A 72,089-nucleotide genomic window follows, 5' to 3' on the forward strand; every position below is an offset into this window, starting at 1 on the left:
TCAGTTCATATGGTTTCTGCCAAGTTGATATGGATGGTCATGGAACTCAAGCTGGCCATTCAGAATATCAACACCTCTCCCCTCCTATTCTCAATAGTGATGGCATAAAGAGATGGCTATGGGACCAAACCAGACCAATCCTGGGACCATGAGCATGCTCTTCCAGTGGGGGATGCTGTGAAGATCACTCTGGCCACCTGGAGGGGAGCACCCAGCTAACCTGGGAGTCTGCGGAGACAAGTGAGCTGAGAGGTGGGGTGAGTGAGGCTGAGTCCTCTTTAAGGCATTGGATCTAGCTGTGCCAGAGCCACCCCCTGCAGCTTTCAGTGACACGAGCAGGTACATTCCAATTTTAACTTGAGCCATTTGAAGTGAGGTTTCTGTCACCTAATACTGAGAGATGGAGTAGCTCAGTATCTCTGTCATAGGTTTAGCAAAACGTAGGAAAGACTATTATGGTAACATGTAGGGGGTGTGTGTGTGTGTGAAGTATCAACACCATTTGGAGTCTTGCTTATTGTTTTTCCCAACAGAAGAGCCGTATACTTTGCTCCCAACCTAACCCACCTCATTTCCTGTTGGTTTCCTCCCAATATCCTCCCCCCTCCCAGCCCAGTCAGTCTTCATTGCTTTTAGCCCTTTGCACCTGCACTTCTCTGCACCAGCGTCTACCTGCTGGTCCCAGAGAACTGAATGCCAGCTCATGCTTACTGAGCACCTACTAGGTGCCACACACTGTGCCAAATACTATATATGCACGACCTTATTTGATCTGTATAACAACTCTCTGTGCAGGTACTATCATCTTTCTCATTTTACAAATTAGGAATTTGGTTAAGATCTCTCAGCTCATAAAAGGTTGACCTGGGATTCAAACTCAAGTTGGTTGGGTTCCATTGCCTGTGATCTTAAGCAGTATACCACGTTGCCATTTTTTTAAGACTAATTACTTGAGTCAGAAAAAAAAATACTTCTATGGAATTGAATAAATACATTTCTGAGTCAGTTTTTTTTTTCCTACAGAGGCTTAAATATGAAGAAAGCTGCAACGTTTCTGTATCTGCAGATTGGCTTTCATAATCTCATGGCATTTTCTAATAAAATACATGTTCCCAAAGCTTCCATGAAAGGAGATGTAACTCCCATAGTTCTGGGCTGGTCTGCCAGCTGTGTACCATTATGTGAACTTTTAACTCACTGTTTTAGACAATGCATAGGCAATATTTAGTAATATATGATGCCACGTGGCTCTGTGTCAGCATTTCTGAGTCATGGCCGGGTACCTATAACTGCCAATGACATATGCTCTAATGGGGTCTGACTCATTTATGTAAGCCTCATTAACTTGACAGAGTTTGATTTTATAAAATTGAAGAGGACTCTCTGAACTTTTTTTTATCTCTATATATAACAATGATATGAGTTCAAAATTATCCCCATTGCCTCATGTGACTTCCTCTTAGTCACTGCCTAACTGTTCTCCTTTCATTGTCAGTGAAATTTCTCAAAAGTGTAGTATTACCCTTGCCATGCCCACCTTTTGCTCCATATTCGCTTTTCCACCCCTTACAGCCTGGCTCTCTGACTTCTGCTCCCTCCATGTCGGTGAATTTACCCACAAGTTCTCAGATCCAATGGACCCTTTTCAGGTGTTACCTGGTTTGGCTTCTCTGCAGCACATGATCTGCCACTCCATTCTTCTCTTTCCATGGATATATTCTGTCTTTAATACCTTTCCCCTTTCTAGTCTAAATACTATCTTCCAAGAATTTACCCTCCACCTCACCGTCTTGGGCATCTCTCTAACGTAACCTGAATAAATCCTGGAGTTCCCAGTGCCCATCCAAGTTTGGTGTGGCATTAAAAGAAACACATCCCAGTGACCAAAGTTAATTAAAAATACTTCCAACACTTACTTCTACATCTTAAGAAATATCAAAAGAGGTCCTATTATTAATCTTAGATACTGCTTCCCCAAATCTTCTTTCCTTATAATGCAGTCATTTAAAGAATAAGGTAAAAAAAAGTTTCTATTGACTGTACTTCAATAAAAAAAAAAGAATAAGGTAAATTTATACACACTGGCCTGGAAAGTTAAAATGATTAGCATCCTCTTCAGTTAAAAAAAAATAAGTTGCAAGCAAAGACATATCCTGCAATTTCATTTATGTTTTCCCAAGAGTATATGTGAGGATATTTAGGAAAAAGTTAAGCATGAAATGCACAAAATTATGAACAGGTGGTGATTCCAGGGCAAGGAGATGGGGGAAGGAGGAAGGGGATTAGAGGCATGGAGGGTTTTACACACAAACACACACATACACACACAGAGGTATCATGGATCACTTTAACTTTTTTGTGTTGTTCAATATTTTTAAAGAAAAAAAAATTCTGAGAAACTAGAAGCTTTCCCACACGGAGCAAGGCAAGGACACCCCTCTCACCATGCCTTTTCAGCATTCTACTGGAAATCCAAGCCTTATGTGTATGTAACCAGCTCAGTAAATAAAAGGTATACTGACTGAGAAGGAAGAAATAAAATGTCTCTGTTTGCAGATGACATGATTTTCTTTCCACTTTCTACATCATGAAACCCCACTCCTGGACAGCAGATGCCCAAACCAGGGATGAGGAGCTGGCTCAGACCAGCCCACCCAAAGAGGATGGCAGCCTGTGAAAGGCCCAGCTAAAAAGCCTCTACCCAATCAGAGTGATGGAGGACAGCTGTGACCCTCAGATTCTCTCCTGGGAATCTCACCAGGGACCCACAAAGGGAGACATGGTTAGTAGCAAAAGCGGAAGCTGAAAAGATACGTGGCAAGAGATGATGAGGCACAGATTCTGATGAATACAGAGATGGAGGGCAGAGTGGAGGGCCCAGTGGTGGACTGGGAATGGTGGAGTGACATGAGCAAGGGCACAGACAGGGAAAAGCAAGTGATGTGGGGGTGAAGGAACACCCCCAGCACAGGGGAGGCAAAATTGTCTGGTCCCTGGAGCTTCCTACCACCAACTACATCGCTCTCCATCAGGCTGGCTGGTGGCTGTTTCTGTGTGGCGCTGCAGGGGGTCAGTGCCTGGGTGAGTGTCTGAGCTCCCCCACTGCCAATGCCTTCATGATATGCCCCAGTTACTTGCCTGCATCTGTGTTCTTCCAAAGCCTCCCTGCTATGGATACTCTACATTGCTGTCTGGGTTAATTTTCACAAGGACACAGAGGCTCCCAGAGGTGAAGAAACTTCCCCCATCCTTTTTAAGTGGTGGAGCTGGTTATAGACTCAGGTTAATGGACTTTAAAGCTCATGGCGGCGCAGCTTTGTTCCAGGCATTCCAATGCCTGATGCCTTAACTGATAAGGCAATGAAGAAAGCCAGCTGTGTCACCCCCAGTCCCTTGCTCGGGCTACACAATGCAGGCTCTTATTCAGCACAGGCTTAGTTTTCATAAATCACGTTTCCCATTGCAGAAGCCCGCAGCTCTCCATTAATCTTCACAATGACTGCACCAGATGGTATCCAAGCCCTATGTGTATGTAACCAGCTCAGTTTCAACTTGACGACAGGGATAACAGGAGGGAACTAGGTCAGAAAACACTGGATCATAATTATGGTGGTTGAATACTGGATTAGTCAGTCATTGTTTTGTCTGCCCTGAACCTCCTTCCCCACCTTTTTCGGGAACTTGCCTCTCTGCCCACTCAGCCATATGGTTTGGATGTAAGGTGGCCATGACAGATGCCCCACCCCTGGCTAGAGTTAACTGGATCAGGGATGGGTATCTGATCTTTCCTTCTCTTTTGCAGCCTGAGAAAATCGTTGTGTCCCCATCCTGTCCACCTCTGATTGGTCCACACATGGGTCTTTCCAAAGTCAGGCAGATTGAAACCCTTACAGGGGTTTATTAACCTGGGAAAACTAAGAGGGATGTTTCAAGGGTGGAGAATGTTCATTCTCTCTCCACTACAAATGTGGTGAATGAACTCTAATTTTTTTTTAGTACAATAAAATACACATAACTTAAATTTACCATCTTAACCATTTTCTGTGTAGAGTTCAGTAATGTAAAGTACATTCACACTGTTGTGTACCTAACCTCCGGAACTACTTCCATCTTGCAAAATGGAAACTCTGGTACTCACTAAACAATAACTCCCCATTTTCCCTTTCCCTCCACCCCTGGCCACCACCCTTCTCCTGTCTCTATGCATTTGACTCCTCTAGGAACCTCACAGAAGTGGAGTCATACAAAGCCTATAGTAGTTGTTGTTTGCACTAAAATAATTTAAAAGTATTTTATTGAACTGAAATAGCTTACAGTTTATAAACACTCTAAGTATATGACAGTCTGATTACTTAACCACTGTAAGATTATCAGCCCACATTTTACTTTTCGGAAATGTCCACATGGGCCATGGTAGACAGCGTCTTCATTCACCTTCATATTGACCGGGATGGTGTCCCAAGTCTGTGTGGATGTGACCAGCTCAGTTTCAACCTGGTGACAGTTCTGCTTCCATGGCTGAACCTGTACACCAGTGGTCTTCCAATCTGCCCTCCCCCCAAAACATCTGGCAATGTCTGGAGGCATTTCTGGTTGTCACACTGGGGGGTGGGTACCCTGGTATTTGGTGGGTAGAGGCCAAGAATGCTGCTAAACATCCTACAATGCACAGGACGACCCTCCACAATATGATACGCAATTATTGGCCTCACACGTCTGTGGTATTGGAGTTGAGAAATCGTGATCTAGGCAGTGGTGGCATTTCCCTGCTCCACACTGACCACATTTTACCCAAGACTCATAGTGAATATAATGGAATTGAAAGATGCTTCTTTTTCCTGAAAGGAGATTTAGGGAGGTCCTAAGAGCTTCAGTATATCAACAGAAATATTTCTGAACAGTAAGTTATGTTTAAAAAAAGCTTCCCCTGCTTAGTGACTCTACAACTTGACTGTACATGATGATTTTATGACCTCTTCTTCATTTTACTTTACATTTTTGGCATTTTACACTGGAATCCAAAAATTGTACCAATATTCCAGATTTTTGGAGAGGTGATGGTCAGGAACCCTTCTTTTAGTTATCGTACGAGAGTACTTTCAACTTTCAAGTGATCTAGAAAATGGATATAATCCACAAATTTACTTCTTTGCAGCAAAAATTTCCACACTAATACCATCGTGCAGTTCATCTGAAACATACAGTACTTAGATAATTCTGTTCAATTAGCAGCCAACATCCTGATAGAAATTCTCAAAATTCCACGTACTGATATTTCCCTGATTTCTTGAGACCATAAGAAGAAGTAAAACTAGGCATGTAAGATATTATTAAAGAGTTCTAATTTGAAAGTAAGCAAGACTAGCCCCAGAATCTATGGGCTAGTCAGTGACTAAATGAATCTCTGAGTTAAAGTTTGTGATGTAGTTAACTACCCTGTGTAAGGTACCAAGGTACTGTGTTGGTGTTTGTCAGTTAGGATTCTTGCTATCATTCCAGAAGACTCAGCCTCAATTGGCTTAAACAAAACGGGACTCACTGGCATAACTGAGGAGTCCACAGGGGAGCTGGCTTTGGGATCTTTAAGGGAGGCAACTCAGGCCTCCATCTCTTGGCCGACTGGCTCTGGGGTTGGCTTCATTCTCAGGCTTCATGTGGAGGCAAAGTGACCACAGCTCCACCCTCCATCCTTCCAGGTTCAAGCCCAGGAAGAAAAGAGAATAAAGGACACTCATCTCTCCCCAGAGGCCCATCCAAAGCTGCAGGGCCCCTCACGGGGGCACATGCCATCCCCTGGTGGTGAGGGTGGGGTCCAGTGCACCCTAACACAGGACTAAGAGTAAGGAGGGGCAGCCCTGGGGGCAAATTTGCTGTTCTGAGCAGAAGGGGAAGTTGATGCTGGGCCACCAAAAAAGCAAACGACCACCACTGGTGTAAAAACTGCATAACCAATAATGAAACCAAGCAAAAGAAACCCTGGGGCCAGCTAACTTTTCAGCATTTAAAAATTTTCCAAGTGTGTTTATGATTATGTCCTTGGTCATTGTAGCAGTCTTCCCGGGACTCTGTTAAGGCAAGTATAGCCACACTCCTTCTTGGAGGAAGAAACTAAAGCCCCACATGGCTTGTGTGATGTCCTCAGTCACCCTGGGAAAGCAGTCTGAGTAGAAGCCAGGTCTTGGCCTCCTAAAATGACTTCCTATTCATCCTGAGGACAGAAGGGCTCGGTTTAAGATTATTACATGAAATCCTTTTTTTTAAAGTAGCATTGTTTAAGTTTCTACTTCAGATGGGTGAAAGAATCTACCACCCAGGGGCCCGGACATGTTCATGGTCCTCGTGGTGCAATGAGACTGCTTTAGGGGATCATTTTAGTTCCAGAGACTGGGCTGCAAGAGCTCAGAGTCTGATGAAGGTGTGAGTGACAGGGGCTGGATGTTCAGGTTGCCTGTGAAATCATAAAAGTCTCAGCAAATCGTAGGGAACATGAAAGTCTTTAAGGAGACGTGCACTCTCTGCCCCTGGTTTGTATCTGAGCTGTCCTTAAAGGGCAGCCCTCTGTTGAGAAACGGCCTTGTATTCAGCTTCGAGGTTATGGGGAGTGACCAGCCAAGTGATTGCCCTGGAGGTAGCTGTTTTCCTTACATTCTTTCAGGGGTTAAAACCTTTCTGGAAGGTTCTGGGCGGATGGAGCCTTTGTGATTTGTTTGGTGGTGCTCCGAAAATTTCTTGTCTCTGTTCCTAATTTTAGAGCCCGCAGCTGTCACTGCTTTGTTCTAACAAGTTGGTAATTTTCCATCCCCCTTGCTTACTTGTGTTCCTTTTATATACCTAATCACTCATTCTGCAGAAACTTCAGACTTGGTCTTGTCACCTTTTTAACCCCCAGGGAGGATGTCCATGTCACACAGTCTATCATTTAGTGTTCTGTCGTTTCTGTAACGTAATCACTTTGTAAAAAATTAAGAGCTTTTCTCCTCCAAAGTATCACCTTTTATTTCACCTGCATACACTCTGTACATACTATAATACATTCTTACATTGTTTGAGTCTTAGCACACCACATTGTACAGGATATGGCATTCAATGCCTTTCATCTTCCTAATAGGAAGGTTGCTTTTTGTTTGTTTCTTATTTGTCCACTTATTTATTTTTTAGGATTCCATGGATGCTACTACAATTTCTTGGAAGTGTTTTACATGTAGTATCATAACTTTATTTTTCTATTTTAATGTCAGAAGATCTGGGATTTACTTCAAAATAATCCAGATGGTGGGGAAGTGGCTATGGATTCATGAAACAAGACTGGCCAAGCTAACAGGTGAAGTGGTGGTGGGAACATGGTGGTTCATTATACTATTCTCATTATATCTTTGTGTATGCTTGAGGTTTTCCATAATAAAAAGTTTAAAATTTTTTTGAGAAAAAAGTATTCCCTTTAATAAAGATGATGCTGATAGTACAAATACTGCCACCTATAGGTGGAAAATATATTACACTTGTTTTTCTCTGATGGATAGTTTGCAACACTGTAAAGATGCCGAACATTTATTATAATCTTCATCTCCAACCTAGTAAGCAGTCACTCCAAAATGTTACTGCCATTATCATTTTCTCAGAACTCTCCATAAATATGAATTGCTAGGTACAACACACATAAATTTTATTTTCCTACAATCTCTCTTCTCAGTAAAACTGTTTGGAAATAGGCCAACTTACATTTTAACATGAAGTTTTTTTTTCATTTTCAAAAAAATTTGAAAGTACCAAACTAGAATATAATAAAAATGTATTTTTGACACTTCACATATTTTTGGTGACTTCCGAAGAATTTACATTTTAAGTTTTCATGTTCATGTGAAAGCTATATTTTTACATGAACACACACAAAACAGTGCTTGCTTTCAAATTTGGGGGAAAAGTAAGAGAAACATCTTTAAATCATATAGAGTAGATCATAAAGTAACTTTATGGATACTATAAGTGAATGACAAAAATAAATCCTTCTGGGGTTAAGATGTTCTGAAAATTGTACTTGAAGATTTTGACAGTTCTGACACCAGGATAAGCGTAAAGTTGTGATTAGTGCATATTTTCAAACCTCTCTCTCTCCCTCTCTCACCTCTGATAGAGTTACATGTTCACTCAATCCTCCTTTGTTTTCTGAGGTAAAAATTTATTCTACACGGTTGCTTGTATATGCCTTTCAGCTAAAATCTATAACACTATTTGGCCAATTAAAATTCTAAGAGTAAAAATCTTTTCTGAGATGGCCTTGCCTAATATTTTTCCTTCCTTAACTGTTTCTGTAGGACTGAGTCTACACCCTTCTGCTCCTTACAAGGTATTCTGAGAAGGACGGAGTTTCACCCAGTAATGAAAATATGTTACAGGATCCTGTAGGCCAACGATCTCCCAAGAGTGAACCAGGAAGAAATTGAAAACATGAACAGACCAATTACCAGTAATGAAATTGAATCAGTCATTTAAAAAACTCCCAACAAACAAAAGTCCAGAACCAGATATCTTCACAGATGAATTCTACCAAACATTCAGAGAAGAGGTAACACCTATCCTGCTCAAACTAATCCAAAAAATTGCAGAGGAAGGAACACTTCTGAATTCATTCTATGAGGCCAGCATCACCCTGCACCAAAACCAAAGATATCACAAAAAAATAAAATTACAGGTCAGTATCACTGATGAACATACATGCAAAGATCCGTAACAAAACATTAGCAATCCAAATTCAACAGTACATGAGAAGAATCATACACCCGAAACAAGTGGGATTTATGCCAGGGATGCAAGCACGTTCAGTCTCTGCACATCAGTTGACGTAGTACACCATATTGACACACTGAAACATAACAACCATATGATCATGTCAATAGATGCAGGAAAAGCTTTTGACAAAATCCAACATCCATTTATGATAAAAACTCTCAACGAAGTGAGTATGGAGGGCATATACCTCAACAAAACAAAGGATGTATATGACTAGACCACAGCTAACATCATGCTCAAAGCATTTCCTCTAAGATCAGGAACAAGACAAGGATGCCCACCCTCACCACGTTCATATGCTGTACACCTCAAACTTACACAATACTGTATGTCAACTGTATATCAGTAAAACAAAGGAAAAAATAAAGATAAAAATAAAACAAAACAAAAACTCTTACAACTCAACAAAAAAACCCCAAATGACTCCAATTTAAAAGGGGTAAAGGCTTTGAATAAAAATTTGTCCAAAGAATATATAAAAATGAACCATTTAGCACATGAAAAGGTGCTCAACACCACTAATGAACAGGAAAATGCAAATCAAAAGCACAAGGAGATACGACTTCACACTCACTAGGGTTGCCAATACACAAACAAAAACAAAACAACAGAAAATAACAAACGTTGGTGAAGATGTGGATTCATTGGAACACTTGTGTACTGCTGGTGGGAATGTCAAATGGAGCAGCCACCATGGAAAACAGAATGGTGGTTCCTCACAAAATTAAACATGGAATTACCTTATCATTTAGCAATTGCACTCCTGGGTATATAACAGAAAGAATTAAAAGCAGGAACTGAGACAGGTGTTTGTATACTCATGTTCATAGTGGCATTAATCACAAGAGCCAAGAGGTGGAAGCAACCTAAGTGTCCATCAACAGATGACTGGATAAACAAGTATGGTATATACTTACACTTGTCATCAGGGCTGGAGCAAAGAGAGGGGGACTGTGGTTTCCCTGAGGCAACAACACGGAGCTCAATCAGTGACTGAAGACAGGACAGGAGAGGAGCCCAAGCCCCAGGGAGCTGCCCCACCCAGCCACGTGGGGGCAAGGAGAGAGGTCTGCATCCAGGTATTTCCTCTTGCCCAATACTTGTCCCTAACCTCATGGATATTACACAGTCCCATTTCTAGGTGTGCTCTTGCAAAATCTCATTTGTGCCCATTTCCAGCTTCCCAAACAAGAGTTTGGAATGCTTGTCACTTGTGCAAATCCAAAACAATTATGTGTTGGTCATCTTTCAAAAAATAATTTTGATTACAGTTTTCTGAAGCTTGAGTTTACTTTCATTTACAATTCAAGCTTACAAACACTCATTTTTGAAAATCTGTTCAAACTGACCATAACGAAGTTGAAAGAACCATTTCTGCAGGAGATGGTCTGCCAACCTCATTTATTTATTTAGTCAAGAGACTTCCAGCTGCCTGTCCACGTCACTTGACACCCCTGGGCCTTTGGGATATAATGGTTTTTGAGGGTGTTTTGCTGGTTGGTGTGTTTTGACAGCAACAGAAAATTTTCATCAAATGTAATCTTACCTTTGATCTCCAACACTACAACAGGCGAGCTGGCTAAAGAGGTCCCTTCTTAGCCTCCTGGTTTGCAGGGTGTCCATAAGATGCTGCAAGGGAAACCAAGCAGCAGCTGGAACCCCAAGTTTCTGTGATGCAGAAATAACTTCTAACCGCTGCAGCCCAGTGCAGCAGACACTTTCCTGCAGCACCAGTCAGGCTGCTCAGACTCTGCTTTGAGTTCATTTAAAAGTCCAGGTGTTAGCCGCCTTGGAAAATGAGGCAAATGAAAAAGCCACGTGACACCAATGAAGAAAAACTAAAAAACCCAAAATTTTAATTAAAGTTATAACACTTTCAATAAATTGACAAAACTAAGCACTTTCTTTTCCTTCCTTCCTTCCCTTCCTTCCCTTTCTTTATTTTTAAAGCAGTTTCTTCTAAAACACAGTGATCAGAAACCAGGTTTCCCTGGTTTTCTTTTGAACACTTTTCTCTTGCTGTTTGCGGATAGCAGTATCGCTGCCAAAGAATCCTCAGTATACGTTTTAACGTAGAAACCTTTTAACATTCATTTTCTCCAGTGCCACTTCTGGCAGCCCTTTGAATAATATAGAATGCTGCGAGCAAGATCGCCCTCCAGCGCCCGAAATGATCACTGCACGCAAGCGCCGATGTGGCATTTGGTTGGCGGCGGCTTGAGGGATGGAAATAATGTAATAACTACAAGAGTTCACTGGCTGGATTTTTTGGACAACAGAGGGGTGATAATGTTTATGTGGTCACCCCAGGAAATTAATGTGAGCTCAAAACTTACCCAGTTGAGGGAAAAATGTTCCCATTTCTGTTGCAACTCTCCTGGAATCCTCTAAGCCTCTGGAAAATTTGTGTTGTCCAAAATGAATAATGTTTTACAAACTCATCTTGTGGAATAGAAGCTCTAAAAATGTGGAATTTTATTGATTTATGAGTTATTACATTTTCAAGATCAATCAAACGCATGATTTCTTCATGAAGCATGTTGCTTTGGGGTCCAAACTAGGAATCACTGGATCTCATTATAGGAAATGGGGCGTCATCAGTGACCAGTTTTTACCCAGCAGTACTTACGCCCAGGACCAGGCTAGGTGTTGTGAACCAAGAATGTTCAACAGGTCCCTTGCCTCACAGACTGTAGTTAGTTCACACCATGTTCTGTTTTTTCAGACACGCCCAGTGACTATCCTTTTCAGATCCTTCTTATTACTCTGACTGCAGGCAGCATCTGTGCACATCAGTAGGTCATTCCTTTCCTGAAATGTATTTTTTAAGGGAGTTATGTGTAATTTGAAATTTAGACTCCTGGAAGTCAAACAGCTCTGGGTTTGCAGATGGTGCTAATGTGCAGCCAGTATCACGAACCACTGTATGCATGTTTGTGCGCAGTATTCTTGACTCATTTTGTTTCTAAAAGTCCCAAACCTCTCAGAAACTGACTGTAAGTTTCCCTCGCATGGACGCAAAAGGATGTTTAGCACCAACATGGTAGATGCTTTGAACTTGCTCTCGAATTTGAGGCCATTTCTTTGAGTGTCATCACCCTCAGGGTCAGACAGCCTTTGGGGGAGATAATTTGCCCCCCTGCCCACAGGCTGAACCAGGCAGTCCGAGGGGAGAGGGAAAGGATGGGGCAGCAGCCAAGGAAGAAACAGCTTGTTCTGTCAATGTAGCTCGATGCTGCTCGAGCGAGCAATCTTTAGGGACCTGAAAAAAGCTGGAGGGTTATGTCTTTCTCAACTGTAAATAAAGAGCAAGGTGAAGCCAGTCTCAAACCTGACACTGCAAGGCTTTCGCATTCACACACATCATCTATTAAAAGGCAGCAACAGCACATTTGACATTTACAGCTATTTTTAACTCCATATGTTTGTTTTGTTAAAATTATTATACCTTGCTGTTGAAGAAACAAAATGCCTACAATCCTTGTTTTAATTAAATAAACTTAAATATTTTTTGTGTTGGGTGATATTTCGCTGGTAATGTTTGTTGTTTCTCTTAATTCAATGTGACAAAACATAATTCACTTAAATATTCATGACTTATTCTTTAGTTAGAGATGATCATGTCCAGTGATTTCACAAATACGGGTTTCCCTTAGTTTGGATTTTTAAAAATTATTGTAAGGTACACATAATATAAAATTGACCATTTTAACCATTTTAAAGTGTACGAGTCAGTAGCATTCAATAAATTCACAATGTTCTCAACCATCTAGTTCCAGAACTTTTTCATCACCCTCAAACCCCATTAAGCAATCATTCTCCATCCCCTCTCTACTTCTATATTTATTGCATGATTCCATTTTAATAAAGTATCCAGAATAGACAAATCCATACAGACAGAAAGCAGACTAGTGGTTATCTGGGGCTAGAGAGGGGGTGTTACGGAGAAATGGGGAGTGACTGTCAATGTGTCTGGGTTTTTTTTTGGTAGTAATGAAATGTTCTACAACCGATTATGGTCATGGGGGCATGAATTTGTGACTATATTAAAAGCCACTGAATTTTAAACTTTAGGTGGGTGAACTGTATGGTACGTGAATTATATCTCAATATATGTTTTTAAATAAACAACAAAACACTTTATAACTGAGCTCTGAATAAGCCTCAGAAGTGTGATAATTACTGATTAAAAATTTTTTATCAGGATTAAATTGACGTATAACATTGTGTAAGGTCTGAGGTGTTGGTTTGACCCTTGAACAATGGGGATTAGTGGTGCTGACCTGACCCCACCACTCCCCACTTGCAGCTGAAAATCCTCAAATTTGAGTATTTACAGTTGGCCCTTTGTAACTGTGGTCCTGTCCTTGGATTCAACCAACCTCAGATCATGTAGCAGGTATTTATTGAAAACACCTGCATATAAGTGGACCAGCGCAGTTCAGCCCTGTGATATTCAAGGGTCAAGTGTACTATGTTTTTCCCTATTCTAACCACTGGGAGTGTGTATGGCATAGATACACTGGACAAAGGGATGATTCACATCTCAGGTCTGCAAGAGATTTCATCACACTGCTCAGAAGGGCACCCAGTTGAAAAACTTATGAATTGTTTATTTCTGGAATTTTCCATCTTCCAACCACGGCTGACCAAGAGTAACTGAAACCGTGGGAAGCAAAAGTGCAGATAAGAGGGGATTACTGTATTGTTTTCTTATCTAATTATTATTTTTATGATTAGATAAGAAAACAGTTGTTTTTTAAACAAAGATAATTCAAATGCCTAAGAAATCACCTTTTCATGCTACTGTTGCTCCCAACTTTAGGCCAATACATGAGTGAAAAGCAGTTGATTTGGGGGTGACCCTCCTCTTGCACAAGGTCTGGGGAGGCTGGGGGCCAGCGACCTGGCTTCATTAGCAGGCAGTTTTAACAGCAGGTTCTATTGCTTGTTTTCTCAGTCAATGGCCAAAATATCCCAAGAGGATGTGTAAAGTTCAGCCACTTTCTCAAATATTTATTTGGGGCTGGTGCTGGGACTAATGCAGTAGTTCTAGTTTGATGTTTAATCAGGGCTCAGAAATTCCATTGCCGTGGATACAGAGGACCAGGATATGTCATTGTTGCCATTTACCTTGTGAGCCAGTTAAAACTGACCTTTAAAACTTAAGCTTAAATATCTTTACTGCTAAAATAGGTCCCTAGGGAATATGCCTTATTGAATTCACATTATGACAATCATTTCCTTCTTTCCTCATCATTAAAACTGATCTTCTGGGCCTGCCACTGAATCCACAGGGGGCCTCTCTGAATTGCACATTTTCCAAATCCACATTAAGATAAAAATCCTTAGCTGCACCTCCCTGGAGAGGAAGGAATGAAAGGAGATCCCAGCACAAAGGTGGCCTAATTCCATCTCTTTGTCTCTCTACTCTCTCCTTCAAGGAGATCACCCTTTGGGAGCAAAAGAATGGGGTGGATTGGAAATTGGGGTGACCCAAAGCATACCCTGCTTCTTCCTGTCTCTCACTCAACACATCAATATCTTGTTTTATAAATGCTTTGGAAAATAAATTCTGTAATGAAACTCACTGTGGTTTGAATTTTTTAAAAAGATATCCTAACAAACCACGCAAAGTAGTCAGCATTGCTCCTGTGCTGCGTGGCCATGTGCACAGCTGCAAAGCCCACAGCCCTTAGCTTCAGTGGGTCCAACGCAGATGAACACACACCTTCAGTCATTCATTCTTTGAACAAATGTCCTAGAAATTGAGGAACCAGCAGTGAACAAGAGAGACAAGGCAACTAGCTCACTTCCCCATGAAGTGAGGAAGACTGGAATGAAGTGAATACTCTCAGAAGTCACTCTACAACACCCATCCCGGTGTTAGGTGCTGGCATCTATAAAGGATGAGTGAAGAAGAATTAAAGAAAATAAAAAGAAGTAAAATTTCAAAAAGGTTTGATTTTTTGAATGTAAGGGATGCAGTTGTGTAACTGTTGTATAATGTGTGTCACCCAGTTACAGATTTAAATGGGAGAATATCACCGCTTGTCAATGACTGCTGCTGTTCTTGTGGGAGGGACCTTATTATGTAATAAAAATTTTAAGGCATAGAAGATACTCTGAGCACGGGACCAGCGCATCAGTCAAGTTTTCTTTGGTCAGAAGCAACAGAAACAGCTTCTGACTCTTATGCAGTAAAGAAGTTTGCTGGTGGGATCTGAGCTGGTTCAGAGCTAGGGGTCAGGGAGGAACCCCTGGTGTCACAGCAGAGCCAGCAGGGCCTGCTGTTGGCCTGGCCCAGGGGCTCCACTGTTCTGGTCTTTCTGCCCTGTGACTCAAGACTCACATTCCAGGGAGGGGAGGATCTGAGGGGCCTGGTTAGGGTCACAGGTCTATCCTGGGGCCTGTGGGAATATCAGACCTGTGTGGTGGTATAGCCCCCAATTCACAAAAATGGGGGGATGACTCAAAGAGGTTCCATGAAGTATAAAAATAGTGATGAGAAATAGAAGTGTAAATACTGTAATTCAGAGAAGGAGTGGCTGGGACCCAAGTGTTACTCACACATGCTGGAATAAATGAATCTGAGAGCCTGAGGAGTTTAAGAAAGCAGCTCAAAATCTAAGTGACTAAAACCAAACAACGGCAACAAAGAAATCCAAAAGTGAAATAAGGAGTAAAATGACTACCTGGAAATTACGTTTTGCTCTCCTGGGAACCAGTGAGTCCAGTTTCTAACGTGTGGTCTGCAGTGAAGCTCAGGCCCTTCCGCCTTTGAGCATCACTGCAGACTGGGTGGTCTGAGGAGGCCTCTCATGGCAAAACAGTGCAGAGGACACACCCTTTGAGTTATCTTTGCTTCCACAAGCTTGAGGAGACAATTTCAAGAAAAGTGAGCTGAGGCCCGAGCTGTTATCATGGTTGCTAATTTAGGGGCAGGTGCTCTCAGCAGCACAGCTGTTAAAATATTTAACTGGGTGGAGAGGGTGGGAAGCCAAGCCACAGACCCTGGTTGTGGCGCCCTCTGGTGACCAGAGGCAGAAGCAAACTCTATGGAAGAAAGTGTCCCCAGTTGAGACCTAGAGGCTACAATACCCAAGGATGAAGAACAAGAAACTAACAACTCCCATCATTACAGGCACATGGGAAGGCAAGCTGCTTTGTCTGTGAGTTAGAAGATAACACAGAAAACACATTTAGAGTTCCCCCACCCCTCAAACAGCAGATCGTGGAACTGTCAGATACTAAATATGCAACAAGTATATGAAATGGTTGAAGAAATAAAGGATGCAATGGCAAAGGTGAGGACCAACAAGATACAATCAGAAACAGAGACCTTAAAAATGGATCTTCTAGAAATAACAGTGTTTCTTTGTCCAATTAAAAAACCCTCCTGAAGATAGTAAATTAGACATAAGTGAAGAGGGAATTAGTAGCCTGGGAGGCTTATCCACAGCAATCACCCAGAATGCAGCACAGAGTGACAAACAGATAAAAACAGGAAAGTGAGGAGAAGAGAGATGAAGGCGAGGATAAGAAAGTCTATCTGGAGTCCTGGAAGTAAAGAGGAGAGAGCCTGAAGAAGAGGCAATATTTGAAAAGGTGATAGCTGAGGTAGTTCCAGAATCAATAAGAAAATATAAAAACACAAAGCCAGGCAGTATAAAATACCCCCCAAAGCATAAATAAAATAAATTCATGCTTCAACTCACCTTAGTGAAAGCATAGTGCACCCCAAACAAGAAGGTCTTAAGGAGAGGGCGTAGTTCAGTGGTAGAGCATATGCTAAGCATGCATGAGGTCCTGGGTTCAATCCCCAGCACCTTCATTGAAAAATAATAATAACTTTAAAAATAAATAAGTAAGTAAACCTAATTACTACCTGCCAAAAGAAGGTCTTAAAAAGGATCAGAGAGAAAGGACAGATAATTTGTAAGGACACAACAGTCAGGTTGAGGAGACCCTTTCTCAAAACAATGGAATCTAGAAGACAAGGAAAGAACACGTCCTGAGAATTGAGGGAAACAACTCTCAACCTAGAGTAGTGTGCCACCAAAACTGTTTTTCAAGAAAAAGGAATGCCCAAAGAGACATTTACAGACTAGCAAAAATTGAGAAATTTTTGTCATTAAGAAATCTGTACTAAAGATCTGTACAAGATGTCGATTTAACATCTAACATACAAAAAGGAATAGTGAGCAAATGACATAATAAATATTTAAAACCAAACAATCACTATCTGAATAAAATCATCATCATCATCACCATCATTATCATCAAGTATAACGTATGGGGTTTAAAAAAGAGCAAAAATATGGAAGGAGAACAGCATGTAAATCATGAGGGGGAGATTAGAGTAAACGAATTTTAAGGTGGTAGTATTATCATGGGGGAGCTACTATAGAAACTAGTGTTAGAGGTGATTAAGTCAAATGTGTATGTGTGATAGCTTCAATGGTACCCTCTAGAAGAATATAGCTAGATTCAAATACAGCACAAATTCAAACCAGTAGCCAGAAAATGTGGAATGGGCAAAACAAAACATAAGACAAAAAGGCAAGAAAGAAGGGGAAAGGACAGAAAAAGCAGAACAATTTTTTAATAAAAGGAAGACAGTAAAACAATTCCAAATATATCAACAATCCTAATAAATACAGAAGGAATATACATACCAGTTAAAAAGATAGAGATTGTCAGATTGGGTTTTTTTAAATCCAGCAGTGTACTATTTATGAGATATACCTGAAGCATAACGTTAAAGAAAGTTTGAAAGTAAAAAAGAAAACATATGGAAAAAGAAACATCAACAAATAAAAGGCAGGCATAGTTATATTCATGTCAGAGAAAATAAACTTTAAGATAAAAGGTATTATTAGGGATAGAGATCATAAATACAGTCAATACACATTATTCACGAATTCTGTATTTGCAAATTTTCCAGCTCACTGAAACTTATTTTAACCCTGAAATAAATACTTGCAGTGTTTCGCAGTCATTTTCAGACAGGCACAGAGGAATAAAAAAGTTGAGTCACTCAACATGCAGATTCCCAGCTGAGGCCAAACAAGGCTCTGCCTTCCTGTTGTAGCTCATACTGTAAACAAGTATCCTTCCTGCTGTCTATTTAATGGCATGGTTTTTGTATTTTTGTGCTTTTTGTTGGTGATTTTGTTTTGTAAAATGGTCCCCAAGTATATAGTGCTGGTGTCTAGTGTTTCCATGTGCAAGAAAACTGTAATGTGCCTTATTGAGAAAATGCATGGATTAGAGAAGCTTCCCTGAGGCATGAACTATGTGCTGTTGCCACAAGTTCAATGTTAGGGAAAAAACAATATATATTAAATAAGGTGCCTTTAGACAGAAGCACACATAAAACAAGCTTACATATTGATTAGCTGATGAATATGTTATAACCAGAAGCTCACAGGAAATATTTCACCTAGGAGCAATGGTTCAGTATTCATTAATTCAGTGTTTACTGCAACTTCATAGAACATAGCTACAGAAAATAATGACAAAGAACTATATTTCAGTATGACAATTCTAAATTTATATATTCAATAAAATAGCCTCAAAACATACATAGCAAAAATTGCTATAACCATAGGAAGAAACTGATAAAATCACCACCATAATAGGAGGTATATTTCTTAATTATTGGTAGGTCAAGCAGAGAGAAAATCAGAAAAGACACAGAAGATATGAACAGAACAATCAATGAGCTTAAGGTGAATTGATGGATATAGACAGTTTACATTTTCCTCAAGCAAACATGGAACAGTTAAAAAGTTTCTTTTTCCATACTAGGCTTCAGAGCAAGTCTCAAGAGATTCTAAGAATCAGTATTACCCAGATATTCTCCAACCAACTGGGTTAGAAACAGATATTAAAAATTAACTAAAACTGACACACCTTTGAATTTTTAAGGACACATCTCTAAGTAGTTCAAGAGTCAGAAAAGAACCATAATGGAAATATAAAAATACTTAGAAATATATGATAAGGAAAGACAATGCATCGAAACTTAAGAGAGGCCAAGGGAGTAAAACTTAAAGGGAAATACAAGAGTTTAACTCTTATTTTAGAAAAGAGGGCAAAGAATTCACAAGCTGACTGTCCAACACAAAATTTTCAAAAAAGAACACAAAATAAACCCAAAGAATGTAGAAGAGAACAGATAATAAACGTTAAGGGCAGAGAATATAAACTAGAAAACAAAGATAGAAAGTAATAAACCAGTACTAGTATATATAGATATAAAAAAAGACAAGCTAAAAAAATAAAGATTAAAAAAAAAATCCTAAAAAACCCAAAACACCAAAAACAAAGAGATCAACAAAGACAAAAGTTTATTCTGAAAACACAGGTAAACTGGAACTCTGGAGAAACTGACCAAGAATAGACAGAGGCATGAATAAACACTATTAGAAATGAAAAAAGGATGTTTACTTCTACAATAGAGATTTAAAAAGATAGTGAGTATGCCAATAACTTGAAAATAAACAGAATGAAAAAGTTCCTAGAGAAACATAACTTACCAAAGCTGTCTCAAGGTCAATAGCCTGTATGGTCCTAGAAGCACTAAAATAGTTAAGCCGCCCTTAGAAATTCCCCCACAAAGAAAACACCAGACCCAGAGAATTTTTTAATGAATTCTGCAATATTTTAGAGAAGAGACCATCTCCAACTAATTCTACAGGGCCTGTAAAACTGATTAAAGAAACCAAGATAATATGAAAATGAATATATGAATGTATATGCATGAGTGGGACATTGTGCTGTACACCAGAGATAGACACATTGTAATTGACTGTACTTCAATTAAAAAAAAACAAGATAGGAAAATCACAAACCAACTTAACTCACAAACACAGATGCCAAAAATCCCATATAAAACATTGACAAACAGTAGTGTATAAAAAGCTAAAACATTAATCCCTGAAATTCCAGTGATTTAAATTGAGAAATTCCATGTTGTATTAACCACATTAACAAATTCAAGAAGAAAAACCATACGATTATCTTAACTGACACCGAAAAATTATTTGACAAAATTCAATTTCACATTTTGATTAAACAAAACAAAACCTAGAAATAAAAGGGGAGTTCCTTAACTTAATTAAGTAAATCTATTTAGCAACCTGTTATCATACATTATTCTAAATGAGGAAGTGTTAGAAATCTTCCCTTTGACTAAGACAAGAATGCTCACTATTGTTGATTCTCTTCAGCTTTGTACTGGAGGTCTTAGCCTGGGATGCAAGACAGTAAAAAGAAATGAAAGGCATAACAATTGTAAAGGAAGAAACAAACCTGTCATTATTTGCAGGTGATATGATTCTTCACATGGAATATTCAAAAGAATCTGAAGATAAATTATCGGAAATAATGAGGGTTTAGTAAGAAATGGTTTAAAAGTGAGATAAAAGAAGACATCATTTAATTGGAACCAAAAAGTATAAGATACCTAGGAATAAATTTTATCAAAAGATGTGCATGACATTTTTGAAGAAAATCATAAAATCTTTAAAGGAAACCTAATTAAATTGAGAGATACATTGTGCTAATGGATAAGAAGATTCAATATTGTAAAGACATTAAATTAGCCACAAATTGATCTATTGATGCAATGCAATTCTAATCCAAATATCAGAAGATGGTTTTTTGGTTTTTTTCTGTGTGGAAGTTGACAAGTTGATTTTAAAAAGTACAAAAAGCCAGGAATAGGCAGGAGATTCTGGAAAAAAAAATTAGGTGGGAGCGCTTGCCTTACTAGCTTACAAAGCTGTAATATTTTAATATTATAATAAGATTGTGTGGAATTGGCACAGGGATATAGACAAAACGACCAATGTAACTGAAGAGATCTCAGAAAAAGTGCCAGGCACATATGGAACTTTGAAATATGTCTGAGGTCATGTTGGAGACCTGCGGAGAAATGATGCTAGCACAACTGAGTGTCCATGGAGGAAAAGTAGATCTACACCATGCACAAAAAATTCCAGACAGATTGAGGACTTGGGTGTGAAGAACAAAACTTTAAAGATCTGAGAAGATGATATAGTAGAATGGATCTCTGATGTTGACCTAGGGAAGGTTTCCTTAACAAGATAAAAGAGCCCTCCCTGTATACTATTCATACATTTGACTTCATTAAAACTAAAATTAAGACCTTCACAACAAAATTCTTGTTCAAAACTCTTTGTTATGCTTCTGCATCAGTACAGGAGCAAAGTCACCCCATGCAACTGAGCAAGATCTACGACATATTTGTGCGAGCAGATATTTCACTTAACAATTCAACAAACCAGCCGTAAGTAGGAAGCAAGCTAGGAAAACAGGTCACACACAAATGAAGAAGTGCTTGATTTTTTTTTTCCTCTTAATTTCACAAGAGATTTTTTTTTAATGTAGTAAAGCTCTTTTTGGCAGGTTTAAAAGCCATTTTCCAAAACTGCAACAGGACATGAAGAAATATTTTCCAGAGGACAAAGCAACTGAGTGGACTAGAAATCCAACCATCACTATCTCTCAGGATGAAACGTCTCAGAAGAAATTTTCAGCTCCCCAGGTTCTGAGCATGATGGGCAGCCCCATGAGCACCGGAGAGCAGTCATCAGTGAAAAAAATAAACCTCTCCATGATTTTGGAGTCCACGTTCAGTCTGATTACCAAGGACTGAATCTCTGACAGAGCCTCCAAACATGCTGCAACTTCAGATGTTGTTTAACGGAGAGGATTTTCTAACTTAATGCAAATAAAGAGTAAAAGTAGAAAGTGACAGGTTGATAAACTACATGTTTCATGCTGTCACTGTCTTGGATATGGAGCCCTTGATGTAAGATTGTGAAAGAATTTCCTCTCAAAGATATAAGATTCAAAAATTCATTATTATTAACCTTAAAGAATTAAATAATTATTTAAAATATGATGAATTAAAAAAAAAATTTACCTGAAGCTGGTGGTCTGTATTAAGTGGCGGAAAGGATGAAAATTTGAGACCCACTGTCTATAAGGTCCGCTGGCCCCTGTAGGATTGTGAGCCTTTCTTCTTGTGAGTTATGCTACATCATTCCTATGAGCAGATAAGAGTGTTTCTGGCGGCTTGCACCTGGCTTCTTTTCATGCAGAAATTTAAAGAGGAATCTGGAGAGAGTTAGGGTCTTGTACACTAACCCCAGCATCCCCACTTTAAAGAGCAACCCCGGACTTTGCCCCAGTCACCATTTCTACTTCCATCCCCTATAAAGGCAGCATGTGGTCCAGGCTGAGAAATGCAGACTCGGAGATCGTTGACCACCCTGGAGTTGGAAAGATCTGGGTTGGAATCCTGCCCACGTTTTCCAGGTGTTCGGCTTTAGGGAAGTAACTTTCCCACCCTGAGGCACCATGTTTCCATCTGGAAAACTTGGGTAATTCCCTCATCCTGGCAGGGTGATTGTGAATCATGAGTGAGAAAATGTATGTGAAAGCTCTTTGAGACCTGCAATGCGGAGCATATTGAAGGATCAACAACTCCCTTTTCTTCCACTGCCAAAAATCTTTCCCATTCAGTTCTTCCAGAGGAAGCCAATCCCTGCTGGGCGTTGGAGGTGATGGAGGCTGGCGAGGCACACAGGATGGACGTCAGGGAGATCATGAGGGGAAGGAGACAGCGGCTCCTCTCTACTCAGGCTTCACTTTCTATCCAGCCATTCTTCCCTCCTCAGCCATTCACCTATCTGTCCAATAAACATCATTTCCGTGCCTGTGCCAGGAGCCTGTGCACCCTCTGGTTCCCTGGACTTACATCTTACCACCATGTTGTCAACACTTCTCTGAAGTCCTGGCATTTGTGCTGAAACTGAAGCTGTTCATAGTGGTCAGAGTGCAGCTCCATCTGGCCCTGTGGTCTGGCAGGGCCTTTCTGGTAGCTCCATGTGGACCTGCCAGCTGCAGGGCTAAAGAAAACTGGGTTGAGCCTCCAGGAAACCACACTAGGGGTGTAAGAATGTTGTCAGGGATTGGAAAAACCAAACCCACCCAAGTTGTGGGCTTCTTCCATCCAGCCTGACAGACTCGTATAGACACAGGGCGGGTGCTGAGGAAGCAGACAGACCATGGCCACAACTGGACAGGACTCTCTGATCTAGCAAAGGGGATGTCATCTCAGCCAGACTTGGGGAGAGCCAGGCTTCCAGAACAGCCCTGCCAAGTTTAAGAAACAGGCAGGCTTTTCATCCTGGCTCCTCTGATGTTCCCCTGTCCAGATGTTTGCTTGGTGACACCATGGTAACTGTGATGCCACAATGGAACATTCTTCCTAAGGTGGTAGAAGGAATCCCTCTGTTGAGCTCTGCGGTGTAAGGTCAGAGTGAGTTCATTTCTCCTTTGGCAGGAGCGGTTCACAGAAGAACTCTGAGAACCATTCTGACGACAAGAAACATGTGGTGTCACGAGCAGACCATAGTGACTGAGAATGGCACACGTGGGTTCCTTGGCCTGTCTTGCAGCATCTGAGGCGAGGGTAGGCCTGGCAGTGTGGTGGATGGCGGAGCACGCCTGGGCTTTGCATTCCAGCTCCGCCACCTGGCAGCTGTGTGGCCTTGGGCGGGATTCTCAACGGCTCTGAGTGTCAGTTTCTGAATCTGTAAAATGGGGGTGATAATAGTGTCCACTTCGTATGGTTATTGTGTGAATTTACTGAGCAACACACTGGGGCTGTTACCAAGCAAAAGTATGAACTGTCACCAGTTAAAAGAAATCCAAGCATGACGTAAGCCAGCAGAGTTTAGTCGCAGGGGCAAGACCAGCGTGGGCTTTCCCTGAACCCCTGCTTTTTCTCTCAGCAGCTTTTTAGGGCTACAGAGTTAAAGCAACGGTTGAATTCCACGAGTCAAAAAATGACCCTTCTCTGAGACCCAACTCTGTGGGAAGGTCGGGGACCCTGGCTGGACTGAGGAGGAAAGTGACCAGCGTGGGCTGCCTCCTCTCCTTGGGCTGTCTTACAAATCGCCTGCTGAATATCGGTGCTGGGCAGTGGGTCCCTGCCTCTTTACTGCACGGAACCAAGAAATAGGGACGTGACAGGTCTGTTTCCCATGTCTCAGAAGTTTGGTCAGTGGAAAGCAAAGGGGTAGGGACTCCGACATTGGGGGAAAGTCGCCACCATGGGGGGGAGAGGAAAAGCCCATGCATCTGGATGTCCTGTTTTCACAGCTGCCCATGGTGTCTGCCGCGGCTCTCTTTGGGGATGGCAGACATGAGAGGAATGCTCCTAGTGCTGCTCTGCGTCTCCCACGCTTCTGCCAGTGAGTGTGCGGCTTTTTTCTGTAACGACTTCAGCTGATCGTGTGACGTGGCAGGGGGAATCATCCTGGAAAAGGACAGGCTCCTTCATGTTCAGAGAGGGACTCTGGGCAGGTGACTCACAGTGCTCTGCTCTGGGAACCAGGCAAAGAAGTGGAACGTGGGGCGTGGATGTAGGAAACTGGCTTCAGCAGCCTGATGTCAGGGCTAATCCTCAGGTGAGAGTGTGGTTAGGAAAAGAAGCCTGAGGCTACCGAGAGGCCCCCTGGGCAGAGGGGGTTAGTGTGAGGCCTGACTCCCCACTCACAACCCCTGCCCTGCTCTTCCTGGGGGCATTGTCAGGCATTGTCAGGCATTGTCAGGTTGGGAGCACGAGATGTGTCTTAAGCACTTGGGAACCAGCCCTTCCCTGTGTTCAGCATCATTGTTCCAGTGAAGCCCTTTATCCTTAAGCCTTCATCATTACCTCTAAACTGACCCCCAATTGCAGGGCTGAGCAGGGGTTCAGGGAGGTGCCTTTGAGGCTGCCCAGCCTCAGTCGGCAGAAGTGGCAGCCTTGGTCCCCTCCCCGACCTCCAGGTTGTCCGGGGATAAGAGTCCAGCCTGGACAGGGGCAGATGGAGGAGGGGTCCCTGACTAAAGCGGGTCCTGCCTCACCTCACTGCCAACCCAGCTGGCTCTGTCCTGTCTTCCTGGAATTAGATGGGAGACATGCGCGAGCTCCATGCGTGCCTCTCCCCCTCGTAAAAAGCCTCAGGCAAGTGACCCAGAGTGAGCATTTCATCTCTGTGTCAGATTTCCTCATTATATCTTGGCCTTTCAAGGGTTTTAGAAGGTCAGATGAACCAGCCAACTAGAGCTTTGGAAAAGCAAAAGTCATCACACACCTGTAGGTACTTGCTGGGGTAGGAAGACTCGGTGAGTGCCTTGTTCACCACAGACTGCCGAGGTCCCGTGAGAAGAACGGAATTCCTGTCTTTGGTGATGTGTACACATAGGACAATTCAGCCAGGGCTGGCAGGGGCAGGATACAATTTAAAACTTGAGTCATATTTAACTCTTATTTGAAACAAAGGCCAGACTGCAAAGAGACTGTCCAGTCAGAGGTGATCCACTTGAGGGCTCGGGGAGGCAAAGACCAAGCAGGCCTGGGCGGTTCCTCTGAGCACTGGGACAAGAAGCCGTCAGGGAGTGCTTGGCTGGCTGAACGCTTTTGTTGGTTCACCAGATAATTTCTTGAGCACCTATGACGTGCCAGGCACTGTGCTAGTCCCTAGGGATACAGGGGCAAGCAAATCAGACAGTGTGGTTGGTTGGGGGAGTGGCACGTGCCCACAGCCTGAGCGGGAAGAGTGAGGACAAATATGAGGATGTGAAATGCCGCTGCAACGCAGACCGCGAGGGGTTGAGTGTGTGGAGTTTGGGTTCACCTGGACCGGCTCTACAGTCTACTAGCTGTGTAATGCGGACAAGGGCTTAGCCACTCTGAAGTGCAATTTTCTTATCTGCAATCTGAGGATGACAACGTCCGCCTCTAGTTCTGCTGGAGGAATTGTATGAAGTAGTGGAAACCAGCAGTTCCCAAACTGTTTGGTCTCAGGACCCCTTTATACACTTTAAAGTTATTGAGACCCCAAAAGGGTTTTTTCTTTTGGGGCTATATCTTTCCATATTTAGCATATTAGAAATTAAAATCAGGAAAAATTTAAAACAGAAAAATATCTGGGGTCACACATGCTATTGATCATCAGGGTGATGACATTATGTAGCCCCTGGAAAATTCCACTGTACTCCAGCAAGAGAGTGAGAGTGAAATAAGCAAACACTGTCTTAGTGTGCTTGTGAAAACAGTTTTAACCTTACAGACCCCAGAAAGGGTCCTGAGGACTCGCAAAGGTCCCAGACTATACCTTAAGAACCACTGATGGATATAAAAGGTTTCAGACACTGCCTCGTATTTGCTAAGTGCTAAGCGCTCAACAGATGAGAGTGATTATCGGTAGCCTAACATTACTTTTAGATCCAAAGATGCCACCAAGCGTCTTTTATGGGGAAGCGACCCACTAGGAAAAGAATGGGAGGTGGGGGTGGCGGTGGTGGTAGAGTTACTGGTGACTAGGATGGAGAGCCTGAAGGAGTGGGGAACCAGTGGGAGAGCGAGCGGGCCCTGAGGTCTGGTGCTGGCGGTGGTAGCCACGGGTCTCCAACTCCTTGCCCCAGCAGTGAGGCCCTTGCACCCCACCCCACCCTGCAGGTTGTGGCATCCAGAATATCAACATTGTGGAAACTTCTGAGGAGGGGCTGGTCAAAGACAAGGAGTTCCCGTGGGTAGTGTCTCTGCAGGATTCCCAGTACACCCACCTGGCTTTCGGTAGCATCCTCAGTGAGTTCTGGATCCTCAGCATTGCATCTGCCTTACAGAACAGGCCAGTACCCCTGCTTTTGGTCCTCACAGCCCACTGGGTCGGGGCGAGGGACTCTGTTTCCTACTCAGCTTGGGGAGGCCTGGAAGGTGGACTCCTGGTGACAGGGCAACAGGGCTTTTCATCAGCTCAGCTCAGTGAGTCTGGGGGTCTTAAAACCACCAGTCACCAATGTTGGCACAGTCTGTGTGTTCTCTGCGGTAAAGACAGCCAGCTGCACACCTGCAAAGTGAAATGATCGTTTCTCCAACCTCTACAGGAAGGATATTCGGTCCCATTTTTCTACAATCACAAAAGCACTGACTCTTGATACTAGAGGTCCCCTATTGCTCTCTACCTCTTGTTAAGCCCTTACCTTAAAACACTTACCTCGGGCCTTAACAGTGTGACTGCCACAAATATAGGCACGTAGAGAAAAGACTTAATGGAAATACGCACTTGAAGAGTGCCTGTGTGTGGATGCTCAGAATGCACATGATTTCTGTTCTCTTCTTTGAACTTCTCTGTATTCTCCAACTTTTTCACAATTAAATGGGCATTCTTCTAAACTAGGGGAAAAAACCCAATACATGCTATTAAAGGGATAACTTTTGGTAAAACATCTCACTTTCTGACTCCATGGTTTAACTTCTGGGTATCAACATTAAGGAAGTAATTTCAATCACTGGAAAAGTTTTATACACAAAGTTGTTCATAGGATGATTAACTAGACACAAAACCCTTGAAATGTAATGTCTGATTATCATGGATAAATAAATTATGATATAGTTACTCTTTTTTATATAGTTTATCATATGTTATGTATGATATATAGTGTATAAATATTACATATAATTATATATAGATCTATCTATATGACACATGCTATATATTATAGCATATATAAGCTATATATGATATACTATATATACTTTATATATTATATATATATATATACACATATAGAGTATGGGGGGAGAGTATAATTACTATAATTGGCTAAAAACATTACAGTGTAAACCCCTGGTGGAATATTGTGCAGCTGCTGAATTTTTTAACACATGATTTATTTTTTAATTAAAATTTTAAATTAAAAATAATGCATTTAAATGAAAATACATCTAATACCATGATGTTTACGGGGAAACCAAAGGGTGTATAATGAGAAGCAGCTCCTCCCCTCCCCTGCCCTTCACTCACCATTTCCCTTCCTTGAGCCACTTCCATCACCAGTTTCTTGGGGATTCTTCCTGAAACACTCAGTGCACTCATGGATAGCTATATACCTATAGGTCTTTCTATATTGACTCATATCTATTGATTGAGAGAGAATTTTCTTTCCCTCCTGTATTAATCTGTTGGGGCTGCCACAACAAAATACCATAGACAGAGTGGCTTAGACAATAGAAATTTATTTCTCACCATTCTGGAGGCTGGAAGTCCAAGATCAAGGCGTCAGCAGGGCTGGTTTCTCCTGAGGACTCTTGCCTTGACTTGCAGATTGCCGCCTTTTCTGTGTCCTTCCACGGCCTTTCCTCTGTGTGCACACAGTCTTGCTGTCTCTTCTTATAAGGACACCAGTCCTATTGGACTAGGGCCCCACCCCACAAACTCAATCAATCCTAACTTCCTCCTGAAAGCCCCTATCTTCCAACTCATTCACACTGGGGGTTAGGGCTTCACCAGTGAATCTGGGGGGACACAACTCATCCATAACACACCCCAACTGGTAGCACACCATAGACATTATACCACTCAGCTTTTTTCACTCTGTCGTGAATGCTGGGTGATCTTTTCTTATCCATACAGAGAAGGATACATTATTTTCGTCCACTACCTGCCCAGTATCCCATGATGGTTGTACCATAATTACATAATCCTCTAATAATGGAAATTTAAGTTGCTTCCAGTCTGTCACTAGTAGCAAAAAATGGTACAGTGTATGTACTTGTACATAGGTTATTTCACACACGTGCAAGTATGTTGTAGCACAAAAAACCCAAGAGCGGAAATGCTGGACTGAATCTTGATAGTTATTGCCAACCAGCCCTCCAGAGAAGTTCTACTTTCTATGTAGTGTTTTCATTACTGCTATTTTCTGTCTAGTCTGCTGTTTGGGTTTTGATTTCCTTTTTGACTCTGGGTTTTATTAAGGACTGTTTTAAAATATCCAGGTGGTAGGGTGTTTTGTTTTGTTTTCTAACATGATTTAGAGTTATACCGCATGGTGATCTATTAGGGAATTCGCTGAGGTTGTCTTTGTGGTCTACTATGTGGTCCATGTGAATATTTTCCACAGGTAAATTAAAAAGCTCATTCTCCACCCTGGGTGTACAATTTAATATATAAAATTGGGGGCAAGGAGTCCACTTGATCTGTCCTAGGCTGACTGAGACAAATTACAAGCTTCTGGCTTCTTGTTCCCCTGTTTCCTGGAATTCTTACTCTGTGAACACTGTGTCACGTGCTGCAGATATTTACAACTAAGGTCTTCACAGTAGACTGAATTCCTTACCACCATTAGAAGCCCTTCCTTGTCTTACTCCAAGTTTTTCTGCTCTGAATTCATGTTCAGAATGAAACTCTTGCTTTTTGTTTTTATTTTAGGTTATGCTTTCTGTTTTCATTGCTTCGTGTTTTTCTTTTCATATATGGCCTTTGTTTTGTATGTCTCTTCTGACAAATTTGGAAAGTTTGAATTTTTGTTCTGGTGTCCCTCTTAAAGTTATCATTTCATGGAAGACACTTAAATCTTTTGTTCCTCTCTGATAGTCCTCTCTAGACTCTACTGTGGCTGGTGCCAGAAATCCTGTCTCTTTACCCTTCCCTCCTTCTCCATGACTACCCAATTTTAATAGGTTATTTATGTACTTTAATGTTTACTTTGATTCACATACATATTTGCACACCTTTGTTATTTCATGTATCAGCTGTAAACAAATAATACATTGGGACTTCTATAAAAGATGAGAAAATTGGTGTCTATACCTACCTCCACTTTCTTTTCAGTTTTAGTTACACCATTTGATTATTGCCAGGGTTTATATTATTACTCCAACCTATAACTTTAAAAGTTTTTCTTTTGTTTTAATTTTAGACTCAAGTTATAATGAATTCCACACTCTGACAGTCCCTTTGCTCGATTTTCTCCATTCAACACTAGAATTTGGCTAAAATTTGTCTTCAAGTAGTTTCTTAAAGGGCTCTCAAGCACCATATTTCCTTGGATTTTACATATTCAGAAATGTTGTACTGCCCTTAGATCTGAATGACCACTTAAGTATAGAATTCCTGGATCATACCTGCCTCTGTTTGAGAGCTTAATAGGCATTCTACGTCCCTCACCTCCCAGCTTCTGGTATTAAATCTTGCTGTGGAGAAGTCTGAGGCCACTTTGATTTTTCCCTCTGTAGCTGGATGGCCACACACCCTAGTACGCCTGGGAGGGGCCTGGTTTACACCTATTATCCTAACATCCTATTGTTAGTATTCCCTTTCACTCTCTTAAGTTCCCTGGGTTAGACAATAAATTAGAGGCCAAACTTGCCTTGACTTAATCTGGTTTTGTGTGGATCCCCAAGGCTTCCTTCTTTGTCACTGAAGTCTGGCAACTCACTAGCTATGCTGAGTTGCTCCCATTTGCTCCTCCAGATCTACTCTCTACTCTTTTCTACTCTGTTGGGTCCCAGGAGGTACACCAAAGGGTGCTCTTGCCTTCTTGGTTCCAGTTGGCTTTGGCCAAGGGGAGCACTGGCTAGAGATCAGAGGGGGTGGAGAAGTGAGGTCAGGGCCCTCATTCCCCTGACAGGTACTGCAGACAGGCTGCCTCCTCCAGCCAAGTGACCCACTCCCTGCAGCTCTGTCTGACCGCTCCCTCCCCCCGGCACCCTGTTGTTGCCTCAGCAGGAAGCTGCATACATCACCTGGAACCCAGCATTCTGCACTGTCCTTATGATTTCCCTACATCCTGCAAGACCTTTGTAAAGAGTCCCTTTATTAAACTTTCCTCAATTTACCTTATTGAGTATGTCATCTGTTTCCTGCTGGGAGCTGACAAGGGTATGTCTCAGCATTGATCATTCTGTACTGATTTTTCCCCAGGATACGGAGTACCCTTCCACACTATAGATTCAAGTCTTATTTCTGGAAAGCTTTTTTAAATTAGATCTTGAAATTATTTTTTTGTTTTTTTATTTTGGATACCTTCCTCATGGTCTGCTGACTCTCCATTGACTGCCATATTTGTCATCTTCCTCTCTAGCCTTTAAAAATCTTTGTTAATGTCCATTTCATTTTAGTCAGTCTTCTCAGCCTACCTTCTGTGTACCTCACTGTGTTTTCTGTGGTCTCTACTCTCCTTTATGCTGCTTCCAATTTGGCTTTCACTCTAGCCATGGTTTTATTTCTTCAAAGACTTTTCAGTTCTTTGCTGAGAAGCGTGTTTGAACAGCTTCATCTGACTCTGCAGCACGAGGTATCATCTGTAACCCCCTGTATTCTGGGTGTCCTTCCCTCTGCCGTCAGCCCTTCCTCTGTTCTGAGGTTTGGATTCTCTAGTGTCTCTTAGTTTTATGGTGTTTTCATTTGTTTCTCATTATTATGGTTCCTCGGGTGATTCCCAAGAGGAGAAAGGGAAAACAGTCAATTGAACTCCATCATTATTAAAATCGGAATTTCTCTGAAGTGTATTTGCAGAGTAAATAATATGGAAAGATTCTTGAGTTAAAATGTTAAGTGCAAAAGTCAAGAATCAAGATTACATCTTGGGTGTGACTACAACTATGTAAAAACAAACAAACAAACAAAAAACAAATAAATAAGCATAGAAAAAAGATAATCAGCCATAACATAACAGATTATCTACAGGGGTGGGACATATGATAGTCAGACGGAAGAATCCTCAAGATCCTATGGGCGTAAGCCTAGGGGTTCAGGAAAGATTTCCTGGGGACTAGGTCCAAAAGGGTCAGTAAAAATTAGCCCAGGGAAGATGAGTTGGATGAGTGTTTCAGGCCAAAAAAAAAATAGTAAATATGAAACCAGGGAAGTGTGAAGCTTCCTTGGTGCCTTGGCTTCTTAAGATTCCTTTGCTGTCTCTCCAGGAAGAACGATGTCACTATAGTTGGTATAGCTAAGATGGATGCAAAACTGATTACTCACGAAGAATATCCAGTCAACACCATCATCATCCATGAGGAATTTGATAATGAAACAATGAAGAATAACTTAGCCCTCCTGAAGACAGACACGGCAATGCATTTCAACGACCTGGTCCGGCCCATCTGCTTCCTTGGCAGGAAGCTGCATATGTTGCCAGCCTTGCAGAACTGCTGGGTGGCAGGATGGAATCCCACATCTGCAGTTAATGCTTTCCTTCTCCTAGAGGAGGCTGTGTGTGTGGTAGCAGTGGGTCTGGCTGGGATGCACCATTCCAGGGCTTAGCTCAATAATTCAGATGGCCTGAGGTTCTAGAGTTGGGCTGAAACCCTCACCTAATCAGTCAAGATTCCCAACACTTGCCCTTCCTGTGGCCATTCTTACATTTGGTCCTTTTCCTTCTATTCCTACACTAAAACTGGAAGTACATGGGCAGTGGGCAGCCTGAAATGAGTGCAAGGTTACAGAGGGGCCAGGGGTCATTATTCCCTGAACCAGAGCTGACTCTCCTCTTGTCTGAACCATCCTTGTTTTCTTTTATTCTTGGGAAATAAACAAGGAGATGCATTCATCCTCTGTAGCTGTAGAGGAAGGGTGAACATGGTCTCTGCCTATTTTCATATTCAAGGTCAAAGCAAAGGTACTTTTCAGTAAAAACTCAGACACAGGCTCTGATGTCTATGAGGAAAAGAGGTTTAACAGAATATTTCCTACTCACTGCCATCTGGTTATGTGAGTTGTAGTTGAGCTGACTTGGGGGATGTCTTCTTGTTAATAATTCTTGGGCTCTCTCTTGCATGGTCCAGACAGGAAATCACATGACAGTGAGTATCCTGAGGAAAATCTCCGTGAAAGACATCGAACTGTGTCCCTTAAACAAAATCCAGAAAACAGGATGTGGCAATCATGTGGAGCAGGAAACTGACTCTGTCTGCTTGGTAAGAACACAGTGGAGTAGAAGCAACATGCTGAGAGTAAGCAGTGGTCACCTCTCGGGGACCCTCGGGACTCCCCCTTGCTGGACGGTGAGCTCCGTGAGGGGAGGGACTGTCACCTGGGATTCATGCATGTCTCTGGGGTGAAGGGCACTTGGCAGGTGGCAAGTGCCCAATAACAGCCTGCTGAATGCACACTGAAGTGTGACATGATTAAGCATGGCTAAGTCACATGTTTTTTCAGTAGCTAAAAGTTTGAAAGTGTGAGTCCAAACTACACATGCAGACATGCTTTGAGCACACCTACAGTGCAGGGTCGCTGTATTTGGCTTCTTTGGAAGGTAGACTGGTGCTATTGCTCATCAGTTATTGTTTTTCATTTTTTCCCTGTAAGAAGTCCTGCCCTCTACCCGGATGAGGGCTGTACAGACGTGGCTGTCCTACTGCCTCAGGAAAATGTCTACGATTCACAAACACTTGTTCAGGCCCCCTCGTATCCCTGTCTGGAGAAAGTGTGCCTTATCAGGGTTACACAGTTAAAAAAATGTAAAAGACGAGAACCCAGGTCTGCCAGATTTCCAGGCAGTTTCCTTCCTCTACCCTAAAATTGTCTAAGATGCTGATCAACCACTTTCTTCTAAGAACCTTCAGAATTCCCTGATGGGGAATTTTTTTTCCCCCAGAGAATCTAGGGAGTTTTTTAGAGAAAGGGGAAAAATATATATGTAGACATTTTTTTTAAAGTCCTTTTATTGTGAAGGACTGCCTTTCACTGGGCAGTAAGTTTGCCCTTCCAAAGTTGGTTCAGCATTTATTGAGTGGCTACTAGTGGAGGACTGTAACAACTTCTTAAACTAGACAATGTGTTAAAATACAGTAGAAGATGTAGCTATTTAACAAAATCCTGCCATCAGCCACTCCATCAGTCTACTGCCACACTTCATCAAATCGAAGATGCTGAGTTGTAGAATGTACTATTATTTTATGTAACACCAAGAAAGAAAAAATGCTGCCACTTAAACTCTGAAATCAACCGATTAAAAGACACACCCCATTTCAAAGATGTTAATTTTTTAAGAGCATCATAGATTCAGCGGAATATAGTAAGCTGTTTAAACTCTAAATGATCACCTCTTTAAACTACCCACAAAGCTCAGATTGGTTTTTAACTCTAGCACACCTGTAGACAGTTCTTTGTTTTTGAACAGAATTGTGCTTGGAAACCGTCTCAGACAAACGAATAGTGACTTGTCTATCTAGGATACTTCCTAGGAAATGTGTTCTAGTGTCCAGAAGTCTTCAAAGCCACACTTCTCACATGTAGAATAAACCACCCAGGCTCAGTGACTGCCCTAATGGGTCCCCAGAACCCAACAAAAGCAGAATCACTCTGAACTCACCACCCTCCTTTCCCCCCACAACTGTTAGGCCCTTGGCTGAACATCAAGGCTGAGGATCATGCAAGGAAAGGGCCCCTCTCTGCCACGGCTGCTCCCCCGGGAAGATGAGGTGGGGCTGCTCCAGAGAAGCTGCTCCTGGTACTTTATGTTCTTGTTGCTTGAGCTTCAGAAGTCTCAGCCTGACAGGTTACGGGAAAGAGAAAAAGCAGTGTCTTCTACACCTGGATGGAACGGCAACTGGCAAAACTACACGATAGCTGGGGATGTCCACTGCACAATCATTTGTCAAACTATTTGTCCTGCATTCTTTTTCTTCCTCAAGCTGTAAAAGCACAGTTAAAACAAACTGGGAGTGGGACTGGTGAACGGAGAGGAGAGCACACCATTCTTGGCCAGAGAGCCTCTGTGCCTCAGGCAGACAGCATGGGGTGCAGACAAGAGCCTGCTCACCAGTCCTCAGATGACCAGCCAGAGCCCAGGGATGAAATCCCACCCTCGGCTGTTTGACAGCGTGGGGTGAAAAGAGTAGAATGTGAAAAACTGAAAAATCAAGAGTTCCACACAAAAGCATTCCCTTCTATCTAATGAAAGGCACAGCATGTCATCCTCGTGGGTATGGCTGTGGGACCCCCAGGGAATTACAGTAGCCCCACAGAGCGTGCCTCCCGATGGCCCTGCTGGCAGTCACTCCCTTCTTCTCCTATTTGCCTGCATTTCTGTTCTGGTGTTGGTTCCTCAGAAAAAGGGAGGTTTAGTGAAAGAGGCTGCGTGTGTGTAGAAACCCAAGAAAGATTGAACAGCCAGGCCTGGGAATGGGCAGGGGCCGAGGCGGCCACCATTTTGCCTCTCTGCTTCCTGTGGTCGAGTCTGTTCAGATTGTTTCCCATTGTCAACTGCAACCCCACTCCCTCCATGCCTTGGTCCAAACAGCGAGAGCAAAGTATGATTGCCCAGCCCTTCTAGTCAGGAAGGTCACACAGGTCAAAGGTGGCTGGCCAGCCTTTGGGGACCAAGGTGGACCACAGGCTGGGGGACAGGTATTCCTTTAAGAGGAGGTCTGGGGGGCACGACAGGTAAGGTGAAGTATACCAAGTAAACATCTGATTACTTTTCTCATATTTCTCAGCTTTTCACATAAAAATGATGGCCTTTTCTAGACACCAGGGTGGTAGCAGCTACTTGTTTACTGAGTGCATCTTGTATGTCTGCCAGTGTTATAGGTACTGTGTCCCCGCTTTAGCTCAGAGAGACTTGAGTAACCTGCCAGGGTCACATGGTCTAGTCAAGGCTGTGCTAGGCTGTGCCAGGCTTCTATCCACACACCTGAAGGGAGGTTAAGGTCTGTGTGGCAGAACTCCTGAGGCCCAGAGGACTACTCCTGAGGGAGCCTGGGCAGGGGCTGGGGAGCAGGTGCACTGACAGGCTGCTGCCGGGGTGGAGAAGCTGTGAACCCAGCCCTGCGCATGCTCCTTGGGAAGACTGACTCTGACCCAAGCAGGACTGGGGGTGGGGAGGAGCAGGTTAAAGGAAGGATGGAGACAAAATATGAGAAGGGAAAATGGGAGCATTCCAGGCCAGAAAGGAACGAAATATCAACATCTGAGGAATGAGAAACCAAAAAGAGGGAGGATTTATTTGAAGTACTTAAGAGGGGCAAGAAAATGAAATGGGAACTAGGAAGCTACAGGCAAACTGCAGGAGCCTAGTTTGTATAATAAAGGAAAAGTCATCTTGTTGGAATTTGTGGTGGTGATGACCTAGATTAAAAATAGTATCCCATGATTTACCCAATTTCCAGTGAGGACTAGTGTAAAACATTTTTAGAACATAAAGTAAATTGCACAAGGATATACTTAAACAAAGAAAACAAGTTTTCCTAAGATCTGAAGCCTTCTGTCCTTTGTCACAGGGGGACCCAGGAAACCCAATGATGTGCCAGCTGAAGGAACTGAATCTATGGATGCTGAAAGGAATCCTGTCCCATGGCAGTGAGCAATGCCCCGGCCTGTTCCTGTACATCAATGTAGAAGACTACAGTGACTGGATCACGTCTAAGACCAAGAGGACCAGCCCTCCCCTGTCGCCCTTCCGCCACTGGGAGAACCTGATTCCCTTCCCCGGCTACTCATCCCGAGCCGCCGTGACACAGAAAACACATCCTGGGCTGGGCCAGGTTGGATGGTCCCGAGTACACCTCCAAGGACAAAAAAGGGCCACCATGCATTCATGGCTAGTAAATGGCACTCAAGCGAGCCTAGACTTCAGGGAAAGGGGGCCAACGGAGTTGGGCACGTCTTCTGAGATGGCCGTACAACCCGTGTTCTATGACTACTACGGTGGGGGAACTGGGGAGGTGGGGGAGAGCGAGTCTACTTCAGGTCAGAACAGGTTACATCAACCCCAAGAAGTTATCTTGTTTTTCTTTGTGCTTGCTTTCTTTTGTAATGGTATCTTAGTCTAGGAGCTAACCCTCCAAACTAAAGAGTAAGCTCAGAACGCTGAGTGCCAGGTATTCACCATGCTGTTTTGGTGTCTGTGACAGTTGCACAGCCGGGCTGCCACAGACAGGCCCACGGCACAGACTGGGCGGGCTACCCCTCCCCCACCCCGACCCTCTGTCCCACTCCCACATGTGGGAAGGTCACTTTCATGTGTGCTTGTGAACTAAACGTGGGCTAACAAGTGTCAAACCATTAGAGTGCCCTGTGGTTTTTTCAGTGTTACTGGTTCCTGAGGCCAGACTGTGAAAATATTCCCCAGGGGCTGATGTAGCCTGGGAGGTGACTGGCAGCCTGGCTGGAGAGTTGGGGGCACCAGCCAGCACAGGGGACAGTGAGAGAACCCTGAGACTAGAAAGGATCTGATTACTTTAATGGATCACATTTTGGTTGGCAGCCATGGCCTCCCTCTGGCTGTTTCTCAGGGGGGCAAATTGCCTGCAACTGCTCACTGGTTGTTTTCATTTTATTCCAAGCCTTTCGGTAGCCTTTTAAGGACATCTGCAGAAAGGAAAAAGGGGGAGGGGGAGAATGTCATTTGGGACAAAAGGACTGTCACTATTCCACCCACATCCAGCCCTGTGATGGTGCAGATGGCCTCATGTGTGGGGCCTTCAGCATGCGTGCGGCAGACACGGGCCACCTAGGGGTGTCTGAAAGATTCTTCTAAAGAACTTGTTTCTGTTCCATGAAGTGCGAAGTTGCAGGTTCCTGCTGTGATTCTCTGCTCCTTCTCAACTCCAGATCTGATGGGCCCAAGTTTGGATCCTAATTTACTCCCTACCGCCAAGTGACCACAGGAAAGGCAAGAGAAAGCACCATGGAAAAAGCAACTCAGGTCTAGATGTGAGAATGCCATGCCTCCCAAGTGACCTGACTGGGGTTTAAGTTACTCTAAGGATGTCTTAAAGTGCCCTCAGTGTGCAACCTGGCCTGTGGCAGTCTCAGTCCTTTTTTTTTTTCCTTTTTGACACCACCATATTGTTTGCACTTTTCCCTTTTCTCCTACCCAGCTCACAAGGGGCAAAGGTGCTTCTGTGCACACGGTCCCACATGAAAAGGCTGCAGGGTCAGCCAACAACGAAAAGACCTGTGACAACTGTGTAAATGCATGGAATCAGGTTCTGAGTGATATTAAAAATCCATTAATATCTCACTTTTTAAAAACCTGTCTTCTCCGTGTATAAGTAGCAATCACTAAATTATCGATGGTGCAGGGAAGGACTCAGACGCTTCCTGAATTCATTAAGAAAACAAGCAACTAAAAACACACTATTACTACAGAGTCTCTTCCTGATAACCTGAAAAGATCCTGTCCCTGACAAGAAAAAGGAGCTTTAAAATAAAAAAAAGCCATCTCTCATTGGTATGAGTTGAAACAAGAGCTGAGATATCTCACATCTGTCCAAACACCTGTACTGTCAACTCAAAAAAACAAAATCCTCAATACAAACATGAGGGGTGTAAGACACTGCTAGTCTTGGGACTCCCTGGGGCTCACCTCTGCAATCTCCACTTTCCTCTCCCACGTCCTGATGGTCTTCTCCAGGTCCCCATTCCGGATCTTCTCCCGGACGTACATCATCACCTGTGGTGCTCGGAACTCCGTCAGCTGCTTCCGGAGCTGTTTGTTCAGAGCCATGGCTTTGGCTAGATCCTGGGAGGGGAAGGACCAATTAAACCCGGGTCTCCCTGGCAGTTCCAGCCTCCTGAGACTTACTGACCCTGGCATCTCTCCCCGGTTTCAATGTAGTTCTAAAAATAACATTTACATTTTCAAAGGAGTGCGTGGAATCACAAGATTTTGATTCTTTACAGATCGTGACGTTTTTATCCAGTTCAGAAACACAAAGTGCAGTCTGAAACAGTCTTTTTTCCCTTCCTTTCTTCCTTCTTCCACTTCATTCCTTTATTAAGGAATATGCTTTACCTTTTTTTTTTAATGGAAGTATAGTGAGTTACAGTGTGTCAATCTCTGGTGTACAGCAAGGAATATGCTTTACTTTCTATTGCTCAGGGGTTTTTGTGTTGGAAAAGTTATGTATTTAAGTACTCTTTGATTTGTTCAATCTCATTTTCCTGTCTTTTTTTTTTTTTTGGCAAAATATATGTAACATAAAATTTCCCATTTTAACCATTTTTAAGTGCACAGTTCGTGGCATTCAGTACATTCACATTGTTGTACAACCGTCATCAACCATCCTTCTCCAGAAATTTTTCAGCTTCCCCAATGGAACCTCTATACCCATTAAACACAAACTTCCTACAACCCCCTCCCCACAGGCCCTGGCAACCACCATTCTACTTTCTGTGTCTATGAATTTGACTACTCTATCTCATATCAGTGGAATCATATAATATCTGTCCTTTTGTGACTGGTTAATTTGACTTAGATAACTGTCTTCAGGGTTTATCCATGTTGTAGCATATCAAAATTTCCTTCCTTTTTAAGGATGAATAACATTCTATTATATGTATATATACCCATTTTGAGTATCCATTCATCTGTCAATGGATACCTGGGTTGCTTCTACATTTTTAGCTATTGTAAATAATGTTGCTACAATCATGAGTGTACAAATACCTGTTCAAGTTCATGCTTTCAATTATTTTTGGTCTGTACCCAGAAGACGACTTACTGGATCACATGGTTATTCAATTTTTTGAGGAATCTTTAAATTTTATTTTTTTAATTATCATGCAGTAAAATTAACTAGTCTTTTTCTTTTGAGTGGATTTTTGAATTAGCAAAGTCCTTTTAATTTTTAACAATTGTTTTGAACAGGCAATACATTGAATTCAAATGGTATAAAAAGAACAGTCACAAGCTCCTGTCCCACCCACACAAGTCCCCTTCCAAGAAGCATACACTATTTTTAGGTTTCATGCATCCTTCTAGAAATCTACATCCATACAAACGTATATGTTTACCTTTTTTGACCCAAAGAGTAACCAATTCTACTCACTTTTATTCACCCAACTTTTTTTCCCACTCAAAAAAATCTTGGAGATTCTTCTGTATCAGCACATAAAGAATTTACTCATTCTATTTAACAGCTGTGTACTTTTCCATTGTGTGGACATACCATTATTTAAAAGTCCCCATAAATGGTCACTTAACTTCTCAGTCTCTTGCTATTACAACAAACAGTGCTGTGAGTACTGATCTTCTGGGTATACATGTGGTAAACATGCAAGTATATCAGTAGGGTAAACTACTGAAAGTGAAATTGCCTATTCTAAGGCAGTGGTTCTCAACTAGGACTATTTTGCTGCCAGGAAACATCTGGCAATGCTGGAGTCTCTTTTGTTTGTCATAACTAGGGGTGTGCTACTGGCATCTAATAGATTGAGGTCAGGGATGCTACTAAACACCCTACAATGCACAGGACAGCCTCCCACAACAAAGAATTATCTGCCCAAAATGTCAGTAGTGTCTAGGCTGAGAAACTCTACCCTAAGCATATGTGACTGTGTGGCAAATGGTGCTAACTTGTCTTCCATAGCGATCAAGCCAATTTTATTTCTGCAACAATGTTTGAGGCTGTCTATTTTCCTCCATTCTCTCAACATAGTCTTACCAACTTTTTCATCTTTGTCAGTCTAAGAGAGGGAAAGAGGTATCTCATTATAGCTTTATTTTGTGTTCCTCATATGTAAAGAAGAGCATTTTTCATATGTTGAAAATTTTTTTTTTGCTTTTCTGTAAACTGTTTAAATTCTTGGCCCATTTGCCCCCTATTTTTTGTTAGATTTTTCTTATTAATTTATAAAACTTATTTATGTTTTAAGAAAATAAGCTCCTGTGATACTAGATACAACATTTTCCCAGTTATCTTTTGACTTTGCTTATGATGGTTTTTGTCATGCAGGAAAAAAATTATTTTTATATAGCTGACTTTGATTTCATGGTTTATGGGTTTCACATTATAAAAGTCCTCCTCATACCAATATAATAAAAATGCTCCCACTATATAAATCTAGGACTTTAATGGTTTTATTATTTATGTTTAAGTCTCTGATACACCTGGATTAATTTCACTGTATTATATAGCTCCAAATTTACATTTTCCTACTTGGCTACCCAGTCATTGCAAATCATTTATGGAATAGTCTGTTGTCTCTCACTGCAATGCCACCTTTATCATAAACTAAATATGTCAATAACAAAACTATCAGATACTTGATCATATACGTATCATATATAATCTGCATCATATGTTCATATACATATCATATATCATCTGTATCAAAAGTTCATCATATGGCTTACACATATTTCTTTGATTGTCTAGTTTATTCATGGGCTTGTTTTAAATACTGTAACTTCATAACACATTTCAGTATCTGGTAGGGCTAGGCCCCTTCTTTACTTATTAAGAATTCTGTGGATATTCTCATTTATTTTTCCAAAAGAATTTTTGAGTCAATTAATTTAAGTCCTTTAAAAAAATCTCCTTGTTATTTTAACTGGAATACTACTAATTCACAGACCAACTTAAACAAAACTAACATCTTCATGATGTTGAGTCTTCCTAACCTAGTATTGTCATTTAATTCCTTGCTTCACAAAGTACAGTCAATGGCATTGAGAACCAGGTAAAAATGCAAACTCTCAAGCCACCCCAGACCTATCCAAACAGAATCTGCATTTTAACAAGATCCCCAGGTGATTGGTTTTCACCGCCTGGTTTGACAAGTGCTGTTTTAATACACTTTGAAGCAACCCAATGAAAATTTTTTTTATTAACTTGTTTTCAGAATGCAATAAAAATTTGTCAAGAAGTGTTCAGTGCATATCTACTATCTGTCTAGCATGATCTACAACTGCAGGGAGACCTAAAAGTGTATCCAGAATCATCAGTGGGCCCTCTTATGAAGATAATGATTAAAGAATACCTAAGATAAAATATAAGAAAGTAGCAAGAACCAAAGCATTAAAAAAATGAATACTAGCTATGAGAGATATTCTGAGGAGACCAGTGACAGCAATCCCTACCCAGCATCCCACTTGTAGAGAAGAGTGAAACTACAGGAAAGGCAGCCACTGTTTCCACTCCCAGATCCAGTGCAATGGTGCAGAAATTTTGCCCAAGGGGAGAGGCTATAAAATAGAGAGCTCTGGAATACTGCCTAAGAAGATGGACTTTATCTGGAACAGAGTGTGGGGAGTTCATGCCTAAGGACTTTGTGGAAAACAATGGAGATCTTTAGGGTGTGCAATTAAGATGACACTCATAGTTCCATATTAGTAGCAACAAGCAAGATGGTAGGTCAGCTACATGTTTAACCAGAGAAAGAGACAATTAAGAAGAGTCTTATGGGATTGGAGCAAGCCTCAATGACTGGCAATACTTTGCCCCTGTGAAAGGGCCTGACTTTAATTAGATCAGGATGTGCAGCAATTAACATCTCAAGATGTTGCTGAAAGCAATAGAGTGATCAGCTAGCAATTAATGGAGGCTAATAGCTGGGTCTGATACCAATAGAGGTAGATCAGCCACAAGTTTAGCTGAAAGATTGAGTCAAAGAGAACTCAGCTGAACCACCATCTTCTGGTTGTCAGGGAGATGGTATCCATGATGAAGGCTGTACCATCCAGGGAGCCACATCAGGAGCCACTAAGAGCAGGAGAAACAGACTTTACTGAATCTACAATGAAGGAGGCAAGAATATACAATGGAGAAAAAAAACCAGTCTCTTCAATAAGTGGTGCTGAGAAAACTGGACAGCTAAATGTAAAAGAATGAAATTAGAACACTCTCTAACACTGTAAAATAAATTCAAGTGGATTAAAGACCTAAATGTTAGATGGATACCAGAAAACTCATAGAGGAAAACATAAACACTCTTTGACATAAATTGTAGTAATTTTTTTTTTTGATTCATCTCCTCGAGTAATGGAAATAAAGCAAAAATGAAACAGATGGGACTTAATTAAACTTAAAAGCTTTTACACAGCAAAGAAAAACAAAAAGACAACCTATAGAATGGGAGAAAATATTTGCAAATGATGTGACTGACATGGGCTTAATTTCCAAAATATAGAAACAGCTCATACAGCTTAATATCCAAAAAAACAAACAACTCCCAATCAAAAAGTAGGCAGAAGACCTAAATAGGCATTTCTCCAAAGAAGACATACAGATGGCCAACAGGCACATGAAATGATGCTCAAAATCATTAATAGAGAAATGCAAATCAAAGCTACAATGAGGTATCACCTCACACCAGTCAGAATGGTCATCATTAAAATCTACAAATAATAAATGCTGGGAGGATGTGGAGAAAAGGGAACCCTCCTACACTGTTGATGGGAAGGTAAACTGGTGCAGCCACTATGGAGAACAGTTTGGAGATTCCTTAAAAAACTAAAAATAGACTTACCATATGATCCAGCAATCCCACTTCAGGGTATATATCCAGATAAAACTATAACTCAAAAAGATACATGTACCCAATGTTCATAGCAGCACTATTTACAATAGCCAAGACATGGAAGTGACCTAAAAGTCCATCCACAGATGAATGGATAAAGAAGATGTGGTGTATATATACTATGGAATATTACTCAGCCATAAAAAAGAATGAAATAATGCCATCTGCAGCAACATGGATGGACCAGAGGTTATCATACTAAGTAAAGAAAGTCAGAGAAAGACAAACACCGTATGATATCACTTATATGGGGAATCTAAAAAAAATGATACAAATGAATTTATTTACAAACCAGAAGTAGACTCACAGACATAGAAAACAAATTATGCTTACCAAAGGGAAAAGGAGGGGAGGGATAAATTAGGAGTTTGGGATTAACATATATACACTACTATATATAAAACAGATAAATAATAAGGACCTACTATATAGCTCAGGGAACTATATTCAATATTTTGTAATAACCTATAATGGTAAAGAATCTGAAATATATATATATATCTGAGTCACTTTTCTGTACACCTGAAACTAGCACAACATTGTAAATTAAAAAAATTTTTTAATTCATAGAAGGGATCAAAACAGAAGAAATAATCAGTAAACTTGAAGGTAAACTGATGAGATCATGCAATATGAAAAACACAGAGGAAAAAGAAAGAAAAGTCTCAGAGAAATGTGGAATACCCCTAAGTGCACCAACATGAAAACATCCTACACATGATGAAAAATATTAAGCTATACATAAATAAACTTCAACAAACTCCAACTAGGATTAGGGCAAAGAAATCCACACCCAGATACATCATACCCAAAATTCTGACTGACAAGGCAAAGAGAAAATTTTGAAAGCAGCAAGAGAAAATAATTCATCACATATGAAGGAAGCCAAATAAGATTAACAACTGACTTCTCATAAGAAACAAAATGGAGGCCAGAAGGCAGTGGCATGATATATTCTAAGTGCTCAAAGGAAAACAAAAAAAATCAACCAAGAATCTTACATCCAGCAAAACTATCTTTAAAAAATGAAAAGAAAGCAATGAGCACACTCAGATCTTGGTTTCCAGTATTAATCTCAAATAAAAGGACCCAGGACGCCTGGAAGAAATGGCTGATTCTAGGACTGGGCAGGAAATATACAAGAAGAGCCTGGAACATCTTCTAGTTCCAGAAAAGAAAGAGGTGCTCAAAACACACACACACACACACACACACACACACACACACACACACACCCCTGAACCCATGAAAATGGGGATATGTCAACGGAACACAGAGGCAACTGAAAGAGCTCCCAATGACCAAACTGGAACAATGGGAGCAACAAAATAAATAGTGTTAGGTTATAACCCAACACATAAAATTAACATTCATGAGTTGATACAGATACAAATAAATAATTTAAAAAATAAACAAATAGGGGAGAATTGACAAATCTCCCATACAGAAGAATTCCAAAACCTTATAACTCCCTACTTGTTAATTGTGGGCTGCACACAGGAACTTCCTTCCAAAGAGTAAGTCTGAAAAATGGTAAAATAACAGTGGAGAAACCTGTGGAACACTCTCTCAGCCAGGTGAGCAAGGTTAACATCGACAGTGAAAAGTGATGTTGACAGGAAGCTCCCCGATAGAATGTGATGAAAATGGCACTTTACTTCTGGAGTCTTCCTCCCAAAACCATGTGACCCCATGTAATCACGGAAAAAAAAATTAAACAAATCCTAATTGAGGAACATTCTACAAAATAACTGACCGGCACTCTACAAAACTGTCAAGGTCTCAACAACAAAGTCTGAGAAGCTGTCACAGCCAAGAGGAACCTAAGGAGACATGACACTAAATGTGTTACCCTGAATGGGGTCCTGGAAAAGAAAAAAAATTAGGTTAAAAACTAAAGATATATGAATAAAATACATTATGTTACATTTGAATAATAACGTATCAATACAGGTTCATTAATTTTAATAAATGTATTCTACTAATGTAAGCAGCTAATAATAGGGGAAATTGGGTATGAGGTATTGGGGAGCTGTCTGTACTAGCTTCGCAATTTTCCTGTAAATCTAAAACAGTTCTAAAATTTAAAGTTTATTTTTTAAAAATGAAGGAAAAATAAAGACATTCTCAGATAAACAAAAACTAAGAGAATTTATTGCTAGCAGACCTGTCTTACAAGAAATTCTTCTGGCTGAAAACACGTGACAGCAGACAGTAACTTGAATCTGATAAAACAAATAGCACAAGTGAAGGTGCTTATGTAGGTAGTTATAAAAGACAGTATAAATGCATATTTTCCTTCCCTTAACTGACTTAAAAAGCAATTTCATAAAACAATATGTATATTATTTTATATTGGACCTATAACATATAAAAATGTAACATATTTGACAATAACAGCACAAAGGAGGCAAGCTGAAATGAAGCTATATTTGAGTAAGAAAATAACACTAGATGGTAACTCAAATTCACAAAAGAAATGGGGAGAACCACACAAATAGTAAATAGGAAGCTTAATTTAACAAATGTTATGAACATACTGCATCTTCTTTCTTCTTTCAGTTTTTGGATCCCTTTCCTCACACCATTTAACACCATTTACAAAGTTAACTCACAATGAATCATAAATTTAAAACCTATAAAACTCTTAAAAGAAGACATAGGAGTAAATCTTCATGATATTGAGTTAGGTAGTGGTTTCTTAGCTATAAAACCAACAGCACAAGTGCAAAAGAAAAAACAGATAAACTGGACTCCATCAAAATGAAAACTTTTGTGCTGCAAAAATACCATCAAGAGAGTGAAAAGAAAACCCAAAGAACGAGAGAAAATATTTGCAAGTCATATACCTGATAAGGGATCTGAATCCAGAATATATAAAAAATGCTTAAAACTCAATGATAAAAAGACAAATAAGGGGGGGTATAGCTCAAGTGGTAGAGAGCACACGAGTTCAATCCCCAGTGTCTCTGTTAAAAAATAAATAAATAAACAAACTAATTACCTCCCCCTTGAAAAGGATAAATAACTCAACTAAAAATTGGACAAAGGCTTTGAATAGATATTTCTCCCCAAAAAGACAGATAAGTGGCCAATAAGCATATGAAAAGATGTTCAATGTCTTTAATCATTAAGGAAATTCAAAGTAAAGCCACAATAATACCACTTCATACCCACTAGGACAGCATTTAAAAAAATCTAAAAATAACAAGTGCTGGTGAAGATGTACAGAAACTGGAACCCTCACACAATTGGAATGTAAAATGGTGCAGCCACTTTGCAAACCAGTTCGGCAGCTTCTGTAAATGTTAAACACAGAGGTACCACATACGTAAGCCACAATGTCCAAGAGGAAAGAATACATAAACCATTCACACAAAAATTTGTATGTGAATGTTCATAGCAGCACTATTCATAACAGCCAAAAAATGAAAACAACTCAAATATCCATCAAACTGATGAATGGATAAACAAAATATGATATATCCATATTAGGAAATATTACTCAGCCATAAAAAAGAAACAAGTGCCCACACATGCTACAACATGAATCTTAAAAAATATTAAAGTTAAAGGACCATATTGTATGATCCCTTTTATACGAAAGGCTGAGAAAAGGCAAATCCACAGAGACAGAAAGCTGATTAGTAGTCATCTATGGCTGGAGGGTGGGGGTGAGGTGAGGTGAAATGTAGGATTTCAAATAGGTACAAGGTTTCTTTCTGGGGTGGTGAAAATGTTCTGAAATTATTGTGCTGATTCAACTCTGTGAATATACTATACATCATTAAAATGTACTCTTTAAATGGGTGAATATGATATATGAATCATCCCAACAGAGCTGTTTTTAAAAACTTAAGAAAATGATAATATACTAAGCAGTGAATGCCAGGCATTTAAAAATTGATTTCATGTCTTACTTGTAATCTAATAAATATCAAGCCAAACAAATAAGTACCCCAGGAATCCTGCATGGAGAGAGCACACAGACTTTTGCTTCAACTTTGTCACTGTACTGAGACCAACTTTTTTGCAGAGGGCACTTGTTCCCCATCAAGGGTACACTGCCACGGCAAAACTGAGTCAGATGCAGTAATCCCGTGGCTTTTGGGCCGTTGTAGGCAGGTCTGGGCCACACCCGCTGCCGGGGACACTTCAGGTTCATTCAAGACAACGACACTAATAACTGAACTCATGGTTTCAGAGGCTGATGAAGCATCATCCTATCTGATCACCACGGCAAGGGCTGTGATGTCCTTGTCACAGATGTGGGGTTCTGTCTAGTTCAAAGGCTTGTTCAAGGCTAGAGACTGGCAACACGAAACCTGATGCCAGGCTTTCTGACTACAGTCCAGGACTCATTTTCCCCCAACCTCCCCCAAAAGTCCCCTCTGAGTCATCTCCTAGGTACATTTAATTTGCGGAAATTCAACTCAACGTGTTCAGCAACATAACGGGCGCGCTACATCCCCATGTGGATGCAGCGAGCTCAGATGCCACTACACATGTTTTCACATGGTGACCACAGGCCCTGGAGCAGGCTCAGGACAGAGGTCACAGGTCTGCCAGCCGAGCATCTGCTATACCGACTGAGAGTTATATGCTTAAAGAGCTTTCTCTCCTTTACACAGAACGCTATAATTTGGCATGTGTTCTTTTTTTCATATCAGTTAGTTACATTATTACCTGCATTATACATTTTCTGTGAGGTTGTAGACACAACACTTTGAATTTGGTACCTTATGGGTCACTTAAGGAATTCTCAAGGGTTATTTGGACTCTAAGTGATTTCTAGATGATTTCATGACTTTTGACTCCAGATTCTGAGTAGTAAAATGCAACACCATGGAATGTGAGTCTCCAGGTGCCACCTTCTCCTTTGATGGCCAGAGCTATTTTGATTTTTATGATCTAGGCTTTTCTAGGCAAAAACCAAGGTGGCCTAGATAGTGGTGGATGCTGACTCGAGCCCTTGTAGATAGGAGAAAAACACCAGAAACAGCATGTTTTACCCTCTCCTACCTCCTCCACTTGTTGGGTTTCTTTTTCAATTTTTTTGAGTAACTCATTTCTCAGCAAGAACTCCTTGTCCAGATTGATGGACATTTCCATTGCTCGGTGTAGCTTGCTCTGAAATGGAACAATACAGCAAGTTTTGAGCAAAGATGCTGCTCAGAACAACAGGAAGGATAGACAGACAGCTCTTTATTAAGTAAGAGAATAGCAGGACTGTCCAGGAATGTGGGCCTGCCCTTGTCACTGCTGCCTAGATTTTCAAAATCCTGGTGCCTATGTGGCAGGGGAGGAGAGGACCCTGGTCACCTGCAAAGTAGCCAGACACACCGGGACCCAAATCCCAACCTACCACTTATCAAGAGAAACTCTGGGAAAGTCCCAGAACCTCTCTCACAAGCCAGCGGGCAGGAAACCTGGGTCCCAGTGAGCTGACCACTGCATCAGATAGTTGCTAGCAGGGTGACCAGACAGTCTGGTCTGCTGGGGACAGACCATGTTCATGCCTATAGTCCCTGCTTAATTATTAATAGTGACTCTCTCCAAAAGGGTTCTGTGTGGATGTGGAATTATTTAGTAGTTTTCTGATTTATAGCTAAGATGATTTCCTTTGCAGGGTTTTAAGCACATTACACACTTAAATTAAGCGGGGCCCTAAATGTGGTTAGTTTTCAAAACTCATTGTGCATAAAAATTCTCTGGGAAGTTTAAAAAAAAAAGATACATGGCCCTCACCACTAATTCAGTTGGTCAGGGTTGGACTAAAGTGCCTATCTTTAAAAAAAGAAAAAGCTCCTCGAGTGGTTCTAACGCACAGCCAGGGTGTGGGGACATTTCGACTGTTTCAGAAGATGTGGCTTTGTCAGGAGAAATCAGAAAGCAACAGGAGAGTAAAGGACATCTAAGCTGTCAGTGAAACCACGGTAGTGCACTGGAAGCTCACTGTGGCCGGAAAGGTGGGCACGGGAAGTCTTGGGGACTTGGGCATTGGTGCAGATCTTACTTTGTATGCATTCAGGATCTGCAGGGTGTTTCCGGATGCCAGCTTCAGTTGGATCAGTTCTTGATTCCTTGCTTCAATCATCTCTAAAAACAGAGCATTCTCAATCTTCAGCTGCTGAAAATCAACATCGTGGAGGGCCTCGCCCACCTCCTCCTTCTATAGGTCAAAAAAAAAAAAGAAAGAAATGACGTGAGGTTGTGACTTCTGAATGCACGGCTCACACCTTGCAATTCTGGGTGAGATTCTGGAAGCCTGTTATCATTCAGTCATTCATCAAACGTGGACTGGGGACCTGCTTGGTGCCAGGCATGGTACTAGGCACTAGTGATAGAGATTTGAGTAAATACGATGCTCCCTTGCCTCAAGGAGCACATACTCAATGACAGTTCACAGACAGGTCACAGCATGCTGCAGTGGGACACACGGGGCAGAGGGTGAACAGAAGCCCCTCAGCCAGACCAGGGGAGAATGGAAGGCTGGGTCAGGGGAGGCTTCCCCCAGGAGGTAGTGCCTAAACAGGGCTGTGAAGAAAGCAGGCCATTTAAAAGTTGTTTTTAACCTGGAAAAACCAGGACAAGCAGCCCATACATTCCCTTCCTTTGATCACTTGACATTTCTGCACCACAGGTATATTACCGCATTCCTGCCCCACTAGGTCTATGCCATCTTATATTTGTGGTAGGCAAGCGCCAAACTTGGGACTGTTCCCCACCCCCACACTACTCACCTCCTTGGAAGCATCTTCCTCCCTTTGCTCCAAAACAACACAACAATTTCCTTCAGCCCTAATTTGACTCATCCTCCAGCTCAAATGTTCCCGACCCACCTTCAACACCAGAGGGTAATCCCTCCCTCCGCTCAGCCCCTGGAAGCTGGACCTTCAGGTCCTTGTTGCTATGCCTTGGTATAGCAGTTACGTATCCATGCCTTTTGTCACCATCGCCACTCCCCGCTAGTCTGTGAGCTCACGAGGGCAGGACCACATCAGTGTCATTTCTGTGTAGCAATGGCTTTTAGGTTAAAGGTCATCCATCTGCTCCCCTTCTCATACTTCAGGATGCCTGAGTTTTCATGAAGCTCGAGAACCAGGAATTTAGTCTCAGGAGGCAGTTCTGCTGGGGCCATGATCTTTCTTACACTGAACTTAAATCTCCTTCACTGACCTTCCACTCTGGCCGTAGGTCCACCCTGGGGGCCTCCCAAGCAGTGTATTCTCTTCCCCCAGTGGCCAGTGCACTTGGAGACAGAAGCCACGGCCTTCAGCAGCCCTCTCTCTGTGGCCCTGTCAGTCCTGGGTCATCTGACGTGCTTTTCTGCTCCCCTTGCTCTCCAGGTCCCTCTCCTACGTGGACTCCAGTTTGCAGATTCTTTCAAGCATGGAGCTCTCCCTGGGACACAGTGCTCTGGGTGGGGCTACTCAGCAGAGTGCAGCAAGACCACCCCTTTCTCAGGGGCCCCGTGGTTCTCTGAGTGTAGCCTAGGCCGCGGCACCGCCTCCAGCTGAGCTGACTTCATCAGGTCCTCTACGACTAAGACACGCAGTACCTGTGCAAATATTCAGGGGCTCAAAGTGGAGGATCTTACATTTGTCCTTAGTCACTTCGTGTTGTTAGAGCCTCCCTGGCCTGTTGAGTCAGTTGGGATCCCAAGTCAATCAAGCAATAGTCCCTAGGCATGTTAATTCTCCCCAACTCTGTGTCACTGTCAGTGACCACCTCTGATGCACATGCCATCGGTCCCCATCTTTGAGATAATAATAAAAATACTGAGCTAGGAGAGGATGGAGCTATGTAATCACATCCTAGAGGCCTTGTACCACGTCTGCCTTACTGCCTTTAATCAGGAAGCTTTAGGGTCAGCTGTTCAAAGACTAATTAAAGCACACTATTGGCTGTGCCACCTAGCCACATTCTCCAAAAGGGTCAACGAGGATGTCATGAGGGCCTTTTAAATTCAAGCTAACTCCAGCTACAGATTTGCCAGCATAGAAACGGTATTGGTTTCCTATCGCTGCTGTAACAAATTACCACAAACTCAGGGGCTTAAAACAACATAAGTGTATTATCTTACAGCTCATGAGGTCAGAAGTCTGAAAATGATTCTTTGGACTAAAATCAAGGTGTGAGCAGGTCTGTGCTCCTTCCAGAGGCTCTAGAGGAGAATCTGTTTCCCTGCCATTGCCAGCCTCCAGAGGCAGCCTGCATCCTTTGTTCATGATCCCTTCCTCTCTCTTAAAAGAGCATCACTCTCATCTCATCTTCTCTGACTCTCACTCTCCTGCCTCCCTCTTGTGATTACATTGGACCCACTCAGATCATCCAAGATAATCTCCCCCATCTCGCCAGATAGTTGACTTAATCACATCTGCAAAATCCTTTTTCTGCTGAAGTAATACAGTCACAGGAATTAGGACATGAACACTTTTGGGAGAATGTGGTTCTACCTACCACAGTTACCTTAAAAACAAAACAAAACAAAACAAAACAAAAAAAAAAGGAAGAAAAAGACACATACCTGTCTCAATTGTGAAAGCATCTTTTTCTTCTGAACTTTGAGAGAAACATTTTTCAAACGTAATTTATCTTTCATACTATCCTAAAAAATAAAAGTAAATTTTAATCCATTTCTCTTCTTCTTCCCTGCTGGTTTGAAAAGCTGGTAGTTTTGGGGCTGCAAAACTAAACCTTGAGCCCTAACATTCAGTCACTTATTTTTAGGTCTTTTACGTCTACTCAAACTGGTATTGCTATGGTAGTTCACCCATGACCAAGAAGCAGAGGAAACTGGGTCTGCTCCATGCAAATTTCCTATTGCTTTTAAATTCAAGATAATTTGGGCATATATTTGGGTATTTTTAGGGACCTTTATGACAAAATCATCTTATGATTCTTTGATCTATTATTCTCTTAGTAATTTACATAACTTTTTATAACTTATAACATATTACAGTAAGTAATCTTACCTATCTCCAGGATCTGAAGCCTGATAAACTACAAAAATCTTTGGAAGTAAAGGAGCATTTTATGTCTCATTCTTATAATAATGGAACTCAAAGAGGTTAAGATTTACTTGTCCCACTCCACACAGTCACTCATTAGACAGGCTCACACCTTTCTCAAGATAACACATCATATCTTGAAACAAATAGCAAAATAAAAGAGAAGCCCATCTGAGATACTATGAACTTTCAATCTGCCTGATTGATTTTAGCCTTGATAAGCTTGCATTTTAAGACACACAGACTTTAGGGGGTGCAAAAAAATCTGCAGATGTGGGCAATATTTATGGTGGACCAAATGGGGTGGGGCTGCCGCACGTGGATGACTTTTGTATCGTCAGTCTGAATCTACGCCCCTTTCTAAGCTCTAACCGCCTGCCAACTCACCCTCCGGCGGTTCATGTCCTCAATGTACTTCATCACTTTCTGAGTGGCTAAAATACTCCCTTTCTTCTTGGATATGGTCTTTAGAATGTCTTTCTCAAAATCATGCACTGCCTTCTGAACTTCAGCCCATCGAATTTCAGCTTCCTCGATGATAGCCTGGGGGAGTCAGCACAAAGAGCGAATGCAGTTTACAAAAATTCTCAAGGATGTAGCCCTCTAAGGAGCCCTAACTTCTCAGGCCTTTTTGTGCCCCAATATGTAATGCTTCTTCTCAGTCTTAGAAAGATACCAGTAAGGTACAAATTGGACAATATGAATGTTATTATTAAAAAGTATGCCTCAAAAAAAGTTCTGTATAAAGTATCTATATAAAGGGGGAGAACAAACAAAAACAGGGCCTTGGGTATCTCTAGAAATATGTATTTCCGTGTCTGAAATATTACTTATCCATTAAAAATTATAACATTAATGTAATACATAAAAATACCTAGAAAGATATACATGAAAACATTAACCACAGTCATGTCTGGAAAGATGGATTAGTAGGGGGGCAAAAAAGCTCTTACTATATACTTCTGTAATTTGAAAAAAGATGTGATTCTGTGTGTACCCCATTTGTAAATAGAAAAATTTAGGAACAGAACAGCAATAGCTATTTTTCATACAACATGGCTCTCAAATGCAAGTCAACAACTTCACCCCATGGACCACCAAACTAAGAGTGATGTTCTTTTTCAGGAGGAACACTGACCGTGCTGGTCTTCAACAAGACACGGACCATGGTCACGTGTGCTGCATGTAGAGGGTGACAAGAGATTTTTCACTTAACTCACTGACTTAAACTTCAAGCCCCTTGTATTATTAAGGAATTATTATAAATTTTAATGGCATTTATGGTTTTTATTATTATGGGTTTTTGTTAAAAAACCCATATCTTAAGAGACATACATTGAAACATCTACAGATAAATGATATGTTTAAGATTCACTTCATAATAGCTCAGTGGCCAATTATGAGGGGGAAGTTGGTAGGGATATGGAGGAACCAGGAGTGGCCATATGTTGATAACTGTTGTGTGGGTGTTGAGCACATAAGGGTTTACTGTGCTAAATTCTCTGCATTTGTGTATTTTGAAATGCTTCATTTTAAAAAGTTTAAATTTTGTTATTTGTGATAACAAATACCTCAGGCAGGTGGTTAAGTTCCTTAAAGGGAGGCCTTCAGTTTATCTTATCCTAATTGTGTTTCTTTCAAGTTACCGACAATCACGTGAACATACCACAGGCACTTCTTGCTGAGGCAGAAGTGGGGAGCCCAGGAAGGATGGCCTATAGAAAGGTGTACCTCGTGATGCTGCAGGTCCCGTTCGGCATTTGCCCTCATGTGTCTGATTTCATCTTTTGTGTCTTCCAGCTCCTTTTGCACAAGCTCAAGTTTTTGGTCCACACTGAGGCCTGTCACACGTTCCATACCTAAGCGGGATTTGGATCGACCTCTGCCTCGTAACTGTAACACAAGAAAAACAAAGCCATTGTCAAGTAGAACATGGTAATAAAGCCGCCTAAGGTGGGCATCAAAATGACCACTCAGGCCTGCTAGAAATCACTCTGAATGACAGCCAGAAAGAACAAACTCAATGTGAAAGGATTCTGGATACTGGGCCTGAGGCGATGTTCATTTCACAAGTCAACCCAAGGCCCTGTGCCAAATACTTCAAAGGCGTATGCTAGACAGTAAACTGAAAATAAATAACGGGAAGTGTCTTGAGGGTGGGAGAATTATGAACCTGCTATAGGCTAGCATTCAAGTCAGTGTCTGGGAAAGCCTAGAGCTCAGTGCTTCCTGAATTGAATATATAAGAGAAATTGCATCTGGGGGCATGCTGTTCAGAAAAAAAATAAACAAACGGACAAAAATTTTAGATTTCCTATGTGCTGAAGCCAAAGGTCATAAGCAGGTGGCCCAGGGAATGTGTGGACCTGAAGATGGGTGTTTAGTCCTCAAAAGATAGACCCACACAGTTTTAAATTAAAAAAAAATTAAGGTGGGTAGGGTAGAGTTCAATGGTAGTGTGCATGATTAGCATGCACGAGGTCCTAGGTTCAATCCCTGATACCTCCATTAAAAAAAAAACTAAAAGTTAATTACCCACATTTGAAAATTAGAAGATTCCACTAAAACTATCCAGATTTTCAGCTTCTCTTGAAAAATCAGCTGCTCTGGCAACACCAGGCTGCCTGGCTGGCCCTTTCTGATGAGGGAGGAACTCTCCAGTGCCCTCACCAGGCCTATCTTCACTCCTATATGTGGCAGGCCAGGCCTTGTAAACATTTAGGTCCCCCAATTTAAGGGGATTATTTCAAACAAAGATATTCTGGGAGAGTCAATCCACTGTGAGTGGAACCTGATTCCCTTTACACTCATTTGAAAGAGAATCTTTGCAGAGGAAGGAAGAATCAGAAGCAGAGCAGAGAGGAAGTCATATGCCACTTGGCCAAAGAGGACACACCAAAGGCGGATAACAAACACCATTTTCATCTAAAGGGACAAACAGAATAGAAGAATTATTAGATCTCCCTTGTGTACCTGTGCTATTTCTGCTCCTGATAATATAACTTCTGATAATCGTGGAGGTCGCAGGTCCCTGGGCTCCAGTTTATTGTAATATTTCTCAAACATCTCTACCTCAGTTTTGAGAGCCGAGTTTCCATAGCTACAAGACAGGAGGTGCCTGAGTAAGTTCCACCAATAGGAATTAAAACCCCTAATAACTAGTATTTAACATTTACTAGTTTTGTATGACCTTCTGCAAGATACTTAACCTCTTAGAGCCTCAGTTTTCCTCATCTGTAAAATGGGAATAATAACACTTATCTTTTAGGGTGGCAATAAGGAATGCAAAGACTTTGGCACAGTAAATGCTATTTAAGTATTTGATATATTTTGTAAATACATCTAATGAGCCACAAAATTTTGAGCACTGGGATTACAGCATACCTTGGGGATATTGCAGGTTCAGTTCCAGACCACTGCAACAAAGCAAATATCTCAATAAAGTGCGTCGCATAAATTTTTTGGTTTCCCAGTGCATGTAAAGTGATGTTTATATTATATAGTATTCTACTAAGTGTGCAACAGCATTAGGTCTAAAAAGAGTACATACTTTAATTTAAAAATACTTTATTGCTAAAAAATGCTAACAAACGTCTGAGCTTTCAGGGAGCATAATCTTTTTGCAATAGTAACATCAAATATTACTGATCAGAAATCATCATAACAAACATAAGAATGAAAAAGTTTGAAATCTTGCAAGAATTATCAAAATGTGTCAGAGACTCAAAGTGAGCAAACGCTGTTGGAAAAATTAGCACCACCAGACTTGCTTGATACAGGGATGCCACAAACCTTCAATTTGTTTAAAAAAAAATGTAGTATCTACAAAGTGCAATAAAGCAAAGTACAAGGAGATATGCCTGTATATTGAAAATTGCTACAAGTTTCATCTTCCAGTATCTCCTAACCCACTTGTGAAATTCCTTCTGAATTATTACTTTTTTTTCTAAATTACTACATTCTTGAAGTTACGCACATCCACAATCTTCATATTTTCCTTTTGTTTTATTTCTCAGCTCTTTTATTTCCAGCACCCCATGGATGAAGTAGAAGTTTACTACAAATGGTAGAAGAGCTTTGAGTAGATGGGTTTTAAACAACTAGAGATGACAAACGTGGTTTATCCTGTATATGCCAAGATTATTACCCTTTTAACTTCTTAACTTACATAACACACACATTATATAACAGTGTGTATAGTACACAAATATGTACATATACGTATATAAGAGAGAGTGAACAGCTTTGATATTTTTGTATACTATTGAGCTAATTCCTATTTGGCTGAATTTTAAGATTAGTGGAAAAGACTCAACAGAAAGCCCAATAAATTGAAGCATCTTTCTTTTTCAGCGTATGTCATGTTCCCAATGTAGGCTGTGGAGTCTTGCACCTGAGTCACAACCCTAGCACTAAACAGTGTCTAGCTGTGTGACCTTAAGAAAGTGACTTAACTTCTGTGTCTGCTTCCTCATCCACTTCCTAGGATTACTGTGCCATTATATAAAGTCATATATGCAAAATAATTGGCACATAATAAGCACTCAAAAGATTGTAGCTATTAGTAATAACGCCTCCGTTCTGACCTATTTATAAACATACTGAAGTAACATCTATTCAGCTGCTTGAGTCAGGATATTCTGTGTGAGACCAGTAAATTGTACAACTAACCTCAACTACCTCACGGAATCCTGACATCCAATGTACTTGCTATAGTAGATATAAAACGGACAGCTAAAAATACAGAATATTGGGCCAGTCCATTGCTGTCCATCTCCACGTTTATACTCTGGTTCAGGTATAAGTTGCCTCATACTAAAAAAATTTTAATAGCCTCCTTTTTATCTGCTGCCACATTAATTTTATCATAGAATCTTAGCATCAGAAAGGGGCTTAGAGGTCACTTGGTCCAACCTGCCGCCACACAGTAGAACAGCATGTAAACACACAGTGTGGCACCAGACCCAGGATGAAGCTCTGGCTTCACCAATTACCCTCTGGACTTTCCAAGCCTTGTTAGCTCAGCAGCTGTGGAGACAGAAATAAACAGCAAAGCTAAGTTCTCTCCTCACTTTGGGGGCCTCAGTTTCCTCAAGGTTCAATACGGACTCGGGTCATCTCCGCACTGGACCGAGCTCCCAGCCCACACGCTGAGGAGGGGCGGCCCTCAGAGGCCGGCCGGCGGGTACCTGAGCTCTTCCACCAGCCCGCACAGTTGCATAATAGGCATCTCATTCTCCTCCTGGGCTTGCGCCTCGGCGACAGGGGTGTCAGAGTCCTCATCTGTCATCACTGCCGAAGCTACCCTTGCCAGTGCCGAGGGTGGCTAAGAGCGCGGGGTGCTAGAGACCGCGCGTCACTCGCACTGCGTCCTAGCGGTGCGTTGCCTGGGCGCTCCGACGCTGCGTGGAGGGGCGGGGCCTCCCGGGGCCCCGCCCAGCTCCGCGCTGACCAGAGTGAGGTCGCTGGCTTTGACCAGGTACCTAAGCGCATTCACTTTTTCCTTTTTCAACAATAATTCTTAAAATGATAATAATAGCAGCTACAGTTTGCTCAGCATTTACTATGCCCTTGGCACCGTGTTAAGCATAGTTTATGAAAATCCTTGCAACAACCTTGCAGTAGTATCTATTCTCTTTACATATTCTCCAAATGAGGAAACTAAGACCCATAAAGTTCATTCGATTTGTCGTAGTGTCTTCCTTCCTCTACCTCACTGTGAGGCCTCTACCCTGTTCACCACCTAGTGCCTCATACATACTAATTGCAATTTCTCTTGGATTCCAATATCCTGCGTTCCTGGAAGGGAAAAACTTGGCTGATTATTAAATGGGTATAAATCGAAGAGCCATTTCTTAATAGGTATTGATCATGTACTATGTCCTGAGTATCCTGGGGAATGTGAGGAGCAGACCATTCCAGCCCTCAAGGAACTTCTAAATTAAGTGAGGGAATAGGTGAATGATGGAACAGCCCCTATACCAGCTGTTGCAACTTGGAGTGATGATGGTCAAAACGTTGTGTCTCACACCAGTTCGTAGTTATCAACTCGTTTAATCCTCAGAATGGTCTAATGAAATTCGTATTATTATCTTCATCTTACAGATCAGGAAACTGAGGAATAGAGTAGCTTAGATGAGTTGCCCACAGCCACCCAAGAATGGAGTCGCACTCCAGCTAAATCCAAATCCATGCTGTTGACTTCTACCCTTATGTGCAACATGGCAAAGAACATCGAGGCAGCAGAGTAGCTGTCTGCTCCCAACAGAACGGAAGAGGACAGAAGGCAGGATGGGCAGACTTCTTTGAGGGAGGATGGGCTTGGATGTGGTCAGAAAGCAAGCTGTGATAAACTGCTTAGAATAAGAGTCAGCCACTCCCTGCCCTCTGTGTCCCCCTCCCTAAGGGACATATGTTAGCATCAACACATAGTTCTTGAACTCCAAATAAAGACTTTAGTTTTGTGCTTAGGATGCACAACTGTAGGGCCAGAGTAGAGTTACGAGATGATAACAGAGAGACTGAGCCCTGCTACCACCTTCTCTCTGCTGGCAGGGCTCTTGGGATGGCCTCTGGGAACAATGCTTAATATGCTCATATACCATGTGGTACAAATGCATGCCAGCCCCAAGAGGACCTAAAGCAAGAAAGAACTCTGCAGCAGGTCCGGCTATGGTGCAAACAGCCCTGTCAATTTGGCTATATGGTACAGCAGACACTGTGGTGTTGGAGGTATCAATGGTGGGGAAAGATGCAGCGTGGAGCTTAAAGCAAGATTCTGTGGGAGAATCACAACGCAGGAACTGGGATTTATGGTCTGAGAAGTTTCCTCCCCAATTCTTCCCTTCTCTCCCAAGTATGAGAACTGCATCATGGTCTGAAGGCTTTCCCTGTCTACTTCTGTTTCATTTCCTATGTCTATTGCAAGATTTTCCCCATTAAATAAATCTCTTCATATCTAATTCCATCTTGGCTGGAGGACCAGAACTAACACAAATAATAAATTTCAATCTTAAATATATTATTCAAATGTAGTAACATGCTACATAAATGAACTAAAATTTGCACTTACCAAAAACAAAAATATGACACCTTGTTGTTTACACTGTTTCACTGCTTCACATTTTTAAAATTGTGGTAAAAGATATAAAATAACATAAAATTGACCACCTAAACCATTTCTAAGTGTACAGTACAGTACTGTCAAGTATATGCACACTGTTGCACAACCAATCTCCCTAACTTTGTCATGTTGCAAAACTGAAACTCTGTACCCATTAAACAATAACTCACCGTTCTCTGCTTCCCCTAGCCTCTGCCAGCCACCATTCTGCTTTCTGCCTCTGTGAATGTGACTTCCCTAAATTCCTCAGATAAATGGAATCATACATATTTGTCTTTTTGTGACTGTTTTCTTCACTTAGCATAGGCTTCTCAAGGTCCATCCATATGTAGCATGTGTCAACGTTTCTTTCCTTTTTTCCTTTATTTTTAATAACATTCCATTGTGTATATATATATGTATGTGTATATATATACATATATATATATATATATATATATATATATATACACCACATTTTGCTTATCTATTCTTCTGTTGATGGACATGGGTTTCTTTCACCAGTGCTTTAAATTTTAAACAAAATTAAAATTTCAAAACTTATCAAGTCATACACTGTTTAATATTTAAATATGTGCAGTTTGTTGTATGTCAAGTGTTCCTTAATAAAGCTGTGAAACAAACATGCTCCCTTCTCTACCCCAGCCTTGTACATCAAAGTGTCTACTCAGCATCTGCATTTGGATGTGTAATGGGCATGTCAAACTTAACATACCGCCACTAAACTTATCATTTTACTCCTCCCTCCAAATATACTCTTAACCCATTCTTCCCCATTTCAGTAACTGGCAACTCCGTCCTCCCAGGGACTCAGGCCAAAAACAAACAAACAAAAAAAACAAAAACAAAAAAATTAAAAACTGGGAGCAATCCTTGTTAACCCTTGTCTCCTCTCTGTTTCTCACCTCCACATCTGATTTGTCAGCAGATCCCATTGGTTCTACCCTCAGAATAAATCCAGAACTTGACGTCTTCTCATTACCATTACTATGACCACTCTGATCCAAGCTACCATTATCTTTTGTCTGAATAATTGTAGTTAATTCCTCACTGCGCAATTTGTTACATGTCAATTATACCCCAATAAAACTGGGGGAGGGGGACACTGCTAACTTGCCAAACTTTTACCCTCTTTGTACTCTTCCTCCTTCGGTTGTTTGCTTAAATTACAGTCTTTGCAATGAGCCTTCCTTAATTACCCTAGGCAAAACTGAGACCCCTTTCTATCCCTTCCCTACCCTTGGTATTCTCTATGCTCTGATTCTCAATGATTATTCTTTTCCCATAACACTTAACATAAATAAAATACCATATATTTTAATTATTTCTTTCTTTATCCGCCCTTCCTCCCAGCCCCACCCCACACCTTGCGAACTAAAATATAAGCTCCACGAGGGCAGTCAGTCTCACTTGTTTTGCACACAGCTTTATCCCCAGCACCAACATCTGACCTACAGTAAATCCCCCAAAGACATTTGTTGAATAAGTGAAAGACTCTGAAGGCAGGACTCCGAGGGGTTTAAGAGCTCAGGTTCTGAGATTGAACAGGCTCAGGCTGGAATCTGGACAGTCACTCTTTTATTGTATGAGTGACTCTGGGCAAGTCCCTCATCACCTCTGTCCTAAAGTTTCTTCCTCCAGAAGAAAGGTTGATAAATGGGATAAATAGCTATCTCATGGGTGGCTGGAAATATCCACTGAGGCAGAGAGAAGGTACAGAAGAGAGGTGATAGGAGAGGCTGTTCTTGTTCTTGTTTTGACACTGCATTTCCACTGTCTTCCCTCCAGTCCCTCCTGGGATGAAACAGTAAACCTTGGGGACCAGCAGGGAGCTGGTACCAGCTGAGAATTCCCAGACTCTAGGGAAGAAAACTAAGTCAGCTGGGCAGGTCTCCCTTTTCTGGGCTTAAATTAGATGCATGATCCTCCCCTGAGGTGGGCTGGGAAGGAAGGAAAGATGGAGACTGTTTGCAGAGACAAGCTTCCATGCATTGCCCCTTCTACCTCCTTCCAGTGTAATCTAGAATCCAGCCTTGCATGGTAGATGGCTGCACCACCTGGGATGGGTGGGTGTAGGTGGTCTCAGAAAGCACTTGGTAGCTAAGATATGGAAGCAACCTAAGTGTCCACTGACAGATGATTGAATAAAGAAGCTGTGGTAAATATATACAATGGAATACTACTCAGCCATAAAAAAGAATGAAATAATGCCATTTGCAGTAACACGGATGGGCGTAGAGATTGTCATACTAAGTGAAGTAAGTCAGACAGAGAAAGACAAATATTATATGATATCACTTATACATGGAATCTAGAAAAATGACACAAATAAACTTATTTACAAAACAGAAACAGAAAACAAACTTATGGTTACCAAAGAGGAAAGGGGTAGGGAATGGATAAATTAGGAGTTTGGGATTAGCAGATACAAACTACAATATACAGATTAGATAAACAACAAGGTCCTAGTATATAGCACAGGGAACTATATTCAATAATATATAATAACCTATAATGAAAAAGAATATATATATATAATTGAATCACTATGTGGTACACCAGAAACTAACACATTGTAAATCAACTATACTTCAATTAAAAAATATATAATACACACACACACACTCACACAGAAAGAAAGCAAGAAAGCACTTGCTTCCTTTTTTTTCATTTGCCAAGACAATATTTTTAATTATGAAAGGAATACAGTGTTACTGACAAAAAGTTGACCTAGTACAGAAAAACTCAAAGAATAAAAAATCACCATCAATTTAATCATCCAACATTTTACATGAATGTAAATATATACATACATGTACAACATAATCAAGAATATAACATAAATTCTTTTTTGTAATATGCATATGTACATTATCAAACTTTTTCTTTTTTTTTTAAACATTTTTTTATTGAGTTATAGTCATTTTACAATGTTTGCACTTGCTTCTTTGAAAGAGTGCAGCCAGGTCATCTGACTGCCAGGTTCACTGCCTCTCCATGCACCACCACCTCCCAACATCTATGCACTTCAGAAAGCCAATTAAATCACATAAACTCTACTTTCATCACACTCCTTGTGAACACCAGTTATCTGGACAACTCATTTTCAGAGAACATAAATACTAGATTCAATTATCTTTCAAACATATCTCTTTCTACCCGCTACTCAGTCCTGGCAAATTAGCAAAAAGAGTTGGTTGGCTTTGGAACAAGCACGGAGAATCCAAAAGGCAGAGTTAACACATTCAGGCTTCCTGCTCCTGGCAGGAGAGTTCATGTGAACATAGCCCATCATGACATCAAATCCTCACTTGTGCTGCTTGCTGATTCTCCCTCTGCCGCCTTCACATCACCCCTCATCACTACCCCTCCATCTTTGTGCTAGTGGAGCTACCAGTCCCACAATCCTAACCTTCCTTTCCCCATGCCCTGGAAGACTGGTTCCTGTGGACTCCATTTCTCAGGCTCCTTTGCTGGCTGACTTCCAGTTGGGCTCAGCCAATCAGAGGCACCCACAGGAGACAGAAGGCGGGAAGAGAGAGCGTCCAGGGTATTTCCTCCCTGCTCTCTCCCTGCTTTGGCACCACAGTTCTGGTGGGACAGAACTCCTCTATAACCACGCCTTCCAGCTGTCATCCCCTCACTCACAGCGCCAGCCCTCGCCGGACACTGGTTTCACCATCTCTCCCCTTCCCTCCATGTCTAGAATGGTGCTGGTCCCTGGGTGCCTCACTGTGGTTGTTGGTTCCCTTAGCTCTGCCCACGTGAGTGTAAACCGTTCTTTCTGCTAAGGTCTCTTCAGTTGAAGTGAGTGGAATTCTGTTTCTTGCAGGACCTTGACTAATAAGTACATTTGGAATCCACCTGAAGGAGTTCATCTCAGCTCCAAAAACTATCTGCCCACAGAAACAGAGAGGTTTGCTGTGAAGAGATCCCTGGGAGAGGGAACTGTTAAATATAAAGTCACTCAAAACTGTAGGCCATCTGTTCCTTTTCTAAGAGTCGGACTTTGTTAGAGAGATAGCACCAGGTATCTAAAAGAGGTGGGGAAAGGGGTGCCTTAGAGGTGCGACAGTCAGGAGCAGAGTGTTTTAGTGGCCTAGGGTTCCAGCCCTGACTTGGTTTCTGGCTTCTTAACTTGGTTTAGTCACTCTATGTTTTTGTCCCTCAATTTCCACCCCTGGGAATGAGGATGAGACATTTTAATTGGCTACCCTATGCATCTTACAAGCTTCCTCTCAGGCACAAATGGGATAGAGTAAGAGAAAGTAAGAGTTTGGAAAGTATGATGCCAAGATGGGAATCCCAGCACCTCCTGCATCTTTAAGGAGCCACTGCCCCGGTTGGTCAGCAATCCAGAGTATATTTTTATGAGAAAAACTGACTCAGCTGGCAGGTTTGAAATAATAATGATAATGATAATTGCCATTGTTATTTCTTAATATATTTATTACCAATTAGGTAATATCGTTCTTGCCTAATAAAAACACAGCAATTACTGGTTCATACTGTTTACTGAGTGCTAGCTATGTGTTGGACGCTGCACTAAGCACGTTCTAAGCATTCTCTCGTTGCATCAGCATGATGGCTCTGGGAGATGCAAGTACTGTTTTAACCCCCGTTTTACCAGTCAGGAGGAGACTGAGGTTCAGAGAAGTTTAGCACCTTTCCCAAGGTCAGATAGCTACTCTGGATGGGGCTGAAATTTACACCCAGCTTCATCCCACTCTGCTATGTTCTCTCATCATATCTGCCCCATTAGAGCAGTGGTTCTCAGCGGGAAGAGGGGGAGCAACTATTTTGTCACACCCCCTAGTAGATATTTGGCAATATCTGGAGACATTTTTGTTTGTTATAAATGAGAGGGGTACTATTGACTTCGAGAGAGTAGAAGCCAGAGATAGTGCTTGAATTTGTTTCCCCCAGCTGCTGTGACAAATCACCACAGATAGCTTAAAACAACAGAAATTTGTTGTCTCACAGTTTTGGAGGCTAGAAGTCCAAAATCAAGGTGTTGGCAAGGCCACACTCCCTCTGAAGGCTCCAGGGAAGAATCCTTCCTCACTTTTGATGGCTCCCAGCAATCCTTGCCTGTAGCATTTTTACTCCAATCTCTTCTTCCATCTTCACATGGCTTTTCCCCTTGTCTTGTGTGACCTCTCCTCTTTGTATAAGGACACCATTCATTAGATTCAGGGTCAACCCTGAATCCAAGATGATTTCAAGATCCTAAACTAATTACATCTGCAAAGATCCTTATTTCAAACAACGTTGCATTCTGAGAGTTTCCAGATGGACATGAATTCTCAGGGGTGCTGTTCAATCTGCTACACTGTTAAACACCCTTCAATGCACAGGACAATCTCCCACAACACACAATTATATCAAAATATTAATAGTGCTTATTGACAATAGCCAAGACATGGAAGCAACCTAAATGTCCATTAACAGATGACTGGATAAAAGTTGTGGTATATTTCTACAATGGAATACTACTCAGCCATGAAAAAGAATAAAATAGTGCTATTTGCTGCAACATAGCTGGACATGGAGATCATCATTCTAAGTGAAGTAAGCCAGAACGAGAAAGAAAAATACCATATGATATCAATTATATGTGGAATTCTTAAAAAAAAAGACACAAATGAATTTATTTACAGAAACAGACTCACAGACATAGAAAACAGACTTATGGTTACCAGCAGGAGAAGGGGGGGAGAAGGGATAAATTGGGGGTTTGAGATTTGCAGATACTATCTACTGCATATAAAATAGATAGACAAAATTTTCTACTGTATATCACAGGGAACTATATTCAATATTTTGTAATAACCTATAAGGAAAAAGAATATGAAACAAATATATGTATGTATATGTATGACTGAAACGTTATGCTGTACACCAGAAATTGACACATGGTAAACTGACTATACTTCAATAAAATAAATAAATAATAAATCGATAAATAAATATCAATAGTGCTGAGGTTGGGAAAATCTGCTTTAGAGAGATGCATTTGTTCTCTGGAAAGCAAGGAGAATGTGACTCTGCTAACCCAGACAGCTACAAACAGAAAGGGTTTCAGAACAGCTTCAAATCCAGAGGCCACCCTCTCCTTCCACTTTTCTGGGACCACTTTTTCTGACAGCCTCCAATAGCTCCATGTGGATGCTGCCCCCTGCCTGGCATTATTGTAGCACCATGCATTTGACTTAAGAACCGTATGGTCAAAAAGATGAAAGAAAGAAAGAGAGAGAGAAAGAAAAGGAAAGAAAAAAAAAACTTTGAAAAGAGAAAAAAAATTTTAACAACAACAAAAAAAGAGAGAATCATATGGTCTGATCCATCCAAAGTATTAAGTTTCAACCATAAATAAGAAGTGTCTGGCCTCTTCCTCCCCCAAAAGAAAGATGCTCAAAAATCAAAGAAAGTTTGGCTCATGGGCCGTTGACTGTACGGTGTGGGAAAGGGACCAGCCCTTCAAGGTGGGCCTTCATCTGCTGGCTGTCAGAGAGTGCTTTCCTCCATTCTGTCAACAAATATTTGTTGAGTACCTACTATGTGCTTGGCCCTGGGGATGCAACACAAAGGAGCAAGGTTGGTGTGTCTGCTTACATGGAGCTTCTAGTCTGATGTAACAGTTGAAGTCCAGCAGGGGAGTGCTAGAATAGAGGATATGCCCAAACTTCAAAGGATCATGGAAGGCTTCCTGGAACAAGTGAGCTCTAACCTGAGATTTGAAGACTGAGTGGGATTCAAACCCAGGTAAGTCAGACTCATTTGTCCAAATTCAAGCACAACCTTGGCCCGCAAGTGAAGACCCAGGGAAGGATAGTATTGGGAGAAGAGAGCGCTTGCGCAGGTTTGGGAAATTGAAGGAAGGTCATCTATGCTTCACTCCTTTGGAAGAAAGCAGGGAAGGTTATTACTAACATCCACCTTCTGATTTTCCTCCAGAAAATAAGAATCAGAGACATGTAGCTAAGGGCCAGGAGCCATAGTCAACATCACTTGTGTCTCCTGCTTCCTCTGGATCATAGAGGCGCAAAGAGATTAAGGGGCCAACACAGCCTTCAAATCCTGCCTCAGCCATTTATTAGTTGTGGCTTGGAGCAAGTCGCTTCACCAAGCCTCATTCCTCATACCATGGTGCTGCCCCCTAGAGGTGCGTGTGTGTGTGTGCAACTGAGGGGGCCACGAGATTACTCTCGTAAGAGCTCAGCACAGGGCTTGGCACCCAAAAAGACCCTAGGCCTTGGGGCCTGTTTATTTCTCGTCTTTGGCCGTGAACCCAGGCCTGGCCTCCTCCTGCATCCAATTTCCAGGGAAGCTCCCTGGACTGAGATGAGGGCCACAGGAAGTGGGAAAAAGAAATCGAGGCCTCCATTGATGTATTCACTTTTTAAAAAGTAAACTTAATGAAAGAATAACATAGAAAAATATGCACAAATCATACATGTGTAGCTTGACAAAACTTCAAGAACAGAGCACACTTGTGTAACCAGCACATGGCTGAAGAGATGGAACGTTTCCCAGAAGTCCCCCAGATACTCCTTTACTGTCACCATCACCTCCAAGGGCAACCAGGACCCTGACTTCTGAAGCAGACATTAGTGTTGCCTGTTTTTCTATTTATACACATGAAATCAGGCAGCACATACTCCTTTGCGTCTGGCTTCTCTCCCTCACCAGCATGTTGACGAGCGTCGTCCACATTGATGTGGGTAATTATAGCTCACTCATTACCGTGGCGGTACAGTAGTCTATTGTGTTTATCCATTCCACTGTTGGTGAGCTTTGGGGGAGTTTCCAGTATGAGGCTATTGTAATAAGCACTGCTAGGAACATTCTAGTAAATGTCTTCAGGTGAACATATGTACACATTTATGTTAAGTACACACTTAGGAGTGCAATTTCAACGTTAGTAAATATTGCCAGTTTTCCAGTGATTGTTATACCAGGTGTTCACTTTTTAAAACAATCAGTGACATGGGGCACTGTGCCTTCCTTCCCCAATGGTCAATCATTTGTTTACACGCATTTATGAAGCCTGTACCTGTGCCAGGCACTGGATGAGCTATTGGAATGCCAGGGTGGAAAGGCCATGGGATAGTCTTGATCCCTGTGCCCTAAGACCTATTCCTATTTCTTTTTCTTCCTTGTGTGTGTGTGTGTGTGTGTGTCTGTGTGTGTGTGTGTTTGTCAGGGGGTGGGGTGGCAATGAGCCCTTCTGGCTGCATTTCCCAGGCTCCAGTGTCACCTGGAGGGCACTGGCTGGAACCCAGTGGGCAGGTAAAAGGAAGAATCTCGGGCCATAGGGTGGGAGAATAGAGTTTTCCTCTCTCTCCGCGTCGGGCAATGTCTCTGGTTGTGGCTGCATCTCTTCTGGGGCTCCCAGAGGACTGGCCTGTTACGGTTCCAGCTTCTGCAGGTGACCCTGGTCCCTGGGCTCCAGTGACATCACCTGCTCCCTTGCCCCTCCAGCTGAGGGGCGGCAGTAACTTCCTACTCTTGGTGGCTCTTTGGCGTCTCCTCTCTTCCATCACATGTGTATCTAATTCCTGGCAATTGTACCCTCTTTAGATGATGAGAATGATTTCTCTCTTCCTGGTTGGATCCTGACTGATCCTGTCAGGGACCTCTAGGCCAGTAGGGAGATCTCCAGGCAAAAACAGGTCTCAATCACCCAGACCATTGCACTGATGGTGGCAGATGAGACTTGTTGTGGGTCAGGCGGTTCTGTTAGACATATTCTAGCGCGCCTGAGGAGTCACCACGAGGACTATTGCCAGGTAAGGGCAGTAGCTTCCTCCCAAACCTAGGAGAATTGTCAGGAGGCCTAACTCAGTGTCCTGCCAGCCGAGGCTGCTCCCTCCAAGGCATCCTGGTTCTACGATGGTTCTAAGAATCAGAGATCTGCAGGCTGGTCCTCAACATGAGTTGTCTGTAGCAGCTGTTTACCTTTGAGGGGAGTAGCTCACTCTCTTCCATCACATGTGTATCTAATTCCTGGCAACCATGACCTCGATTAGCATATTAGATCTCATGGCGTTCCCAGTGCTTTATGCACAGTAGGTAATAATAACTCACACCTGAGCATTTACTGCATGCAGGAACTGTTCTGAGCACTTGACATGTCAACTCAATAATCATGTTATTGTGACCCCATTTTACAGGTGAAGAAACCAAGGCATGGGGAGCTAAATTAGCCGGTACTCAATCCATGTTTGTTGATGAGAATAGCATCAATAATGGGTGTAGCAGAGTGCTTAAAAACACTGGCTTTGGAATTCAAAAGATAATGGGTTGAGTCTGGATCCTGCCCCTGGCTAGTGTGTGATCTTCCTCAGTTTTTTTCTCTGTAAAATAAAGATAATGATGCCCACCTGGCCAGGGTCCTGAGAGGATTAAATAATGGCTGATCATCAGTGGTAGCAGAGCTTGTAAAATTTACATCATATATAATACAAAATTGTACTTCATTGCATGTATACTGCATCTCAATTTTTTTCAAACATGTACTACTTTATTTATGATTAGTAATGACCTAAAAACAAATTATACCCTTCAGATTTAACAAACCAAAAATTAACTTTTTTTCTCTAATAAAATAATATTTTTGATGAATTTGCTTATGTTATCCCAGACAGTAGCCTCAGATCGTAAGTTACCCCTTTGGGGCTCATACTGATAATCTCAATCTATGAGGTATATTTTTAATACTGAATTATTTTTAATTTTGAAATACTTTCAGTTGCACAATATAATAAAGAATTGTCATACACCCTTTACTCAGATATTCCACATTCTCCAACTATTAACATTTTACTACATTTTCTTTATTATTCTTTTATCTATATCTATAAAAAACAAAGTAGATATTCATCTAAGTTTTCTTTACCCAAACATTTCTTTTTCTTGTAACATTTGAGAACGTTTGCAGACCTGATGTGCCCCTTCATCCCTAAATATTTTAGTGTGTGTTTCCTAAAAGCAAGGACACTGTCTTACAAGATTATAAAAATCAAGACATTAACATTGATTTCATATTGTTATCTAATATAATGATCATATTTAAATTTTGTCAATTTGTCTTTTAGGGTAAAACAAATGCATGAATTTTTCTGGTGCAGAATTGCATTTAGTGGTCATGTGTCTCCAGTTTTCTTTGATTTGAAACAGTTCCTCAGTCTTCATCTTTTGTGACCTTGACATTTGTGAAGAGTCAAGGCGAGTTATTTTGAAAACTGCTCCTCAGTTTGGGCTTGTCTAATGTTTGCCCATGATTAGATTCAGGTTCTGCATCTTGGGCAGGAATGTCACAGAAGTGATGTGTCATTCTCAGCGCAACACGTCAGGAGGCATTTGATATCATGTGATTTTAACTTTGATCACTTAGTTAAGGTGGTGCCTGCCAGGTTTCTCTGTGGTAAAGTTACTGATTTTCTTTGTTGTTTGTAAGTATCTTGTAGGGAGATACTCTAAGTCTATGTAAATATTCTGTTTCTCATCATACTCTCACCAGCCATCATTGGTAATTCTTGTCTGAATAAATTGTTAGAATGCAGTTGCCCAGTGGTGATTTTTCTAATTTCATGATTCCTTTCACATTTATTAGTCGGGATTCTACTTTATTTACTTATATCTGTATGGACTCAGGAATTCTTATTTTATTCTATGAGTTGTAAATCCTTACTATCATTATTTAATTTAATGCTCAACTTATCCCAAATCTGGCCCATGGGAGCCCCTTCGAGCTGTTCCCCTTGTCCTTCTGAAGTGTCCCCACCAGTTTTTGTATGCTTGCTTGTTTTCTGGCCAACTGGGTATTCATCTCCATTTCCCTTACCCAAATCTGGCATCAGCCATTTCTCCAAACAACCCGAGTTTCTTTTAGTAGAGAATTTATATTTCCATTTTAAAAAGAAGGAAGGAGAAGAACAAAGAAAAGGAGGATGAGGCAGAGAAGTGCCCCAAAAGTGGAGGAGCAGGAGGGTTACAAATAGTGTAGTATGTGTTTAAGTGTTTGCATGTAAGAAATCAATAGTTTTAAAACAAAAAATATGATGCAAATATAATTGTACTCCTCAGGCGATAGTTACACCACAAGTCTACCTTTGAGGTTCTCCCCGAATGTGGATCCAAATTACCTCTCTGCCTCCCAAGCACACCCCCTACCTTAGCCTCTACTAGAGGTGCTCAAATGAGGAGGAAAAGGGAAGTCCACGGTGTGACGAGGAATCTCAGTGAGCTCAGCTCTGGTGTCTCTGAACACTGACCTTGACCCCAACCCTCAGAGCGGCTTTGCTAATATCTGTTTTGTATCTTCATACACTGGGATTTTAGTCCATTTTATTTGAGGAGGTTTCAGAACCATGGGATGGGGAAGGTGGTTAAGAAGAGCCAGACAATGAAATCCAGTTGTTTTCCCTAGATCCTGCCTTCACCTTTGTAAAGAGACCTTTTATTACAATCTCCTCAGTGACCCAGTTGTGTGTCACCTGTGTCCTGCGGATACACACGTGAAGTCTGTCCTAATCAGCCACAAAAGAAGGGACAGTGTGACAAAGATGTGAGTACCATAATGATTTGTAAACCTTAAAACATCAGACTGCATTGAGAGTGTCAGTCTGTAAGTCAGAATCCCTCTTCGTCTTGGTTTCAAACTCTGTCTTCTGCATTCCACCCAGAGACAAGATGAGGAAGGAAGCTGGATTTGGAGTCCAAAGCGAACCATCCCCCAGCCCCATAATGTCCCATTAGTGTGACCTGAACAAATTACTCAGTTTCTCTGACCTCCCTCAAGTGAAGAAACATTGGCTGCCTCCTGCATGGGTCGCTAGCAGAATTGTACAAGATGATGATTGTGGGGAGGGATCGCTGACATCCGGAGTTTTCCACTCACTGTGCATTGTGGGGCCTCAGGACTGCTGGGGTTCCCATAGGTGCCCCCTTCCTTCTTGCTTTTGGTTCTATTTGTTTCCATTTTGGCTGCAGAAGATCCCAGTCCTCTGCCAGCCACTCTGCATGCCCTTAGAGGTGACCGCCTGTACCGCTCGTCCCCTCCCCTACCCGTTGCCAGGATGCTAAGGAGGCTCAAGGGTGATAACATCTGTTTATGGTCTCTCTGTGCCACTCCCACCGCAGGAGACCATGAGCTCCTCAAAAGCAGGGATACCACCCATTTTGTCCGCCGTTGTGTGCTTGCGTCTACAAGAGACCAGCATGGACCAAGTGCTCAATAAGGTATACGTTCAAGGATCAGAGGCAATCAGGAATCAAGGGACACCAACCATTGTTGTTTTACTTGTATGTGCTAAAAAACAAAATGAAGTATTGTAAAAACAAGGTTACAAAAATTGCCCACATGGCCAGCCTGGTGATAATAATGTCACCTACATTATAGGCTTGTTGTGAGACTGATATGAGATCATTTACATGAAGCAGTCAGTGCCGTGCCCAGCCAGGAGCAAGTGCTCCATCAGTGTTGGGTGGATTCATTAGCAGTGACCAGCACTTGTCTCTAGTGCTTGAGAGTCCCTCTGCTCCTGCCAGCCAGGCACCAGCTGCTAACATTGGGTTCCAAGGACAGAGATCATGGTCTTAGGGACAGAGGTGTCTTTCTGTCCCCCTCTCTAGGAGAGACACTGTGGCAGGTGAAAAGGCAAAGGGAAGCTGTGGGCCAAACTGAGTGGACACTGCATTCAGCTACTAACTTGCCCCTCAGGTAAATGGTTTAATCTTCCCAGGCCTCAGTCTTCTCATCTGGAAAATGGGGGTATTTACATCAGTTCCATCTACCTCACAGGTGGTCCTGAAGGCCAAATAAGAAAATGGCTATATGGAAAAGCTCTTTTAAATAAAAGGTCACTAATGAAGCTCAGTGGATGATGAAACTGTTCACTATTGCAAACCTACCCCTGCACAGGGGTCCCCAGATCCCCATTTTAAAGACTCTCTTCAAGCTCCTCTCCATCCACTCCTCTTCATCCTTTAATCAATGAACCTTGCACAATCCCCACCTCCCCACCCTGGGTTGGC

The 72,089-nt window shown here is 41.7% G+C and overlaps 2 protein-coding genes across 3 annotated transcripts; one reads left to right on the top strand and one right to left on the bottom strand.

Annotated features, from left to right (window-relative positions):
- The first annotated feature begins 23,994 nt into the window (after window positions 1-23,994).
- Window positions 23,995-36,689, top strand: PRSS54 (serine protease 54). The gene is given in 6 exon segments (XM_010967339.3): window positions 23,995-24,033; window positions 24,035-24,083; window positions 26,336-26,507; window positions 31,586-31,844; window positions 32,447-32,578; window positions 35,885-36,689. Coding segments are annotated over 6 exon segments (1,200 nt in total). The 5' UTR covers window positions 23,995-23,997; the 3' UTR covers window positions 36,437-36,689.
- A 140-nt stretch (window positions 36,690-36,829) lies between these two features.
- Window positions 36,830-57,320, bottom strand: CFAP263 (cilia and flagella associated protein 263). Of its 2 annotated transcripts, XM_010967257.3 has the most exons (9): window positions 57,115-57,320; window positions 54,899-55,025; window positions 53,657-53,818; window positions 52,313-52,468; window positions 51,442-51,522; window positions 48,928-49,083; window positions 47,934-48,041; window positions 37,975-38,130; window positions 36,830-36,974 (listed from the first exon to the last, which is right to left on the bottom strand). In XM_010967257.3, exons 1-9 carry the CDS (start codon window positions 57,213-57,215, stop codon window positions 36,840-36,842), a joined length of 1,182 nt encoding a protein of 393 aa, XP_010965559.1. In that variant the 5' UTR covers window positions 57,216-57,320; the 3' UTR covers window positions 36,830-36,839. The 2 variants fall into 2 exon arrangements, with proteins under 2 accessions (XP_010965559.1, XP_045360524.1); XM_045504568.2 differs by lacking the exons at window positions 36,830-36,974; window positions 37,975-38,130 and adding an exon at window positions 44,885-46,210.
- Window positions 57,321-72,089: the final 14,769 nt, after the last annotated feature.

This window comes from Camelus bactrianus, chromosome 9, assembly GCF_048773025.1.
Source record: "Camelus bactrianus isolate YW-2024 breed Bactrian camel chromosome 9, ASM4877302v1, whole genome shotgun sequence".
NCBI classification, from domain to species: Eukaryota; Metazoa; Chordata; class Mammalia; order Artiodactyla; family Camelidae; genus Camelus; species Camelus bactrianus.

Bases quoted from the DNA above. Each gene is read 5' to 3' on its own strand.
- CFAP263 (XM_010967257.3), bottom strand. From the start codon at position 57,215: ATGACAGATGAGGACTCTGACACCCCTGTCGCCGAGGCGCAAGCCCAG. The intron at 49,084-51,441 runs GTATGTGTCTTT...TTTGACCTATAG, and splicing joins TGCTTTCACAATTGAGACAG to AAGGAGGAGGTGGGCGAGGC. The intron at 38,131-47,933 runs GTAGGAGAGGGT...TTCCCCTCCCAG, and splicing joins AAACCCAACAAGTGGAGGAG to GATCTAGCCAAAGCCATGGC.